Genomic DNA, 72,089 nt, shown 5'->3' on the forward strand with positions numbered 1-72,089 from the left:
GTAGTTACATAAACTTGTATGTTTCACAAGAGACATGTCCAAATGTTTTAGTGAAATACACTTAAACTCAACCATTTTAGAAGCTCAAACATAACTTATAACTCGACCACTAATCAATCAATCCAACACATGAATTAACTAAGTCATATAGCAAGATGCAGTAGCAATAATAAAAACAAAACTAATAATTTTCATAGCACAATTACTAATCAAATATTAATAATCGCATACTGATTTATTTTATTCTCAAGCAATTAATTTAACCAAAATCATATCGCATATTAGAAAATAGAATAACACAAACCGAATTACAATATTCTCTATGTTTGTGGAGTCTCGTTCAGTGAGATGAATCTACTATCTTTGAAATCAATACAACCAATGATCTTAATTCTAATATACCCCGATAAAGAATCTTCACTTTTGTACTTTAAATGCTTAACTTCTCACTATTAAATTCTTCCATGTGAGAACTAAGGTTGTAACCAATCACAAATATACTTTTATTGCCAAAATGCACCCTCATAAATAATGCTCCTTATTGAAAAATAGTACTCTTTTTTTTTTTTTTTTAAAGTTCATCAATCTATACAAGTATATCAAATATATAAAGATTTTCGAGACTTATTAACATGTTAAATATTAGTCACAATCCCTTCTCAATAGTGGTTAAAATAGTCAAATATAATATAATATTAACAATCAAAGTGAAATGTTGGTAAATAAGTGTAACATCCGCTTTATGCCTTGGAGCTGGTTACAACGTTATGTCAGGTTAAAAATATTAGAGAATTTTTAGAAATAAATAAAATAAGAAATTTCGAGTGTTAATATAGAACTTGTAACATCCCACAAATCGGATTAGTAGTCAAGTGTTTGAGTCGGATACCAAAATAAGAATCGTAGCTAATAATTAAATAAAATATTAAAATAATAATCAGAATTAAAAATTTAAGTGTGAAAATTGAAATTAGGACCTTGATAATTAATTAAATTAAAACAGATCTTAAAAATGAAACCGAATTTGAAAATAATTAAGAAAATAAACTCTAATTTAAAATAAAGACCTATTTGAAAAAAAAGAAAGGAACTAAAAGAAGCAAAAACAGCAATAACTGCCTATTTAAACACTCAACCGTCCCCTTCCCTCTCATTCGATTTTTCATTCAAAATTTTTCTACAAACCTCAAAACTAATACTTGTATCGTATTCATTTTTTTTTTTAAAATTTAATGGTAAAATTAATTTTAATATCAGCCAAATATAATTAATATATTTTAAAATTTAGAAACTAAGTCATGGTGTTTGGAGCTCATTATTTAAAAGAGAAAGCATAAAATCAAAAGAACACTTTATTTAGGGAAGTAGTCTTACAACGCAAACTATTAATGCAACACAAACAATTAGATAAATTTAGGTAAGGCTCTTCACTAACCAGTGTGGGATATTAAAAGAGCCCTAAACATTCTTGGAAAACCTAGCAAACACGTCGACTCTAGATTTGATAATCATATCATAATACCAAACAAACCTCCCCAACACCATCTTTTTTCCCTTTCTTTACTTCACTCAACACAGCAGCGATACAAGAAATACATCTCCATCGCACGACCACACTCAGCACATTGCACCCTCTCCGGAATTCTACCACCGTTACCCGGAAGGAGAAGGCGAGTGCAATGATGGTCCTCCATAATCCCTTCCAAATGCTTACGAAGTGCTGGGATAAAACCCATGTGCTTGGAAAGTTTTCCCCATTGATCAAAGCTCTTCATGCAGCTAAGCACTTTCTCTCCATTGGCGCTCACCATTTCACCCGATCCGGTGAAGAACACAGCCCATTCATTTTTACTATCGTCATATCCAAGCATAGTTGCCACTTCTTGCATTATACCATCGGTTGCATTGGTCTTTCTTTGGTGGACTTTTGAGTTCAACATGTTCTCTAATAGGTTCCAAAAGCACCACACATTGTCATAATGCCAAGCATGGCTAAGTTGCTTCTCTATGATTAAACCAGTAACCTTTTTCGCTCGTTCCCTTGCATTTTGCTTCCCAACATAAACCATTTCTAAGCCAATATCGAGAGCCTTTGCAACCCCTTTTGTTGCGGTAGTGAAACTTTCGATCCATTCCATTTTCACACCACCATAGAAACAAACCACTTTCTCTTGGCTCACCTGATTATAACAACACAAAACCAAAAATAAATTAAGCATATTAATTGATATACACGTACAAATTAAAGTTAAAAGGGGATGTTCATGTACCCAAGAAGATAAGTTCGGTTCAAGGCGACCAACGAGAAGCTCAAATGTCCAAGCTCTAGCTTGCCAAATACTTTCTTCTTTTTCGCTGCTAAATGGGAAAGCTGAATTTCCCCACATCCACATCATGTTGAGTGCATTTGGGCATAAAACCTTTCCTTGTGGATTCAATGTCACCGCAATTGGTTTCTTAACGAAACCCCATACTTCCCTTATGTATTTAATAACTGCTGGTTTAATGGAAAATTGGTGGCTGACAGTATACCATGACATAATTGATTGCAGGCTCGAAATTTTCTGACAACCATCATTCCAAGCTGTTTTGTCCACAATTGGGAGCCATATGATCTCATAATTACGCCCAGATGAAACCCTTTCTTTGTAAACAACTTCAAGAACCCGAATCTCCTCTTGGGAGATATCAAGATCCGAAATAAGCAATAAAACATGCTTTCTTCTCAAGACATTGATAGAAACCTGTTAAATTATACCAACAAAGTTAATATACAATCCAATGAATTTTAAAACATGGTTGAAACTTGGAACATGGAATTAAACAGACCTTGGTCTTGTCTGGATTAAAGAGGTTCTCTTCCTTGCCGAAGATGTTTTGGAGAATCTTCAAGTTGTCCACTTGAGGTGTTTCAATGGTGCGCTTGAAGTCTTCCAAAGCTTCCATTAGCATCTTCTCATCTGCATCTCATTACAATCATACTTAAATTTCTATAGAAATGTATATATATAGGGTTTATATTTCTAGAGTTTTCGTCAAGGATGGACTCACTCATATGCTCATTACAAAGACGTAATTGAAATTGAAGGTATTCATGTATGCTGCGAAATTTATGTGCCAAGCTTGATAGGTCCAATGCGTCCAAAGTCCGTGTAATGAACCTAAGATAATTCAAACAAAAGACTTAATTGTTGGTAAATTTAATGTCATCATATTGTCTAATTGAGCACATAGGAAATTCATGACTCACTCATGTCTAATCCCTACGAGTCCTGTAATCTGCCTAGCACAAGCGACAACACTCCAAATGATCCGGTAGGTAGCGAAGTAGATATGAGCCATGGTGGTCGACAATGGTGGCTCATCGATGGGAATATACTTAGAAGGTAGCTCAGTAAGCTCAACAATGCACTCGGTTACATCGATCATCGCATTGATGAGCTTGCTGAGTGCATCAAAGTAGGGTTTCAATGTTGGGGAGTTCTCTAAAATGTCGGGTCGCTTGAGGAGAGCCATTGATTTGGCCAATGAGTTGGAAGTGCAAAGCTGAGAGATCAGCCAAAACTCTCCGAATTTCACTGCAAAAGCTGCTAATGTTAGCACCACTTTTGCACCCCATGAATAGCTTGAAAGCATGTTGAAGATCGCCATTGTCGTTGCATGAGCATCCTCTCCTCCTGAACACCTGCTTGATAGCTACAAAACATCGACTTATGTTACTATCGTTATTTTTCGGTTTCGAAAACGATCGAGATTCCGAAAGCAAAATAAAACAGCCGAATAACCTCGCTGCAGATTTTGTTTACTGCATCATGCGCGCCATCAACGGCAGACAAGATGGTCTGATCGTCAAATGCATCGATGTGCCCCGATCCACCCTACAAGACAAAACAAACCCAAAGCATTGTCTTGAAAATCTTTCCATTTTCTGGAATATAAATATCATGAAATCTTAAGGTTATCAAAGTTTACATTCATGGTATGAAGCAAAACTTTGCCAGTGATTTGAAGAATTGGTTTAACATCAACAACATGACCATCGGAGACATGACTCGACCGAATTTGCTCAATCTTGTCATCGTCGAGCATCCAATGCTCATCCCTCATCGGTTGCTGGTATGTTTCTGATGAGGGTGAGACTGGGGTAGGGCGAGCCATTGTCGAATATATGAAAGTACTACTACTTTTTGATGTTTGATGTGTGATGTGTTTACTAAGGATTGTAGGGTTTATATAGTGATGAGAACATGCAATGGGGAGAGTGCTGTTTGTCATGTTTTGTTACCTGTCTTTGTCGTGTTTCGACTGATTGAGATAAAAAAAAGGAAAATGGGCTAATATAAACACCAAATATTCTTTAATTTAATTTAATTTAATTCTTGCATGAGTCAGTTCAAACATCTCGAAATTAAAGTTGTTCCCTTATTGTCGATTAAAGAAAATTTCATTGAATTTCAAAACACGCTAGGGACCCAAGGCCAAAATCAATTATACTTTGTACCCCTCTTCATTGTTTACCGGGGAAACACGTTGACAAGATTTGGGGGAAAAAAAGAAGGAACGTGATAAAACGTGGATTCCGCTGACATAGGTATCAAATATTTTAATATTATAAGTTTGTAGGATAGTAATTTTTCAACAATATGTTTTTAGGGATACTTTCGGTGTTGAGTTGGTATTAACCCCTTCAAGTTTTCAATGTGACCTTACAATTAGTATCTATATTATGATATAATTATTGAATCTATATTTATGGGTTTCGAGTTCATGGTGGATAATATGTAACCATGAACTTGACATTTTCTAGTGTCGGGTTGTGAATAATTTTTTTTTAAAAAGGGATAATGTAATTTTATTAAAATTTAACGAAAAGATCAATTGAAGTCGACACTAGTGAATGTTGAGTTTCACTTAAAATTCTTAACAGGACCTCGTAATTTTAAAATATGTAAACAAGCCCCAGTTGAGTTTTAGCTTGATTGGCATGGGCATTATTGCCAATGCAGGAGGACGTGGGTTCGAGTGCGTTGAAACGCATTAACCTCCTATTTATGGGTTGTGGAGGGGTTATGGGCAATTCTAAGCATTGTGTTAAATAAGGTAGATATGATTAGAATATATAATTAGATTGTTAAAAAAATGTAAACAGGCAATTAAACTAGTTAGTTTTTCACAAACACCAAAATAAATAGTCTTTTACATTCTATCCTAAGCCCCAAATAGCCAAGTATTTGGAAATGATACTAGTGAAGAAGGGTTTTGAGCTTCTCTTGGAGAAACCAATGCCTACTAATCAAATGTGTGCATATGGAAAAAAAAAGTTTGCCAACTTTAGTTCATACCATGTACCTCTTGTTGTTATAAAATTTCCAGACGGCTATTACATATGGTTGAGCTTTGCCATTTTGGCTTGCCTATACAAGGTATTGTGCACAAGGTGTAGAGTAGGGAATAAGGAAGTGAATGGTTGTCTTGTGATTTTACAGCTGTGAGGGTAGTATCGACTTTTGCTCATTGTGTCTATACCTTTTAAACCTCTTAGTTACCCTCTAGCTAGATGGTAAAAATAGAACCTAATTCTTAAAATCTATTACTTTCTAAATGTTTGATATTTGTAGAAGCATTTTGTAATTTAATTGGTGGTTTGAGCAATGTGACCATATGACATACTAGAAGGATAGTTAGGCATTGATATTAGAAACAATTGATAGGGAATCCAGTGTTTCGATTAATTGTGTTCTACTAGGCTAAGTTCAATTACATTAAGTAATATCATTGGATAATGGAATTTAAATTCAATATTTACTTTACAATTTTTTGTGGATGTCGTACCAAGCAAAAGAGCTTGCAACCATACTACTACTAGAGGCACATGTGCAGAGCTGTGTTTTTACCATTTGCACACCCATTACATGCAGTTCTTGCGTCGAGTGACATTAGTCAAATAAAATATTACAACAATTCAAGATGATCCTAACAAATCCAGAGAACATGGATGACTATGAACCCACTGATTTGTGTTTGGGGTGAGAACATAATTGAGTCATTAAATTTGTACAACACGTGACATATTGAAGAAATCGTCTCCAACATAGGCCACAGGTTGCATTGATCAAGGATGATAATTTTTGCATCTTTTTAAGACATACATAGAATGGTGTAGGGACAATGGTAAACCATACACGTCTTTTTCAAGAGAGACTCCATTTTCTTGGATTGATAATCTAGTTTTAAAATATTAGATGAGGAACATGGAAGTGTGGGACCAACCTATTATCAGAAGCCAAGTTCAAGGAGGGAGGAATCTATGAACGGATTATGAGATAGGATAACATGTCAAGGGAAACATTGGGACAGGGCCAAATGACTATAGTCGAGGTAGAAACCAAAGGAAAGGGCAAGGTAGAGCTGATCCTGTTAAAGATTCCTTGGCTATCATACCTGTTAATCCTAACAACGAGCTTGACTTTGCAGATGTAGTTTGTTGATCCTGGATTTGCCTAGATCATGGATGAAAAATCCAATGCACTAAGCAGACTAGGGATGGTAATTTATTTTTATTCTATTGTATTACTCTATTCCTGATAATGGTAGCAAAAGTTGACATAATATAATATGTCAACCAATGTAATTGTTTAATACAAATAAAATTATTCATTTAGGGTAATATATGTTATAAACCATTTCCCTAGCTTCCCCCCCCCAAAAAAAAAAATCCAATTTAAGTGACTAATATGACCATCCATGCATGGTTCATGCATCATCCATGCCACCATGGTTAAAAAAGATGTAGTGTAGGTGTGTGTTAACATTATCCTTTTTTTCCTAACCCCTAATATTTGATTGCTTAGTGACATTTTTTTGGACCCTACAGCCATATAGACCCACTAAATGCAATAAATTGAGATTGCATGTGTTAGAGTGATAAGTCAGGTGGTTAGTTTGTTAGGGTTTGTTAACGAGTTGTTAAGTAGGAGTTGGACCTTAATTTCTCCTATATATAGAGATGTGTATACTGTACTGAAGTAAGCTAAATTCTACAGATTGTTATCTCTATTATTCTTTCCATTTCTTCCTTAGGATCTCTTCATTCTTTTGATATTCTAGCATGGTATCAGAGCCTCGGTGATTCTCGAGCATGGCTGTCACGCATTCCGCTGACTCTGACTCTGTTAAGCATGGAAGCTCTGTTTTCACTGGTGACCGGGTTGTTGCTTCGTTTCCTAGACATGAGGTTGTTAAGCTGGATAAATGATCGTTTGTTCAGTGGCAACAGCAGGTTCGTTTTATCCTTACTGGTTACGATTTGCTTGGCTTTCTTGATGATTCTTTGACTGCGCCGACAAGGTTCGTTCAAGCTCCAGATGGATCTCTTATTTCAAATCCAGCTGCCTTGGTCTTCACTCAACAAGACAATCTTCTCACTTCATGGCTGCTTTCTACCATCCATCCTTCTTTTTTGTCCTCCTTCACGGACGTCCGGACTGCGAGTGATGTGTGGATCTTGGCTACTAGCTTGTTTGCGGTTAACATGAGCACAAAGCAGTCTCAGCTCCTGTATGAGCTTCATTCGCTCAAGAAAGGTAGCTTATCTGTTCGATCTTACGTTGACAAGATTAAAGGTTTGTGTGCTCTTCTTGCAGCATCTGGTTCTTCAATTTTGGAGGCTAAATATTCGGCGATTTTACTTGCAAATCTTTCTTCCGATTTTGAGGGAGTCTTATCGTTGGCCTCGCTTTCTTCGACTCTGTTACCATTTCAACGGCTTGTTGATGCCTTGCTTGAGTGTGAGACCCGGCAGAGTCAATCAGTTCAAGAGGTGGTGGCTGCTGCGCACTATGTTGAAGGATCATCGCCACTCGTGGAAGATGGCTCTTCTCGTGGTAGACGTTTGTCGATCCGTGGCCGTGGCCGTGGTTTTCGTCCTCGGCTTCAGTGCCAAATTTTTAGTCAGTATGGGCATCTTACTCAATATTGCTATTACCAGTATCATCGAGAGGAACAATCGCCGGTGGCGCAACAATGTGGGATGGTCTCTGGTATGTTTCATGGCTATGGTCAAAGTTATACTGTTGGTCAAAATTATAATGCTGGTCAAAATTGTAATGCTTGTCAAAATTGTTCTCTGCCTTTTTTTGATAAACCGACTTTGGGGATGGATACTATGGCTTCACGTGGGCCGCATGCTATTCATGTGCCATTTGGGCTGAATAATACTAGACCGAATGTTGGTATACCTTATGCATATGGTGGTGGCCAGTTTGGGTCTCCTTCTATGAGCCTCAATGTTGGTGATGGTGACAAGGGCATGAATGCTCATGTGCGTGGGCCAACTAGTGCAGCTCCTAATTTGGGCCAAATAGTTTTGCCAGGCCTCGTTTGGATGATGGCCATTACTCCTTCAGGCCCAATGTTAATTTTGTTCATCTTGATCCGTCTGTGTCACCCACCGCGCCTGAGGTTCCGTGGCAGAAAAAAATCACGTGCTCGTGTGTTCGATGTTGACTCGTCTCAGTACGATTCGTCTCAATTTGTTGGTATACCCCATCGAGTTTTTGGTTTACATACCTCTGACTATTCTGATGCTACTGTTTATGGTTCGAATTTTAATAACATTGACTCATATGTGCCATTACCGGTTAGGAGCACATTGTGGTGTCCAGATTTTGGAGCTACTCACCATGTACGTCAAAATGCCTCCAATCTTCATACCTCCAATTCGTATTCAGGTAATTCGTCTCTTCTAATGGATAATGGAGCTTCTACTAAGATTTCATTTATTGGGAATACTACTATACCTACACAAAAGAAAATGCTTTATTTGTCAAATGTTTTATGTGTCCCAAGCATCTGGAAAAATTTACTGTCTGTGTCTAAGTTGTGACTGAGAATAATGTTTTCTTTGAGTTTCATCCGTCTTATTGTGTGATTAAGGACATCCAGATACAGGAAATCTTGTTGTAGGGCCAAGTTCGTGATGGGCTCTATCATTTTTCCACAGAGTCGGTTGCTTTCCATCTGTCTGCTTACAACGCTGCAGTTCAGGATTGCTCCATGAGTGATGGTGTTTTTGATTTGTGGCATAAAAGACTTGGTCATCCTTCTTCTACTATTGTAAAGACTGTTCTTGATTAGTGTCAGATTTCTTTCAATAAAAAATGTCTTGATCGTGTCTGTGTAACATGTCAGAAAGGTAAATTTCATAAGTTGCCCTTTTCACAATCTCGTACTGAATATACTAAATTGTTTGAATTAGTTGTTTCTGATTTATGGGGACCCGCATCTATTTTGTGTGAAGGTAACTTGTACTATGTCTCGTTTATTGACATGAGTAGTAGATTTACCTGGGTTTATTTGTTAAAACACAAATCACAAGCAGTGGATTGTTTTCTACAGTTTCAGAAAATGATACTTACTCAGTTTGGGAAGTCTATAAAGAAATTTCAGAGTGATTGGGAGGAAGAGTTTCGTGCTTTTGCTTCCGTACTAGCAGATCATGGGATCATTCATCAAATTACCTGTCCTCACACTTCGGAACAAAATGGTGTTGCTGAGCGTAAACATCGACACATTGTGGAGACTGGTCTCACTCTTCTGGCTCAAGCTAATTTACCTATGGCTTATTGGGGGTATGCTTTCTGTAGTGAGGTCCATTTTATTAATTGTCTCCCTACTCCAGTTTTGAAGGGTAACTCCCCGTATCAAAATCTGTTTGGTCATGCCCCAACCTATGATTATCTTCGGGTATTTGGTTGTTGTTGTTTTTTGCATCTACGACCTTTTGTCAATCATAAGCTTGATTTTCGCTCACAGCCGTCTACTTTTTTTGGGTATAGTTCGCAATATAAGGGATATTTTTGTTTAACACCAGATGGTAAGGTCATTATCTCTAGACATGTTGTTTTTGATGAGTCCAGGTTTTTGTTTCCTGTCGCTCCGCCATCAGGTGATCTAACTTCTCCGTGTACTACTACCTATGTTCCTGTTGTGCGTTCTTTTTCTTCTCCTGAGCCTAGTAGAGTTCTTGACACTAGAGTGTCTTTAACCAGTCAGACTCATGTGGTGTCTCATTCTACTCCATGTGATACTCGATCAGCTTTTCCAGTCAGTCCAATGTCTGCAACGGGGTCTAGTGCATGACCCGATCTTTCCTCTCCTAGAGGTGTTTCGTCTTCTCCTGCACAAGTTTCTGTTCCTGCTATTTCAACTACTAATACCCATGCTATGGTTACTCGGTCTAAGGCTGGGGTGTTTAAACCTAAGGCGTTGGCTATGGACATTGTTGAGTCGGAGCCCGTTTCTGTTAAGAAGGCTCTTGCTCATCCAGATTGGTGTCTAACGGTGCAAGCTGAATACGATGCTTTAATTGCTAACTCTACATGGGAACTTAGTCCTCTTCCTCCTGGACGTAAAGCAATTGGGTGTAAATGGTTGTTTAAGGTGAAGACTAATCCTAATGGGACAGTTACTCGCCGAAAGGCCCGATTAGTGGCCAAAGGCTGTTCTTAGGTTCCTGGCTGTGACTTCACAGAAACGTTAAGTCCGATTGTGAAACCGGCCACGATTCGAACCATTCTGTCTATTGCTGTGTCTGAAGGATGGTCTCTATGACAAGTTGATGTAAATAATGCCTTCTTGAATGGAGATTTGACTGATGAAGTTTTCATGCAGCAACCCCCTGGGTTTGTTCAGTCTGGTTCAAATGGAGAAAGACTTGTGTGTCGCCTGACAAAAGCTTTGTATGGTCTACTGCAAGCTCCGTGTGCCTGGTTTAACAAGTTAAAATAGTTTTTTGTGTCTGCTGGGTTTGTTCTTTCTAAATCAGATGCTTCTTTGTTTGTTAGATCTTTCTCTGAGTTTATGCTGTATGTGGTTGTCTATGTCGATGACATTGTTGTCACTGGCAGTTCATCTGACGAAATTAATTGTTTTGTTCAGCAGTTACATAATGAGTTTACTTTAAAGGATATGGGTGAGCTCCATTATTTTTTGGGCATTGAAGTGAGTAGGTCTTCCTCTGGCAGTCTTCACTTGTCTCAGCGAATACATTCGAGAGCTTCTTGCTCGAAGTTTTATGTCTAATGCCAAAAGCGTTCATACGCCAATGGTAAGTTCTTCTATGTTGTCTAAAAATGAGGGTGAACCACTGGCTGATCCGACTGAATATCGCAGTCTTGCGGGGGCACTTCAGAATATTGTTCTAACTCAACCTGACATAGCATATGCTGTTAATCGGGTGTGTCAATTTATGCATGCACCTACTACTTCTCATATGGTGGCCTTAAAACGGATTTTGCGATATCTATGTGGTACTCTTTCTTATGGGCTGATTTTTTGCCGATCTGATCGTCTCTCTTTGGTCGGTTATGCTGATGCTAATTGGGGTCTTAATTTTGATGATCGGCGGTCTACTACGGGGTACTGTGTCTATTTTGGTCATACTCCTATTTCGTGGTGTTCTAAAAAGCAGTCGGTTGTTTCTCGCTCTACGACTGAAGCTGAATATTACAGTCTTGCGGTGGCCACTAGTGATATTACTTAGCTAGCCTCCTTATTAGCAGAACTGAATGTCAAGTCTGTTGATCTACCGACAATATGGTGTGATAATTCTAGTGCTGTGGCTGTTACAACTAATCCGGTTCTTCACTCTAAGTTCAAACATGTTGAACTTAACTTGTTTTTTGTTCGTGAGAAGGTGGCTAGTGGCGACTTGATTGTTGGTGAAGTTCCAGCCTGTGACCAAGTGGCGGATATACTTACTAAGCCGTTATCATTGTCTCTATTTAGTTGTTTTCGTAGTCTTCTTCGGGTGTTGCCACTTGAGGAAGCTGGGTGAATGTTAGAGTGATAAGTCAGGTGGTTAGTTTGTTAGGGTTTGTTAACGAGTTGTTAAGTAAGAGTTAGACCTTAATTTCTCCTATATATAGAGCTGCGTATACTGTACTGAAGTAAGCTAAATTCTACAAATTGTTATCTTTATTATTCTTTCCATTTCTTCCTTAGAATCTCTTCATCCTTTTGATATTCTAGTAGCATGGTGCCATTTGTTGGTAGCAGCAACCATATAGACCTACCAACAATTTTGACCTACGTCACTCTCTTCTCTCACATCCTATTTCTATCTTCAGGCTTTAAACCCTCCTATTTTCTTGTTCCTCGAGTGTTTTAAGATTTGAATGATAAGGTTTAGTGTAACAACTTATTTTCAATGGTATTAGGAATTAATTTTTGAGACCTCGACTCCGATTAGTATATTATTTTATTATTTAACTAGTATTTGGATGGTCATGGTAGTGTCGTATAAAAATTTGGTATGTTAATTTTATCGTTGATTATTTTAATTAAGTAAAAGCCTAAAACATAAAAGCTGCAAAAGTTTAATATTATTAGTTAATTGTATTAATTTTATAATTTTATATAAAATCTAGGATAATATACAATTTAAACTCTTTAACATTTTAACTTAATCATTTCAATTAAAATTTCATTAGTATAATTTAATTTATCACATGAATTAAACTTGGAATAATTTATGTTTTAATCCTTGAACTTAATTGTTTTTCTTAAATTGATACCTATCCTTAAATTTGGTCAACTATATTTTAGCCTTTGAAATTACTTTATATTATGATGCAATAATTAAGAGTGAAATGATGTCATTCACTTTGAGAATTCATGTGCCAAATTGTTTTTTTTTTTTTACTTTAATCCTAAATTTATTTTTAATTGAAGTCTAGAATTCATGTGCCAAATTGCGTTTAGTTACCTTTTGAGTGTGAAATGATCTCATTGACCCTTACTCAAATTTTTTTTTTTAATTGAAGTCAAGAATTCATGTGCCAAATTGCCAAAATATTACCTTTTTTTTTAGACCTTTCAAGTGTGAAATGATCTCATTCACCCTTACTTCAATTTTATTTTTATTTGAAGTCGAGAATTCATGTGCCAAATTGTGTTTTTTTACCTTTGCATTTACTTTAAAATATCATAAAATAATTTAGGTATGAGAATATTTTATTCACTTTAACTACAAAAAGACATTATTTTAATTGAACACAAGAATGGATGCACCACGTTGTTTTTTGTACATTCTTTTATGGATCTGTAAAAGGCCAAATAATGAGTATTGTCAATCCCGGGGAGACTTACTGTCCCAGGCATTTATTTTTTAGTCAAATTTGGAAATGTCAAACCATTTAAAGTAGCCAAATAACGAAGAATTAAATTTTATAACGTGCACACATTCTCTTTTATTGCTTAAATTTGAAATGGTAGTACAGTTTTAGATTTAGTTTGTATTTTTTTAATTTAATAATTTTGATTTTTTTATATTTTTGAAATTTTAGAATTTTAATATTGATGTAAATAATAATCTTTAATTTATCGTCTCTCCTCAGTCTATAAATAAGAGAACAATGCGTTTCAGCGCACTCGAAATCATATCCTCTTTTATTGACAATAATACTTATGTCGATCAAGTTAAGACTCAGTCAGCACATCTAAGATGTTTTATGCACAGTTAAATTAGAATTTAATATTTTATGTACATAAATTTAAATTTATATATTTATATATAGAAGGAGGGCCTTTGCGTTAATATATGTTGTACTATTTTGACATGATGAAGGGGTATTTTTATGAAAAATATCGACCTCAAACTTTTTTGGTCGATATGATTTATAATGTTATTAGTTAGTAACTAGTTAATATGTTATTGACTATTTTAATTGGATTTTTACATTGATTTTTTTTTAAATGACTACTCTAAAAAAAAAAAGATTTGGGCATGATGTGTTGGAATAATTTTTTTTTTATCCATATTAGTGCTTGAAATTATTAAGGGTGCTAACTATTTGGATCAATTAATGACATTGTAAGGATAAAATTACAGTTTTTATCCCTTTACTATGCTCATATTTTGGATTTAATCTTTATATTTTAATTCAACGTAATTTGGTTATCCACTTTTAAAATGGCAGTAGTTAGCCCAAATAACATCCATGACTATTTTGATTAAAATGATTAGGTGAATTTCTCTTAAGAATACCTTTCTAACACACGCACACAAAAAAAAATACGTATTTATGCATGAAGTTAGAATAGATATTTTTAAGAAAAAAATTGACTTCAATGTTTTGACCAGAATAATCAGGCGTATCAATTATTTTAACTGACTAATAATATTATGTAAAGTAGCTAAATTATATCAAATTGAAGTATAAATAATAAATCTGATGGCTGTCGATTCCACCAATATAAACCTACACCTAGTTTGCAAATTAAAGCAGTATAGGGAGTAGGGTCGATCCTACGAGACTGGAATTATCGAAAATTGTTTGTTTCTTGACAGATTAGTGTCAAGGCGGTTGTCGTGCCATGACGTTGGGGGATAAAATATGAAACCTGAAATAAACACAAGAAAACGTAAAAAGTAAAAAGTAAAAAGTAAAAGATGAAATAAAAATAAATAACAAAATAATTTAAAGGAAAATCAATAAAACTTAGCTTAGCCTTAAGCACGAGTTTTCCCGTCTTTGACCCGATCCTCGAAATTAGGTGAACTCCTCTTTTCTGATAAGCTAGTTATAGCTACCAAAGACGCCTCGGACACCAACTCTTCCTTGTGTAAATTAGTTATGGAACATCCTATAACTAACCCTTACCGATCGAACAACCTACGAAACATTCGTGATTTAGAACTCCGGCAGCTTTGCGTTCTAGAAGAGCCTAGATCGAACCAATGCCCTCAAATGTTGGGGCATTTAAATCCGGTTACTACTTCCCTTGACGGAAGCAAACAACAATCCCCACTTGGCATGCCAATGTGTTCACGGAAGACCAATTAGACAATCGATCCTTTCGGAATTCCAACTGTACGTCTAGCCACGCTAACTCAAACGACGTCTTTTTCGACTTAGTGTTGTCTTGACTTTGTGAGTTGACGAAGTCATACTCTTAATCCGGAGAAATAATAAATATCGAAAGTTGGGAGTTAAACAGCTCGGGTTCGTAACTCACGGGTTTTTGACGGGGTTAACACCGACTTAAAACTGAAAGGGGTTTAGTGTGGCATGAATTTAATCATGCTTGAAGGTTATGGAAATGATAGAAATTATATGAAAAAGGTAGTGGAAATGGATAGCAAAAATATTTGCAAAGAGAATTAGACAAATTTTGTAAAAAGAAGACAAAATAATCTAATGCTCAATTGAATTAAGAAAAAGAAAAACAAGGTGGATAATGGAATTCCAAAATGAAATAGGAATGTAAAGACAATTGATTAATGGATCATTTCCTAAGAACTAAAACCCCCTATTTATATAGATAGGGTTTACTAAAAATAGCTTAAGAAAATTAATATAAAATCTAAAATAATAATAATTAAAAATAAATAAAATTAAAATAAACTTAAAATAGAATTTCCTATTTTTGGCTTTTTACAAAGTCAAATTTATGACTAGTCCTTGGCTTGCTCCATCTTTTCGCTTTGGCCCATTCTAATAATTTTTTTCTAATTTGGCCCCTTTTCAGCTTGCTTTTGATCAATTGCATCCCTGACAAGAATTAAATCATAAAAACACTTAATTAGCAGGGTTCAGTTCATCAATAAACCAAATTAAGCACAAAAATATATGCAATTTGACATGTTTATCAAAATCCAATAGGGAAAAGAATCAAGGTTGATTTGAAAGACAATGTAAAGAGGGAAAGAAGTAATCACTTTCTATTTAATTCACGACTCTTTTCGAGATTTACGAGAGAGAAAATTAATTGGATTTTCCCATTAAAAAATTCACCTGTGGTATCAAAATAATATAAATAATGCCCTTCAATATTTTCTTAAAAACTTGGGAATAAGATCATCATAAAAACATCTGTTATAGTCGTGTGGATGCCTTTTTTAATTGATACATGTTCTTAAGCTCGTCAAATACATACACAACTTCTCAAACTCTCAAATCTATTTGCATCTAAGGCCTTTGTGAACAGATTAACTAACTGGTTTTGGGTGGATACATACTTTAATTCAATTGTCCCATTCTCCACCAATTCTCAAATAAAATTATGTCTAATGCCAATGGGTTTGGTTTTGGAATGTTGCACTGGATTCTTCGAAACATTGATGGCACTAGTATTGTTACAATAAGCTATAGTTACTAGTAGGACAATGCCAAAGTTTCTAACATTTGCCTCATCCATAAGAACTGAGCACAACAACTCCTTGTTGCAATGTATTCTGCTTCAGCAGTAGAAAGGGAGATGGAACTTTGTTTCTTATTACACCATGACATAAGATTACCTCCTACGTAAAAACATCCTCTTGGAGTGCTTTTCTGATCGTCCATATTCCCAACCCAATCAACATCATTGTATCCAACTAGGCACATCGAGTTATCTTTAGTAAACTAAATGTCAAGCTCTAGGGTTCCATAAACATACCTAGTGATTTTTTTAACACCTTTGACATGTGACTCTTTTGGATTGGCCTAGTATCGTGCACAAATACCCACACTAAAGCTCAAATCCAGTTGTGTTGCAATAAAATACAGTAGACTTCCAATTATGCTCTTGTAAATGGTCTGGGAAGTGGGCACTCCCTCAGTGTTAAAACACAGTTCATCATTATTAGATCATCGGTATGCCCCATGATGCAATGAAAATGATCCACAACCCCAGTCTTACTATCCAAATTGGGGTGAAGATTAGAACAAATATGAGGAGGACCCATCACTTGTTGCTCGTGTTAGTGCATTGGAGGATGGTATGTCTTTGTGCAAAATTTCCATGTCCTCTATGTCCAAACAGATGGAATAGTTATTGGAACTTGTCAAATGTTAATTTGAAGTGGACACTCCAAAAGAAGAGGTTAAGCATGATGTTCTCAACTCTAATGATGAAGGCTACTTTATTATTGTTAAGTATGAAAAGTTGAACATGGATGTTCAACAAGAGTTTGGAATTGGAGACCATAATGAAGACTTGAATGTGGAAGAAAGTGTCTCTAGTCCAATTGACATAGGATTAGGAGTAGGAGTTGATGTAGAATTAGATACTGAAGAGAAGCTTAAACCAAAACTGAGGTCACGACATGAGGATGTGAAGTCGCGACTACATGATATGATGTCACGATAAGAGAAACAAAGACAAAATCAAGGCATCCAAGTCAGTACGTCATGTTGTGAAGAGACAAGTTTGACGTTGCGACGAGCTACCTTGAAGTCGTGACAACACTAATTGAGGCTGCAATGAGCTCTGATGTACTAGCCTTGGTAATTAAAATCTAGATACAATGTCGCGATGAGTAGGATTTTAATGTCGTGACAGGGTGACAAATTTAAAACTCTATCATCCCGACGTTTGCATTTAAACAGTGTAAGGCCCAATTTTGGCCCGGGCCCTTGCAAACACAAAACAAACAAAAACCAAAGTGAAAAATACAGAAATAAAAACCCAATAAATATTATTAACAATCCATCAGTCCAAAATTACTACAATGGCCCATAGCCCATTTACAAATAAACCCAGACCCAAAGTTACAAGGCCCAAATGGCCCAAAAGACTTTAGAAACAGAAACCCTAGGGTTTCTCTCCCTTGCGCCGCAGCCTTCAGCTATCGTACAACCCAAATGCCGCTCGTGTCTCCACGTCAACAGGCCGTACGCCACCCTCACGCCTAGTGCCAGCGCCACGCTCCTGTACTTGCAAAAAAAAGACAAACAGAGCAGCAGCAAATGGGAAATAACGGAAGAATTGTATTTTTATTTTTTTGATTTTCTTTCTTTTCGGCTATAAAGCCAAGGTTTTTAATCTTTGTAACCGGTTACAAAAAACGCGATATACGCATACAAAAAAGGATACACAAAAAAGCAATCAAATAGCAGAGGTAATTTCTTTTTTCCTCCGAATCTCTTTAGCTTTCTATGCATTGTTTCGTTCTCTGTTTGGGTCATTCACCATTGTTATAAAAATATAGAAAGAACAGTGACAGAGGAGCCTTACCGTGCGAGCAGGCCATGGATTTCTCCTCCTTTCTTCGTCGAAATCGAAGTTGAGGAGGGATTTCGGGCTAAGATTCCTCCAGGCGCAAAGAACCCTACCTGGTGAAGATGAATCAGTATTGGAATGGGAGAGTTTAAGGCTGACGATTAGGGAGAGAGGCTAGGGTTCTTGATTCGGCTGAATATGGCCTGGATTGAGGCTTTTAAAGAATAAAAAACGGCGCCGTTTGGGCCCATTTCAATGGCTCCAAAACGGTTCTGTGTGATTGTGCCCGACCCGATCCGTCCCCTTTACCCCTGGGATCCACGTGTTTCTGCGGGGAGCGATAATTGCAACATAAGTCTTTCCTCTTTTGCGCTGTATTTCAATCAGCTATTTTGTATTTCTTTTGTTTTTTTTTAAATTCGCCCTGTAAATTTGCGCATGAGTGCAATTTAATCTGCGCCTAAACACTGCGTTTTGAGAGCTGGATTATTTCTAGTCTGAGTCCTTACGCATTTGTGCGCTTCGCACTTTGGTCCTCTTTTTGATTATTTTATTTATAAATTAGCCTATTCATTCTAATTGTATTTTAATTAGACCCCTTTGATTTGTATAATTCTTTTTTATTCCGCTTGATTTTTATCATGTTATTTTGAAATGTTTTTTGTATAATATATCCTTTAAATGTTCTTATATACTATTAAGTACATGTAGTTCATGATAAAGTTGGATTTTATTCTATATATCTTATTAATTCTATGTTACTTCACATATATTATTTCTTTTGAATCTATTTGCATATGTGTTAAAACCTTATGTATATAAAACTTATTTTATCATACTTTTTTTTGTTTTTTAAAAACCTTTCATATCTTTTTAATATTCTTTATTATATGTGTATGGTCTATTTTGATATTTCATTTAAAAAAACGTTTTGTACATTTTTTCTTTTTTTTCAATTATTATATCATATAATCATTTTGAAATTTTCTTCATGTAATTTTATGTTTAAAAGATTTATATAATATTTATTTTCATATATCAATATTTATATACACCTACACATGATTTATAGCGAATTACTTATTTAAATCCTCTTTTGAATATGTTCATATTTTTTAATTTTTACTTTTATATATTCTTTATTTCTTTTAAATCCAATCTTGATATTATATATTTTGTTTGTTTCAAATATTTTTCCTACATTATTATCCTTTTGTATATGCATTGTTTATATTAAGCTTTTTACTTCACGAATATTAATTATTGTGGATGAATAAATCTTGTTTCAAATTATTGTTGTACAATCACTAGTTTCATATTACATGGTTAGTAGTTCATATACATTCTTTTAAATATTTTTATATGGTTATACTCATATAATCTATTTATCTTAAAACTTTTTAACATGTACGTCATTGGTTTAAAATTTATATTGACATCCATTACCATATTTATGTATATTATATATAATCGATAAATTTTGGGTTTAAATCGTTTTGTATAGTTTTCTTTTCAAAATTCTTCTTATAATACTATTTTTGAAATTCATTTATATGTTAAAGTATATATATTATTTACTCTATATTTTTATTGTTTGATGTTCTAACTCAAATTTTTATGCGTATATACATATTCCTAGTTTCTATGAAATATTTCAATTCTAGCATATGTTAGCTTTTATGATCTATTTATTTTATATCATGCTATGTACATTATTGTGGCATATTATTGTGTGTATTATTTTGGTTATGTTGAATTGTTATATTATTATCTTCGCCATTGTATTATTATGTCAATTATTTCCCATGCATGATTGCAATCGGATTATATTTTTAGGTTAGTTATACTTAATTTTTAGTTCGTTAATTGATTGTATCTCATGTGCGTATTATCCCATATCATTGTTTTCACTTGGTTTATGAAATTCGGTTTTATAAGGTCCAAATCTTTAAGATTAATTTCGTTTTATTTCAAGTCGAATTAATGCGTTTTAAGCTAGTTTTATGATTATTACTTTAAAAATTCTTTAAAACGAAAGCGATGTCCGATATTTGGCAATCAACGAAATCATGCCTTAACGTCCTAGTTTGCAATTTCTCGTTTGCTCAAAATAATCGAATGTCCTTTAGAATTTCATTCATGTTTTCTAAAAACTCTTTAAAATGAAGAAAATGTTCGATGTTTGGCAATTCGGGGAATAGTGCCCTATCGTGCTGGGTTGCGATTTCTTATTTGTTCAAAATAATTGAATATTCTTTTAGAATTTCACTCATGTTCTCTAAATACTAAAATAAGGCAATGTCTAATGTCTAGATGTTGGAATTCCTAAGATTAAGGACAGAAAACTTACCTTATTACTAGGAGTTCCTTTGTAAATAGAAACTAATCTCAATCACTGATTCTTAGGAAGTTACTATTTTTTTGGGATTGTTTTCCTTGTTTGTGTGAATTCCTCTTTTTATAGGTGTAAACTAATTAGCAGAATTAATAATATTTTTTCCTAAGTTTCTTCATGGTATCAGAGCTTTAGGATCCATTCGATCCTGCTCATTCGTCTCTAATCTCCCTTCCTAAACATCCCTCCGGTTTAGTCCTCCTCCCATGGGTGACGTCAATGAAACTCTGTTTGAAACTTAGACTTCACAAATAACTCAGAATGTCAATCAGGGAATCACTCAAGGTGAACTTAATTCCTCCTTTATAATCACCAATAATCAGCTAGATGGGAAGAACTTCTTGCAATGGTCTCAATCGGTCCATAAGGTGATTCGTGGTCGTGGCAAATTAGGATACATCAATGGAGAAATTCCACGACCAACCACAGCTGACCCGACTTATGTCACTTGGGAACTCAACAATTCGATTGTAATGGCTTAGCTAATTAATTCGATGGAAGGCCATATAAGCCGCACCTATCTCTTTTTCAAAATTGCAAAAGACATGTGGGATGCAGTCAAAGAAAACTACTCGGATCTTGAAAACGCCTCCCAAGTATTTGAGATCAAGCTTAAGTTAAAGGATATCTGACAAGGGACACTCGAGGTAACTCACTACTACAACAATCTGAAAATTTTGTGGCAGGAACTAGATATGTACTATGAGGCAGATTGGGGTGAAGGCTTGGAACACACTAAGTTTATGACTCACCTCAACAAAGAACGTCTTTATGAGTTTCTAGCAGGACTTAACCGTGAGTTACATAAGGTCCGTGGCTGAATTCTGGGCAGATCACCTCTACCAACCATCGGTGAAGCATTTGTAGAAGTTAGAAGAAAAGAAAAGCACCGTCTTATCATGATGGGAGACTCAAAGGAACTTAAACATGTGACAACTCTTGGCAATCGGTCTACTGAGACCTCTGCCCTCATCTCCAGAGGTCCACAGCCACAAAAACCACATGCTGGAAATGATTCTGGATCAACTAGGCCATGGTGTAACCACTGCAACCGTGTTGGTCATACAAAGGAAAAGTGCTTCAAACTCCATGGCTATACTGAAAAAAAATAGAAGGATAATAAGACTGCCCTGTTATCCTCCACTGCTGCAGATGATGTTCTCGATGTTTGCCTAACCAAAACCCAACTTGAGACTCTCCATAAGATACTTGATACTTCCACTGCTCATGAATCTCTAGCCACCCAAGGTACTGCCCACAATATTGCCTTTGAATCAAATAATCAATCCTTTTGGATACTCGATTCGGGTGCCTCCGATCACATGACACGTAACTCCACTTTGTTTCACACCTACACCCCTTGTCATGATAAGTCTCGAATCCGCATAGCTGATGGTTCTTACTCACCTGTGGCTGGAGTAGGAGAAGTACAAATAACAGAGAATTTTTCCCTCGATAAAGTCCTACATGTCCCAAACTTGTCCTTCAATTTACTTTCAATCAGTAAACTTACTAAGGATGAAAACTTCTTGCTGAATTTTCTGCAATTGGTTGTGTGATATAGGAACAGAAATCGGGGAGGATGATTGGCACTACAAAAGTTGATGATGGACTATATGTTTGGAATAAAGACAGCACACAAGGAGGATTGGCTCTATCCACTTCAAAAGAGGACACGATTATGTTATGGCACCGTAGGTTAGGGCATCCAAACTTTTTGTATTTGAAGAAACATCTTCCGCTGTTATTTCGAAATAAAAGTATTAATTCCTTGAAGTGTGAAATTTTCCAATTATCCAAACATACCCGTGTGCCATACCCATTAAAACCATATATCCAGTCTCAACCATTTTCATTAATCCACAATGACCTATGGGGAGCCAGCCGAGTGAAAAATATTACAGGGGCTAAGTGGTTTATAACATTCATTGATGATCACACTAGGGTATGTTGGGTCTATCTCCTCAAAGAAAAATCTAAAACACCCAAAGTATTCCAAAATTTTCACTCAATGGTTCGAACCCAGTTCAACTCTACCATACATACTCTCCACACTGACAATGGAAGAGAATACTTTAACTCTGTCATAAGCCCATACCTTTCTGACCAAGGCATCATACACCAAAGCTTTTGTCCTGACACTCCTCAACAAAATGGGATCTCCGAGAGAAAAAATCGACATCTCCTTGCTGTAGCTTGAGCCATAATATTTACCGTGAATGTTCCAAAATACTTGTGGGGAGAGGCTGTCCTCACTGTCTACTATCTCATAAACTGAATGCCATCAAAGGTCCTTAATTTCCAAACACCTCTAAATACCCTTCTAAAGTCTTTTCCTCTATTTCGTGTTCCTAATCTTCCAGCCAAAATATTCGGTTGCAAAGTTTTTGTCCATAACCATCAACCAAATCAATCCAAACTTGATCCTCGAGCCCACACCTGCATCTTCATTGGATATTCCTCCACACAAAAAGGCTATAAGTGTTACTTACCAACCTTGCGCCGAATGTTTGTCTCTCGAGATGTTACTTTCTTTGAAAATGAACCATACTTTGCAGCATCTCATCTTCAGGGGGAGACTTTCAATGAAGATGAGACCCTTAATACTCTCCTCATTATACCTCATGACCCTACAACTACTATCACAAACAAACCTAACAACCAAGGTGCTATGGTAATCCCAGATTTAGAGACTGTTTCCCCTGTACAGCAAGAAATTAGCCCAATCCTTCCCAATAACAATACCACCACCGAAGTACAACAGCCCCCTGATCAAAGAAAACAGCAAAAATAGGTTCCCGAAATACAAGTTTACTCTTGACAGAATCGTTCTCCTGAAACTGATACAGCAGTGCCAATTGCATCATCAACAGAGGACTGTTCTGAAACAGAAGTCTCACCTCCGTCACCATCCATCTATCTTCCAATTGCAGTTCAAAAGGGCACAAGGAGCTGCACTCAACACCCTATTTCTCGGTTTGTATCCTATGAAAATTTATCTAAGTCTTACAAAGCTTTTGTGACTAATGTTGATTCTGTAAAAACTCCAAAAAAATAGAAGAGGCTCTTGAATCTGCTGAGTGGAGACAAGCTGTGATGGAAGAAATGAAGGCCCTCAAAAATAATGAAACATGGAAAGTTTCGGATCTACCTAAGGGAAAAAAATAGTAGGATGCAAATGGATCTTCACTACGAAATTTAAACCCGATGGCCGTATTGACCGATACAAGGCTCGACTTGTGGCTAAAGGCTTCACTCAAACTTATGGTCTTGACTACGACGAGATGTTTGCACCGATTGCCAAGCTAAACACCATTCGAGTCCTCCTATCTCTTGCTGCCAACCTTGATTGGCACTTGACTCAATTGGATGTAAAAAATACTTTCCTCAACGGAGAATTAAGTGAGGAAGTAAACATGGATTTCCTACCCGGGTTTGAAGAAAGCAAGGGCCAAGTGTGTAAGTTGAAGAAGTCTTTGTATGGGCTGAAACAATCTCCACGGGCGTGGTTCAGCCGATTTACAAAAGCTATGACCAGCAGAAATTACATTCAAGGGCAGGCAGACCACACCATGTTCTACAAGCACTCGGAAAAGGGAAAATGCTGCATCCTCATCGTTTATGTGGATGATATAATATTAACAGGAGATGACTCAAGCGAAATTGTGAGGTTGAAAGAATTCTTTGGTACAGAGTTCGAACTTAAAGACTTAGGGAATCTTAAATACTTTCTTAGTATGGAGGTAGCAAGGTCCCAAACAGGTATTTCCATCTCTCAAAGGAAATATGTTCTTGATCTACTGTCAGAAGTTGGTTTGATGGGCTGCAAACCAGCCGAAACTCCTATGGAATTTAACCTCAAATTGGGAACTAATGAGGATGGAGAAGAAATCGACAGGGGGAGATATCAACGACTAGTAGGAAGACTCATCTACCTATCTAACACCCGTCCAGACATAGCCTTCAGTGTAAGTGTTATCAGTCAGTACATGCATACCCCGAGGGAGAAACACGTGGAAGCTGCATATAGAATATTAAGGTATCTGAAAGGGACTCCTAGTAAAGGCCTGCATTTCAAGAAAACTGCCAACCAAAATGTGGAAGTCTACACTGATGCAGATCAAGGCGGGTTACATTAACGATAGACACTTTACAAGTGGCTATTGTAGTTATGTTTGGGGTAACCTCGTGACGTAGAGAAGCAAAAAATAGTCTGTTGTAGACCGTAGCAGTGCAGAGGCAGAGTATCGAGCACTATCTCATGGTATATGTGAAGGAGTTTGGACATAAAGGCTTATGGGGGAACTAAAAGTGCCTTACACCAGGCCTATGAAGATGTATTATGACAACCAGGCAACTGTGAGCATAGCACATAATCCTGTGCATCATGATCGCACCAAACATGTGGAAATAGATCGCCGCTTTATAAAAGAAAAAATACACTCAGGAGAAGTGTGCATCACCTACCTACCTACTAGACAACAAGTTTTAGACATATTAACTAAAAGTTTGAACAGAAACATGTTTGAAGAACTTATTGGCAAGCTAGGTTTGATAAACATCTACACTCCAGCTTGAGGGGGAGTGTTGGAATTCCTAAGATTAAGGACAGAAAACTTACTTTATTACTAGGAGTTCCCTTGTAAATAGAAACTAATCTCAGTCACTGATTCTTAGGAAGTTACTGTTTTTTTGGGATTGTTTTCCTTGTTTGTGTGAATTCCTCTCTTTATAGGTGTAAACTAATTAGCAGAATTAACAACAATTTTTTTCCTAAGTTTCTTCACTAGAAATTCGAGGAGTCGTGCCCTACTGTGCCGGGTTTTGTTTTTCTCGTTGGACTAAATAATTGGGCATCCTTTTGCGGTTTTCAACATATAAACTTAGACATTTCAAAAACATTTTTAAATCTTAGACATAAGGACAATATCTAATCGATTTGGTACCAATTTTGAGTGTAATGAAGGTGCTAATCCTTCCTCATACGTAACCGACTCCCGAACCCGTTTTCTCATATTTTCGTAAGAACAAAATTGTTGTTTTAGTAAAAAGAAATATTTTATTAAAATAACCAAATTTCTAGGTGATCCGATCACACCAAAACAAAAGATCGGTGGCGACTCCATGTTTTACTTTCAAAAAGTCGATTCCCTATTTTTTTCATTAAAATTAAAAAAATTAGAAAAATAGTTTCGACAAACAGTTTCTTAAGTATTATAAACTCTACTCCCACTATTTTTACTCTCCACATCATCAACATCTCTCCTTTTTCTATCTTTTTTATTTTTATTTTATTGTTTTATTTTTTACTTTTATATTATTTTTGTTTTATGCTATTTTCTGTAGTGTTTTATTTTGCTAGGGACTTTCCCGTTCATTTGGAGCACATGTTGACCTTGACGCCAGTGTGATACAAAGGTTTCGGCCTTTTTAGGGGAATTTTCTTGTTTCCACTTATGCTTCATTTATTTTACATTGAGGACAATGTATGCTTTAAGTGTATGTGTGGGGTACATAGATTTATAATTTTCTTGTTTTCTTTGTTTTGCTTGTTTATCTTTTGTTATATATATATATATATATATATATATATATATATATAAAATAATAATAATTTGTTTGTGTTTGAATTGTATGGTGCTTAGACTATGTTAATACTAAGATTATTGGTTGTGAATATTAAATTATGTATAGGTCTTTTTCAAGCATGTAAATTTTGTTTGATGTTAGGTAATTTGGTTCTTTTTAAGGCAGATTAGTTAGTTCACTTTATTAAATTGCATAATAGACTAGAGGTAATTACTTTTGTAAATATGTTTGATTTTGTGTCATATGATAGATAGGTTATATAGATGTTTGTAGATAGGCATTGCTTGAATTGATTATCATTCCTTTGTGTAATTATAAGTGTGAAAGAAATTGTGTTTTGCTGAATGCTTTGAGATGATCTAAGGCATTATTTGAATAGCTAGTGCTTAAATGGACCTACATTTATGCTATTCGTCCCTAGTTTTCCATGTTCAATCAATCCTCCACTAGCTCAACACAACCATATATAGATAGCATTTAGAAATGATACTGTGAATAAATGAAAATTATGAAAGAGAAATAAATTGCATGTATTACTATCCATAGTAAATACATTTTGTCAAATGGAACCATAGATGACTTATAAATTAATTTAATTTAATTTTTTGAATTATTATTGAATTTATTGTAATTAAATAATTGAATGAAAAGTGAAAACTAAATTAATTAGTCATCACAATTTTACCGAATGAAATGAATAAATTTATTCATATATTTTAAGTTTTGTTTAGTCTATTTTGAAAATGTTGAAATCTTAAAATAATAATCATAATAAAAATTCAAGCCATAAACTTGGGAAAAACTTTAGTTAGCAAAGTAGCCCTAAAATTAAAACACAAAATCACATAAAATTAGCTAACTAAAGCTCTTCAATAGCCGATGTGGGATAATAAAAGAGCCCTAAACATTATTAGAAATCTCACAAACATCACTCTATCGTAGACTCTAGATAAGACAATCATATATAACTCTAAACAAACATCAAACTATGATGATTGCTATTTTTATTTCTACTCTTTTATTTGATCCCTCAATAGCAATTTTTTGGCTTTGTTTAGATCACTCAACACAGCAGCGATACATGAAATACATCTCCATTGGACGTCCACACTCAGCACACTGCACCCTCTCCGGAATGCCGCCACTGTTTTCCGGTAGAATAAGGCGAGTGCAATGATGGTCATCGGTAATCCCTTCCAATTGTTTACGAAGTGCTGGGATAAACCCCATTTGCTTCGCAAGTTTTTCCCATTCATCAAAGCTCTCCATGCTGCTAATCACTTTATCTCCATTGGCTCTCACCATTTCATCTGAACCAGAGAAGAACACTGCCCATCCATTTTCACTACCGTCATATGCAAGCATCGTCATCACTTCTTGCTTTATAGCATCGTTTTCAACGGTCTTCCCATGTTGGGTTTTCGAGTACAACATGCTCTCTAATCGGTTCCAAAAGAACCACACATTGTCATCTTCCCAAGCGTGGCTAAGTTGCTTCTCTTTGATTAGACCAGTAATCTTTTTCACTCGTTCCTTTGCATTGTTTTTGCCAACATAAACCATTTCTAAGCCAATGTCGAGAGCCTTTGCAACCCCTTTTGTTGCGGTAGTGAAACTTTCGATCCATTCCATTTGCACACCACCATAAAAACATACCACTTTCTGTTGGCTCACCTGATTATATAAGAAACCATACAAAACCATGAATAAATAAAGCATATTAATTTATGTACATATGTATATTAAAGTTATGTGGAGATGTTCATGTACCCAAGTAGGTAAGTTTGGCTCAAGGCGATCAACGAGAAGCTCAAGGGTCCAAGCTTCAGCTTTCCAAAAACTTTCTTCTTTTTCACTGCTAAATGGAAAAGCTGAATTTCCCCATATCCACATCATGTTGAGTGCATTTGGGCATAAAACCTTTCCTTTTGGATCCAATGTCACCGCAATTGGTTTCTTAACGAAACCCCATACTTCCATTATGTATTTTATTACTGCCGGTTCAATGGCAAAAGGATGGTTCACTGTATACCATGGCATAATTGATTGTAAGCTCAAAAACTTTTGTTCATAACCATCATTCCAAGTTGATCTGTCCACAATTGGGAGCCATAGGATCTCATAGTTAAGCTCACATGATACCCTTTCACCTTTGTAAAGAGCCTCAAGAACTCGAATCTCCTCTTGGGAGATGTCAAGATCTGAAATGAGCAATAAAACATGCTTTCTTCTCAAGACATCATTAAGAACCTGCTAAATTTATAAGAAGTTAATATGCGGTCCAATCAATTTAAAAACATGGTTGAAACTTGGAACATGAAATTAAATCAACCTTGGTCTTGTCTGGATTCAAGAGATAATAAGTCTCTTCCTTGCGAAAGATTTTTAGGAGAATCTTCAAGTTGTCCATTTGAGGTGTTTCAATAGTACGCCTGAAGTCTTCAAAAGCTTCCATTAGCTTCTCCTCATCTGCATCTCATTATCATTATTAGTCATCTCTTTTTATGAATCTAAGGTAAAAGTATCATTAAGGTTCTTATAGTAAGAGTTAGATTGTATTTTATCCATTTTATTTATAAAATTAATAAATTAATTCTTATATGTTAAATTAAAGAGCAACATGATTCTTTCTGATAAAATTTTTATCATTTTTATTGTTAAAATTAGTATTGCCTTCATGTTGATATATAACAACCAATTTTAACAATAAAAATAAATGAAATTGGTAATATAATAACTAATTTACTCTTTGATGTAACCTATAAAAATTAATTTATTCACTTTTTTAATATTGGAGGAAAAATGCATTTAGACTCTCCCCGACACTTTTAGCATATATACATATGATTTATATTTCTGAGTTCTCTAGGATAGGCTCACCAATGCGCTGATAACAAAGATGTAATAGACCTTGAAGGTGTTCATGTATGCTACTAACTTTATGTGCTAAGCTTGATAGTTCCCATGCCTCAGAAGTCGATGTAATGAACCTGAACGAAACAAAAGATTTGATTATTGATAGATTTTGTCATCATATTGTGTCATTGAGAGCATGTAAGAAATTCATTACTTACTCGTGTCTCATCCCTACGAGACCCGTAATCTGTGCAGCACAAGCGACGACACTCCAAATGATCCAGTAGGTAGCAGTGGGGATATGAGCCATGGCGGTCGACAATGGTGGCACATCGATCGAAATAAACTCAGAAGGTAGCTCAGTGAACTCAACAATGCACTTGGTTACATCAATCATTGCATTGATGAGCTTGTTAAGTGCATCAAAGTGGCGTTTCAATGTTTGGGAATGCTCTAAAATGTCGGGTAACTGCTTGAGGAGAGCTACGGATTTTGCCAATGAGTTGGAAGTGCAAAGCTGAACGATCAGCCAAAATTCCCCAAAATTCACTGCGAAAGCAGCTAATGTTAGCACCACTTTTGCATCCCACGAATAGTTTGAAAGCATGTTGAGAATCCCCATTGTTGTTGCATGAGCATCCCCTCCTCCTGAACACTTGCATGATACCTACAAAACATCAAATGTTAGTATCGTCATTTTGCGGTCTCGGAAAAGATCGAGATTCCGAAAGAAAAAAGAAGAGCCGAATAACCTCGCAGCAGATTTTGTGTACGATATAAGCCAATGCATCAAGTGCACCATCAATGACATATGAGTTGGTCCGATCATCGAGAGCATCGATGTGTCCCGTTCCACCCTACAAGACAAAAAACAAATTACCATTGTCTTGAAATCTTTCTATTTTCATGAATATAAACATCATGAAATCATAAGGTTATCAAAATTTACATTCATAGCATGATCAATGTTGGGAATGATATGATGCAACACATTGTCAATGACTTGGAGAATTGTTTTAACATCAACAAAACGACCATCGGGGGCATGAGTCGACTGAATCAGCTTCGTCATCGCACCATCATCGGATGCGGCGAGCATCCGACGCTCATTCCTCACCAGTTGCTGGGATTTAGAAGACAGTGATGAGAGTGAGAGTGAGATAGGGGTAGCCATTGTTGAATATACAAAAGTATAACTATTTTTCGATGTTTGACGTGTGATGTGTTTGGTAAGCATTGTAGAGTTTAAATAATGATGGGAACATGCACCGGGGAAGGTGCTCTGTCTTGTTCTATTACCTGTCCTTGTCCTCTTTCCACATTGTAACTACTTTTAACTTTTATATATTACTAGAAATACTGCTTGTCTTTCTAATTATATATATTAATAATTACAATTTAAAAATATTTATAATTGCTTAAATACTTTATTATCGTACAATACATGAGTTTTAATTATTTAAAAATATTTTACAATTACTAAATTTCCCAATTTGAATATCTAAAATAAATAATAATTACAATTTATAGCAAATAGTACAAGAAAAGATGCTAAGTTTTTAACTTTTGCATTTACTTTAGATCATAGTAAATAATCAATAATTATTTTAATTGAACTCAAGGATTCATGTGTCACATTTAACCTTTGAATTTACTTTATTTAACTTTGCTTAGTAAAAGATAAATGATCTTAATTGAACTTAAGAATGGATGAAGGAGGTTGTTATTTTTATTTATTATTTTATGGATATATACAAGGCCAAATAATCGATATTGTCAATCTTTGGGAAACATAGGATCCCAAACAATGATCTTTTTTCTTTTTACCTCTTATTAAAAGTCAAGTTTTGAAATTGAAAACCATTTAAGGTAACCAAACAATCAACCACAACAATAATTGTGAGGGAAAAATTGCATAATATCAAATTTAATTTTTAATATTTATATTATTTTACCAATTTTACTTTTATTTTATTTTTAAGTTAATTTTGATATTTAATCTTTTAAAAATAATTAAATTGTTGTTATTTTTTAACGGAAATATTGACTAAAATGTTAAGGGTGCCTTTGGATTCACTGTGCTTGTACTACAGTGAAATCTTTTACATCATCGCTAAGTAATTAATCTCACCACTATTGTTGTTTTTAACCTAATCAGAGATAAATGAACCGCTCATAAAAACTAAGTCTAAATCTTTAAAACTGGTAGCCTCCATGGGAATTCAATGTAATTCATGCTATTTTTTTATTATTTTGTATGAACTCTTTATAATTTGTTCGTGTTTTTCAATTTTTATTTTAATATTTTCAAATTATTTGTTGACATAACATTTGAGACAGATAATGTCATGTCAAGATAAAATATATATAGACGACCAAGTGAGTTGTCACGTCAACATCATTAAAATTTTAATATTTTAATCAACATTTTCATTAAAAATAATTTAACTCATTTTAAAATATTAATAATTAAATTTAACTAAAAACCAAATTGATAAAAATTAAAAATATTAACACTTATAAGGTGCCCACTGCCCCATCACTAATATTTTCCTTTTAACAATTTGCACTAAAGAGTATTTAAAATTTTAATAGTCTTTTTATACAATACAAATGTGAATTCACTCGCCCACAAATGCATGGTGAAATTAGAGGGAGTAGGTAGAGGACTTCTACCTTTTAAATGAAAAATTATACTTTGATCTCTATTTAATCCTTTTAAAATTGATAATATCAAAAATTAATATAAAAAAATTATACTTTAACCTCATAAAAAATTATAATTCAATCTCAACCCATAAACTAATTTTCTAGATTTGTCCTTTCACACACACATACATTGCACACACATATTATCACACAAGTGAATCTATATATCGAATCCGTCTTGGGTATGGATGAACTTCGAGTTCACTTTACATAATTTTATATCCTGTTAAATTGGAATTTAATATTTTATACACATAAATTTAAATTTATATACATGGAAGCCTCTGCATTGACACATGTTCCTTATTCTTTATTCCTTCCACATTATAAGAAAATGGTAATATTTGAGTTTTGATCCTCTACTATATAAATGTGATGTTTCATCTTTATAATTTAATTTTAACATAATTTAATTTATATACTTTATTATTAGTTAGTCCAAATATTTAATATTGTTGACTACTTCAATTGAATTTTTTATGGATTTATTTTTAAAAATATTATTCTAATACAATATATATATATCTACATGAAGCTAGAATAGATGTTTTTAAGAAAAAACTCGACCTCAAGGTTTTAACTGAAATAATTAAAGGTATTAACTATTTTGATTAATTAATAAAATTATGTGAAAGAACTAAATTATATTAAAAGTATAGATACTAAATCTTAAATTTAAACATATTACGGGATCATAACCATAATTTGATGTAAAACAATTTATGCCTAACACAATATTTTTATTTAATTTAATAAAATTATTTTTAAAAAATATGATTTTCAATTTAATTTAATTTAATTGATATAATTGATTATATGTATACCCAAAGCAAAACAAGGATAGTAAAGGACACGTGGGTACACCCACCATGATGCTCTCCCTTTCTTTAACATTTAAAAAAAGTTAAATTTTAATTTTGCTCCCTCTATTATGTCTAAATTTGAGATATATTTTTATACTTAAATTTTTAACATAAATTGGTTATTATATTTTTACCGTTATTAATTAGTCCAAATACTTAATATGATAAACTTTTCTATTAAAATATTATGTGATTATATATAATTTGAATACTCTAATAATCTTAAAGACGGACACCTGGTTTCTCATTTTATATAGGGTTGCATTATTCTTTTGTCACATTATAATGTGATAGATAATTTCAATTTTGGCTCCTAAACTACTTGAAATTTAGTCTATATACTTTAATTTTTATATAATTGATCCTCTCGTTTATAATGGACATAATAAACTTATATTCTAATCTATGAAAAATTATAATTAAATTCCGGCCCTTGTTAAAAAGGTTTTCTAGATTCGCCCTTGATCTTGTTACACCATTAATGAAAATTAATGATTCAGTGATCAAAATGTAACAAATTGATAATGTTAATAACCATATTACAACTTTTTAAAATTTAGTAATCAACGATAATTTAAACTTTCTAAATTTATAGTTTACCTATTAATTATTTATAAATATCAACAAATTTTAAAATTCACACATAAACAGTACAGCTATCAATGCATTAAGTTGATGAAAGAAAAAAAAAAGTTAGAAGTCTATATTTGTACTTCTGTTTATTATGATCCTCCAAAAAGGTGCAGCAATAGAAGCTTTGTGCCAAATTATGCTTGGAAATTTTAGAAATAAATCCAACAGCACTGAAACCTGTATTTATTTTTTTTCACATGTAAATATGGTAAAGCATGGACTGTTTTTTTTCTTTTTCCTTGTAGGTACGTCTCAGTATCAAAATCATGAAAGGTCATCAATAAATAATATATCGACAAAACTCATTGTGTAACACGTTTCAATACCAACAATTAATGAGGATAAAATTTTGGAACTACCCATAAGTGGTTGAAAAAATTTGAAAGGAAATTTTTCTCGACTAAATTTGAATATTGGAGTCATTGTTGTTGGAAAAATTTTATTTGAATCCAGTCTCGATTCCTACAAAATTGATCTTAAACCGTAAAATGAATGAGGATATTTGATAACATCAAAAAAAAAAAATTAGGAGTTTTTGCCAATAATGTGGCACCTCGTATAAAATAATACATAAATTCACTTTAAAAAAAACATAAAATCATTTTTTTAAAAATATATATAAAGAGAATTATAAATAATAAAATATATACCTTATTCAAGAAATTTAAGTTTGAATATGATATTGTTGAAGAGATAATCATCCGTTAATTAGTTAGTTAGGAGTCGATAGTATATAAGTGCATATCAGTTGTAATTTTATATACTATTTTCATTAATAAAAAATTGATATCAAATTTCTTCCTTTTTCACCTTTTCACATCAATTATTCACTATTGTCGGAATCCTCTATTGATTGCGGTTCGTTTGTCACTGTTTTGTTTTTTGTTCGCGATTTGTTGCAATGGCTAATTCGTCTAATCTTTCAATTGATTTCAATTACCCCTTGTACTTGCGTCCATCTGATACTCAGGTGTGTTACTCGTTTTTCATCAACTTTTTGGGATTGAAAACTATAATATCTGAAGTCGATCTATGCGAATTGCATTATTGGGAAAAAAACAAGTTACGTTTTCTGGATGGGACTTGCTCTAAAGAATTAGTAATAGAGGATTTGCATTCTCAATGGGAACGTTATAATGTCATAGTTTTGTCATGAATCTTGAATACAGTTAGCAAAGAACTTTCAGCAAGGATAGTTTTTGCTTCCAGTGTAATAGTTGTTTGGAAAGATCTTAATGAGTGTTTTAATAAAGTTGATGGATCTCGAGTCTATTTTCTGCATCATGAGACCATTTCTCGCCTTCAAGGAGCCGCTTCAATGTTTGTGTAGTTCACTACATTACGCTTGCTTTGGGATGATTATGATGCTCTTGTGCCTTTCTCTTCTTAAGGTTGTGAACAATCAAAGCAAAATGTTGAACATGTCTGTCATAACGATCATGGCGCGTATAGGAACGCAGGCAATTGTGCTGATAAGGGATCCAACCAAGATTTGAACGCAAGAAGAATATATGAAAGCGTCTGGTGTATGGATATGCATAGAAGCAAGGGTATTTTCTTCAGAGTATTTGCGAATAAGTATTCGCTATTAAGAGTCCGCCAGATGTAATAAATAAGTCAACATTGGTTATGAGAAAGTGAGACGATTCTTGAGATTTTTAATTTTAAGTATTTATTGGAAAAAAGGTCGTCAAAAAATAGAAGTCCGCCGAGGACTATGTTAAGTGGAATGTACGCCAAGGACTATCTTAGGTGGAATGTCCACCAGGGATTAACAAAGGAATATGATATTTGTTGGGTGTATCTAGCGTTAAGAAGTCTGCTAAGGACTATCTTATATAAAATTGAGAAGTCTGCATTACATGATCTAGCGAAGAGATAGCCTGCAGGGATTATTGGTAGATAGCAAGTGCATTAGGACTACCTGATTAAGGAAATATCTATTCGGACTATCTTGAAGAGGAAAAGTCTAATGGGACTATCTTACAAGTACAATTCCTCAAAAAAAACCTTAATATCTGATTATCCGCCAAGTCTTATATTTGAAAGTCACATACGAGGATATAGGTAAACGGTCTTTCCTGAGGAAGAGTATATGCATAAGCTAAGTTATAAGAAGGTAAATGTCAAGATAATACAGTATGTAGGTATTGAGTTCAATATGGAATGAAGGGATCAAAGGAAGAATCCACCGTGGTTGCGAGAAATCTGTAAGTCCACTAAAGGTAATCAACAATCGGTATATTTGCTTGCGTGGTTATCTCTTGATAAGTCAATCCAGGAAGGTAAAATGAAAGTCTGAGATGAAGCTAGACAAAGTCAAGTCCTAAAAAGGGGTGTCAGGATTCTGGCCAAGGGATTTTGTTGGCTGTGTCAAAAAAACAACAACTTGTTGCCTATTGCAATTCGGATTGGGCCACATGCCCCATGTCTAGAAGGTCTATCACTGGTTTCTAAATCAAAATCGAAGATTCTCTCATCTCCTGGAAGTCAAAGAAGTAGAATATAGTCTCACGTTCATCAACTGAAGGTGAGTATAGAAGCATGGCATTGACAATTGTGGACATAGGATGGTTGGATGGCTTGTTAAAAGAAATATGTCTTGATAAACTTGATCCAACATTATTACTTTCTGACAGTCAAGCAACACTCTGGGTTGTAGCAAATCCTATATTCTATGAGTGGACCAAAAATATAGAAATTGACTATCACTTTGTAAGGGAAAAAATATGAGATGGATTGGTTTGAACGTAGTATGTGTGCACTAATGAACAACTTGCAGATGTGATGACTAAGGCGCTTAGAGTCCAGTAACATGTGTTAGAGTATTAGTTAAAGAAAGTCAGTTAGCTGGAGTTAGTTGCTAACAGTTAGTCTGTTACGAAAGTTACGGCTTATCTCTATAAATACATGTACTATCTCTTCAAGTCAGATATCGAAAAATACAGTTTCATATCTTGAGTATATTTCAACATGGTATCAGCAGACCTTTTCTTCCTGGGTTGACGTCTTGTGGTTTGTTTGCTTCATGGATCCCATTTTGAGTCCATCTGTCGAACATTCTGCTACCCCTAGAATGGCTTCTCATCTCAATGAAGGGGTCGTTGATGGTCGTTTTTTTGCCACCAAGAAACTCAATATTCTTCTTGATGACTCTAACTATCTTTTGTGGCGGCAACATGTCCTTTTGGCTGTTAAAACCTATAAGCTTCAACAGTTTCTTGATGATCGACCTACTCCACCTCCTCGGCTGATTACAGGCGCTGATGGTGTTCTTCAAGAAAACATTGATTTTACAAAGTATGAACAGTAAGATAGTGCTCTTGCCTCCTGGCTTCTATCTTCGGTAAGTCCGACTGTTCTCCCTCATCTTATTGGGCTTGATACATCAGCTCAAATCTGGAATGCTATAGTGTCATTATATGGCAGTAAATCTACTTCTCGTCTGATGTTTTATCGCCGGGCACTTCATTCACAACGCATGTAATACCCCGAAAATTTTTATAGTAAAATATTATCCGTGATATAGTAAAATAAGGAAATAAAGTGACAAAAAGGGAATTTTTGAGTGATGTTAATATTGAGAAGTATATTATGATATATTAATTCAAGAAAGGACTAAATTGAAAATATGAGAAAAGTCTTATTGCACAAGAGTAAATACTCAAAATTTAAGGAGTTGAAGTATAAATATAAAAAAGTTGAAGGACTAATGGTGCAAATATTTTAAGGGTGGAATGATCTAGAAACCAAGAAAAATTGATGAATTAGGACCAAATTGAATAGGTAAAAAAATTATGAGGGACTAAATCGCAATTTTACCAAATTAAGTGATGACTCAAGGATGGAATTCTAAAAGATCATGAAGGGCAAAATGGTCAATTAGTAAGAGAGAGAATTCTAGAATGTAATGATTATGTTGATGATATTTTAAATTAATTAATTAGATAAATATTATTTTATTAATATTTTATGAGATGTTTATTATTATTATATTATTATTTATTTAGTATAAAAGGAAGGAAAGATGAAGAATTATCAACACATTTCCTTTCCCATGCAAACTAACATAAGATAAGAAGAATAAAAGAAGTTTGCTTTCTTTACAATTTAGTCCTTCCACCAAAAATTTATTATTTTCACCTAAAAATTGAAAGAATTTCCATAGCCATCACGAGAGAAAGATAGCAAGGAGATGATGGGGAGCAAGAATATCAAGTTGGATTCAAGAAATCGAAGCTGGAGGAGAGAGAAAATCAAGTTAAAGATTGAAGTCAATAAGAAAAGGTAAGTACATCAAGATTTCAATATGTTTTAAGTTTGTTATTATTGATAAAGCATGGAAATAATGTTATAGTAGAGTTTTCTTACATAAGGTCCTATGTTCTTGATATGTTTGTGAAGAAAAATAAGAGAATGTGATGAGAAATGGTGTAGAAAAGAAAATAAGGATGTTATAACATGGTAATTAATATCTTGTACTAAAACAGTTTTGGACAGCAGCAGTAGTCTAACTTTGAAAAATCATAAAAAATTGTAGAAATCTAATTATAGGATGAATAAAATATGAAATTAAATATTCTTAAGTCTAGTTTCTTATAGAAGAAATTATGTAAGCAATGGAATTCTAAATCATGAGATATGATGAGTTTTGTGAGACAAGGTCAGAATGATTTCGGGTTCCCTTGTTCTGAATTTGTAAAATCATAAAAAAATTGGATAAAAATAATTAGGGGCTTAAATTTATATGTTTAGAATCCTGAATAAGTCTATTTTCAATAGAAACAAATATGAACATCATTTGAATTCTGTACAAGGAGATAATTAATTTTTAGTGAAGAAGGGTCACAACTGTCAGACAGCAGAAAATGGGTAACTTTAAAGAATAAACTGTACTTATTGACTAAACCAAAAATTCTGAAAATTTTATGTAAGAATATATATGAATCTAGTTTCAGGGAAAATTATCGGATCTTAATTTGGAGTCCTATAGCTCCAGATATAAATAATTTAGTGACTATGACACAGATGGACAGCTTGAATATTCATAAAAGTAAATAATAAAGATTATAGATAATGTTACTTACAAGTGTGCTACATACATCAAGGATGTGGAATGGAGAGGAGGAGGAGGAAAACATATATGAATATTCATTAAGCATGGCTAATTTGCATATTTTAGGCTTAGGGACTAAATTGAATAAAAGTAAAACTTTATGGGTAATTTTGTAAAAATGTCATAAATGACCAAATTGCATGAAATGGATTATTTTATTATTTAAATTACAAAATTGAATGAAATTATTAATTTAGTTCAAGATCGGGAAAACATGTTTTAGGGATTAAATTGAAAAGTGTTGAAATTATGAAAATTTCGATATTTTATAGAATTCATGGACTGTTATCAATATATATGAGAATAATAGCTGGAAATAAGGATTAAATTGCAAGAATTTTATTTTCCGACCTAAGGACGAAATCATCATTAATTAAAGTTGAGGGCAAAATGGTAATTTTGCCTAGAGCATTAATTAAATGCATTAGAAGATGAAATGAATGAAAATGATGATCAAATTTATTTATAAAGATCCGGACGACTCAAATATGAGACTTGATCGTGGAAAAGAAAATATATCGGATTAATGAAATTATAAACACAAACAAGCAATGAGGTAAGTTTGTGTAACTTGAATTGTATTTTAAATACTTGAAATATGTAGTTATGTGATGAAAATATGATTTGAATGTTCAATTCATGATATTTGATGAAATATTGATAATACTCGATATAAATTGAAAATAAATCCCAGTTGAATGAAAGGAAAATTCAATAGATCTCTGAAAAGGAATTGACGGTAAAAAGGATCTAGCCCAGACGGGTGATCCTATTCTGATATAGCCCTCCCGAAGAATACGTGTAAAATGGATTTAGCCCGGACGGGTAATCCAAATTAGGGTCTGAATTTAGCCTGGACTGGTAATTCAGATCCAAGCTCAATAAAGTAATTGTCGTTGCAGGGAATTTAGCCTGGACTAGTAATCCCGACAATACTCTATGAGTTTATATTACGAGGATTTAGTGCGGACCGGTAATCCCACTGTAAGGATGAGGTTCATGAGTGTGCTCTCTGATATGAAATGTGTAAGACCATGGTTGAAAGATACCATGGCAGCCTGATATGAAATGTGTAAGACCATAGTTGAAAAGATACCATGGCAACCTGATATGAAATGTGTAAGACCATGGTTGAAAGATACCATGGCAACATGATATGAAATGAACAAGACCATGGTTGAAAGATACCATGGCAACATGACAGAAAATGAGTAAGACCATAGTTGAAAGACACTATGGCATCATGTCAAAGATAAATAAGACCGTGGATGGGAGACGCCTAACATCTGTTGAACAATTGATATTCGGGTAATATGTATCGATGACGAATGGTTATATGAAATAATTATGAAGATAGATAAACGAAATAAGTATAAGTACATGGAATATAATTTATGTTAAGTTTGATATAAGCTATTATCGGAATAAATATACATAAAATATATGAAAATGATGGAGCATGAAATATTGATATAATGAAATGAATGATATATGCTTATGAAGAAACGGTAAGAGCATGATATGTTTCATGACATGTACATATATGATTATCTTTGATACGTTGATACAAGGAAATTATGTAAGTTGAGACTATTATTAAACTCAAGTGCGATATGTCGAGAAAATAGATATATCAATGTTGAATTTATATGAGATATGTGCAAGTATACTAACAATGTTGCTGTTTGATGCTTATACAAGTGTCAAACTGTTGATTGAATGGTAATATATTTATTTATATGATGCATTGAATCGGCAAGTATTTAAAAAATTTTTTAGTGATCTGTAAATGGTAGTAATGCTCTGAAACCCTGTTCTGGCAGCGGATACGGGTTAGGGGTGTTACAACGCAAGGGTGAACTTTCTATGCGAGATTTTTAGTTGAACGTTAAGTTCTATTGTGATAATCTTGCCAACTGTGGAGAGGTTATCAGTGAACATGAGCATGTCACTGCGATTCTCAATGGGTTACCACCTGAATATGAGTCTGTGATCTCCATTATTGTTACTAGTCAACTCCCTTACAATGTTCAGAGTGTAACAACTATGTTAGTTGATGCTGAAGCGCGTCAGCAGGTTATAATGGCAGATGTTCCTAGTTCTGTTAATTTGGTGACACAACAGTCAGCTGACATAGTTAACAGTAGTTCAGCACCAGCCTATCGTCCCTCCAATACTCGAGGTCGCGGGCGTGGTCGTTCTTCTGGGCGTATTCAGTGCCAGCTGTGTGGTAAAACAGGACACCTAGTCGATCGGTGCTATCACAGATTTGATACTTCATATAAAAGTACTAGCTACAGACTACCACCGCAAGCCAATATGTGCATGTATGGACCTGGTTTGCCCTATTGGTCATCACTACCCTCTATGATTCCTCCACCGTCCAACTGGTCCTCTCCATCAGTTTCTCCATACAATTGGTCAAATCTGTTTGTCAGCAACTCTGTACAACGTGCTAGTACTCATTCGCCTCCTGCTGCACAACCGAATGCTTTTTTGGCAACAGCTGAAACCGTGGCTGACAATGCTTGGTATCCTGACTCTGAAGCAACGCATCACCTTACGCACTCGGTTAGCTTCTTGGTGATAGCACCTCTCGCAATGGGCCAGGTACAGTATATGTGGGTAATGGTAATGCCCTCCCTATTCTTTGTTCTGGTCAATCCTCTTTACTTACTAGAATAAGACCACTGTACATGAAGTCTCTTTTATTTGCACCTGGTATTACCGAAAACTTACTCTCTGTATCTAAGTTTACAAGAGATAATCAAGTCATGTTTGAGTTTCTTCCTCACAGTGCAATGTACGGGATTTGAGAACTAAGGAAGTGCTTCTTCAAGGCTCAGTTCATCAAGGGTTTACAAACTGCATTTACAAGATGATGTTAAGGATAGTCAGGTTGTTGGTACAGCTTGCTGTTGTACAGCTAGTGCATCTATCCCTTTAAGTGTGTGGCACTCTAGATTAGGACATCCTTGTAAAAACACTTTGCTCAAAGCTTTGTCACATTGTAATGAGTCATTTGATACTAATAAAGAATCGTTTGCTTGTGTGGCATGTCATCTTGGAAAGGAGCACAAGCTGCCATTTTTCACTTCAGAAACTAAGTATACTGCACATTTGCAACTGGTGGTTGCTGATGTTTGGGGACCTACTCCGGTTACTTCCAATGGGTTTTGATTTTATGTAGCCTTCACTGATGCCTACACTCACTACACATGGGTGTACTTTTTACGGAAGAAATCAGAAGTTCTTACGGTGTTTCCAAATTTTCATCGCCAAGCTGAGCGATCACTTGGCCTCCAATTACGAGCTCTGCAAATAGATGGTGGGGGTGAGTTTTAAGTTCTCAGACAATATCTAACTCAATATGAAATCCAGCAGAGATTCACCTATCCTTATACATCTGCTCAGAATGGCTTGGTTGAACGCAATAATCGTCAAATTATTGAAACTGGGCTTTCCATGCTTGCTCATGCCTCCATGCCTGTGACTTTCTGGAATGATACCTTCAGCTGTGCTGTCTATCTCATTAATAGATTGCCTTCATCTCCTTTGGGTTTTGTCTCTCCTTATGAGAAGCTTTTCAACACTAAACCATCTTACTCCTTCCTTCGAACATTTGGTTGTCTTTGCTTCCCATACCTTCGACCGTACACCACAAATAAGCTTCTATTTTGATCTAGTCCATGCACCTTTCTAGGATACTCGCCTATTTACAAAGGGTATCGCTGTCTAGCTAGTAATGGTTGTATATACGCATCCCACCATGTTACCTTTCATGAAACCGAATTTCCTTTTAAGACTCTTAATGACAAGCCTGCATCACCTGCATCACAACCTCATACTAGTTCCAAATTAAATGTCTTGGTCTCTCCACAAAACCAATAGCGACCGTGCAGTATTTTTTTACCCATCAGGTCTTTGTCTGTTTCTCATCCTCTGCCTGACACAAGTTTTTCCACTTCATCTATTCCAGTCACTTCACCTGCTTCTTCTAACAGTCCAATGTCTCAGTCCTCTCCTACTACCTCTCTTGTTCCTCCTTCTTCCTCATTCCCTCTCCCACAAAACACACATGCGATGGTTACTCGAAGTAAGGCAGGTGTCTTTAAACCTAAAGTTTATCTAAGCACCACTTCTTGTTCACCACCTGACAACCCTACAGATATTCATGCTGCTATGGTTCATCAGTGCTGGAAAGATGTCGTTCAGGCTGAATTACAAGCTCTTGTGCGTAACAATACATGGACTCTTTGTCCCCTTCCTGACCATCATAGAACAGTTGGTTGTAAATGGCTATTTAAAGTAAAAAAGAAAGCTGATGGAACCATTGATCGTTACAAAGCTAGATTAGTTGCGAAGGGGTTCTCTTAACATGCAAGGACAGACTTTCGAGATACATTCAGTCCAGTGGTACGAGCAGTTACCATTCGAACCATACTTGCTGTTGCTGTATGAAGGGTTGGAGGCTGCGTCAAATCGATGTCAATAATGCCTTCTTGAATGGGGAGCTAACTGAGGATATTTTTATGGACCAGCCACCTGGGTTTGAGGTGCCAGGAGTTAATGGTCAGAAGCTGGTTTGCAAGCTAAACAAAGCCCTTTATGGTCTGCGGCAAGCTCCTCGTGCATGGTTCCATACACTCAAGCAATTTTTAATTGACAAGCTTGGGTTTATTGCATCCAAGATCGATCCATCGTTGTTTCTTCGAACCTCTTCCACTGGTCAAGTCTACCTTATGGCTTATGTGGATGATATCGTTCTCACTGGTAATTCAAATTTCAAAATAGATAGTGTAGTGCAGCAGCTTCACGATTGGTTTGCTCTTAAAGACATGGGTAGGCTCAACTTCTTCCTTGGTATTGAAGTCAAATATACACCCCAAGGGCTCCTTCTCAGTTAGTGCAAGTATATTCAGGAGTTGTTACATAAAACAGGCATGACTGATGCTGCTGCTACACCTACACCCATGGTAGGCAACCCTAAGTTGGCAGCCTCAAAAGATAGTCAACCTTTTGCAAATGGTCATTTGTATCGGAATACTGTAGGAATGCTTCAATACTTGTGTATTACCAGGCCTGATTTATCTTTCTGTGTTAACAAGCTCAGTCAATATATGAACTCCCCTAGTGATACTCATTGGAGAGGAGTCAAACGAGTCTTGCGTTACTTAAGTGGGACTATGGAGCATGGACTGTTTCTGTTAGACGGATCATTTCAGCTTGTGTGTTATTCTGATACATATTGGGCATCATCGGTGGAAGACAGACGTTCCACAACAGGCTATGTCATTTACTTAGGTGCAAATCCTATAGCTTGGTGCTCCAAGAAACAAGTTGTGGTAAGCAGGTCATCTTCAGAAGCGGAATATCGTAGTTTAGCAAATTGCATGTTAGAGTTGCTATGGGTAAAACAGTTGCTGGAAGAACTTGGCCTGGTCTTGTAACAAACGTCTATGATCTGGTGTGATAACACCTCCACTGTTTTAATGTCAGCCAATCCAACCCATCATGCACGTGTCAAACATGTTGAAATTGACCACCATTTTGTTCGTGAGAAAGTTCAGGATGGTACTCTCCAGCTTAACTTCGTTCCATCAGCTAATCAGATTGCAGACGTGCTTACAAAGCCTATCACTCCCAAGCTGTTTGCGGATTTTCGACGTGCACTTAAAGTTACAACTGAAAAAGATCAAGAGCTTACAAGACCAGGAGAATGTTAGAGTATTACTTAAAGAAAGTCAGTTAGCTGGAGTTAGTTGTTAACAGTTAGTCTGTTAAGAAAGTTACGGCTTATCTCTCTAAATACATGTACTATCTCTTCAAGTCAAATATCGAAAAATACAGTTTCATATCTTGAGTATATTTCAACAACATGAACATTTGATATCTAAGTTGGGGGAAGTGATAAAGAGATAATCATTAGTTAGTTGTTGAAGAGATAATCATCAATTAGTTAGTTAATTGGTTGGTTAGGAGCTGATAATTAGTATATCAATGCATATCAGTTGTAATTTTATATACAATTTCTATTAACAAAGAATTGATATAAAATTTCTTCTTCTTTCACCTTTTCACATCAATTCATCACTTACTGTTGAAATTCTCAATAAATATTTATATTAATATATCACATATATAAAATGTATGAAAATAAAAAAATACATAAAATGAATTATTAATGTATCACAATTTATATAACTTTTAACATAAAATAAAACAAAAGAAGATAGCAATTTTTCTCTAAATTAAATTATTATAAGAAATTATGCAAAATAGGTTGAAGAATAATATTACGATGTTGATGCAAAAATTAAATTGAATCATCTATAAGTTTCTAATTGGGTTGGTGTCACAAGTCAGCCGAACAAGTTATACTATTATGAAAGTGTTTTTATCTTTTTACATTTTTAAATAAATAAAATTTAAACATAATAAGGTTTGAACTCATTAAAGCAATTAACTTTAATAAATATATTTTTTCACACGTATTACATAATCTAGTAATAAACAAGAGATGAACACGCCATACATATATGACGGTGTCTACAAAATTATATACTCTTTAAACATGAATGATGAAAAGTAAAGACAACTAAATTACAAATAATTGATTTAACGTCAAACGTACGTTAATATCATAGAATTTGTTTTATAAGAAGGAAAAATATTGGCTTACACGTGTTAAGCCAAGAAAAATTATTAAAATGAATGAGATGAACATGACATACATATATGAAGGTATCTATAAAATATATATATACTCTTTAAACATAAATTATGAAAAGTATAGGAACACTAAATTCCAAATAATTGATTTAACGTCAAATATACACGTGCCAAGTTAAGAAAAATTATTAAAACGAATATATACTCTTCAAATATAAATTATAAAAATATAGAAAAATTAAATTCCAAATAATTGATTTAACATCAAAGATACGTTAATATCATAGAAGTTGTTTTATAAGAAAGGCAAAAGATATACACGTGTCAAGCCAAGGAAAATTATTAAAATGAATGAGAAATTTTTGTTTCCTTTTGTCATCAATAAAGGGACAACATTTAATAGCTAGTGTGAACGGATGTTATTCACTCTAACAAAAATGAAAGAAGTTATAAATTAATATATAATAAAATTGTATTTTGATTTTATAAAAATAAAATAATTTATATTTAATCTTTCTAAAAATTATGAAATAATAAATTTATATTTTGATTTATGAAAAATTATAATTAAATTTCAATCTCAATTTAAAAAATTAGATTCGCTCTGATCTTATTGTTATACCATTAAAGAAAATTAATGGCTTAATATTACAATTTTTAAAATTCAGTGATTAAAATATAATTTAAATCATATATAAATTATTAAATTATAATTTATCCATTAATTATTTATAAATATGAATAAACTTTAACCATATTTAAATTCCATATTGTATAGAGTTAAACAATTAATATTGTACTAGTACCATGCATTCATGAATCGAACTTGACACATAACCGCTTCTGCTATCAATGCATTAAGTTGGTGAAATTTTTTTTATAGAATTTATTTTTGTTCCCACGTAAATAATGTCATGCAAATGATATATTAATTAGTGAATATTTATTGCATTCTACCAACCTTCTGATCAACCCATCTGTGAAAAGTACCAAGGGAATGTGTGAAAAGTGCGAGGTAACTCTTGAAAATTGATAAATTAGTTTTTTTAATATTACATGAGCGTTGGGGACTTGCTTTGCAAATAAAAATTATGGTTAAAATAATGTTTGCAACTGTCATAATAATTTTAACCACGAAATCAGAAACGCGTACAAAAGTAAAAATGAGCACTAAATTTGTTTGTGCAGTTCAACCTTAGTCTATATCTGTAGGATCTTATCCAAAGCAATGACACCTATCTTTTTCAAAATACAACTAATGATTTAACATCAATTTAATTATTTTATCATTGTACAAAGGCTAGATCACTCTCTTACTAAATTTCCCCCTCGAAAACTTAGTTTTACAACTCAAGAGATTCTCTTGATTGCTTACAAAAATAATGTAGACATAAAACGTTCCTAACTTGAATAAATTTGTGCTCTTTCCATCTCTCAATATTTCTTGGTTCACTTAACCTAGACAAAACTTAAGTTTATATACCACTTAAGCTTTGCTTACATAAGAGTCATAGTTTAATCTCTTTTCTATAAAATAAAGCTACAAATCAACATAGGATAATAATTTCATAAGTATCTTGATGTAATCCAACATCTTAAAATATAGAAAGTGAGTTTACTTGATCCGCAAAAATCAATCTTCAAGTCTTCAATTTCAACTAAATTGTCCTTCATGTTTTCGGCTCTAACTTGTCAAATTATTTTCAAAACAGGTAGTTCAACTCCGTAAATAGACAAATAATTTAATGAAACAATGCCTCAAGTTGTGCCTACTGTTTCAACCACAAAAATTTTCCTTATCTTCAAATATGTCACCAATTTCATATAATTAACCCAAAGTAACATTAATCAAAATAATAAACATAATTAACATATACAAATTAACTCGATAATTCAAATACTATCATGCTAAAAAAATTCTAAACTTAATATAGAACAAATTTTTTATATATAATATATTAGATATATGAATTTAATGTTAATTTATTAAAAAATCTAGGCGAAAAGAACTCTTGAAGTATGACAAATAGATATTTAAATCATTCCAATAATCAAAGACAGAAATTCCATGGTTCACTAAAATTGTGAAAGATTATTTTCATTAAGAAGACGACTTTTTTTTTATGCAAAAATATAATTATAATATAGTAGTTAAAGAAATAGAAATAAATCTTATCTATTAAATAAAATTAATATATTTTTAACAAAAATAAGCAAAGTTAAATTAATTATAGATAAACTACATATTTAGTTGAAATATATGAATATATAATATTAAAATTATGATATACAAATAATCATATATTATCCATCATTGAAAACTCATCATGAGGGTCATATCAAACCACATGAAGATCATATCAGGGGTATCTATCCACTTCACTTTCAAATTCACAGCAACCACTAACTTTAAAATCAAAATCTGCAATTTCTTAATAAATAAAAAAACCAAATATTCATGGATATCCAAAGTGTCACCCCTTATGAAAATCAAATATTCATGGATATATATCGTAAACAAGTCCCAGTTTTGTTAAGATAAAAAAAGGGGAAGAAGAAACGAAGGAAAACAAAGAAAATAAAAGAGTAAGGAAAGTTCGAACAAGTACAGTGACTAATTATGCAATTTGACCTAAAAATTTCATCTAAAATGATTATACAACATACCATATCAACTTACTGTTACACCTTTAACGTCAATTACTGGCTTAGTGATAAAAATGTGACAAATTGATAATGTTACACCATATTGTAACTTTTAAAAGTTCAATAATATGGCGTCTCGTATAAAAATAATACATAAATATATTTGAATCCAATTTCGACCCCAACATAATTAATCTCAAACAATAAAGAAATAAAAACATATATGATTCATCCATAACGTGACACCTTGTATCAAAATAATACATAAATTCACTTTTAAAAAACACAAATCTAATCTCAAAAAATATATAAAGAGAATTATAAATACTATAATATATCTCTTATTGGAGAAATTAAATTTACGATTGAATATGATATTTATATTAATGTATCACATACTTCAATCCCGGCGGGTTTAGATTTACACCCCCTACGCTCAAGGTAGAGCATTAGTTTAGTTATCCAATAATTATCAAGTTAGTTTACGTATAGAAACATATTTTACACTTGGTATCTAACCAATGTGAGACTAAACTTTCTATTTTCCTCAACATAATTCACAAGTGGCTTACTTTAAGCATTAATTTCTCATTCATCACTCAACCATTTTAAGCATAAGATATATCGTTGTAAAGGTCTCATGGAGTAGAATATAAAACCATAATTTATGATTCAAATCTCCACCTTTACTCATCGATAATATACTTCAAAACTTTCAAAAAAAAATCTATTATATAAATTTATAATTTTATATGAATTTTAATAAAAATAGCACGAACACAAAACAAAATCTTTTATATGAATTTATAGTATTTCAAAAAATAAAATAAATCGATATGCCAAAATATAAATTTATTAATAATTTAATGATTTTAGGTATAAATTATCTAAAATTTTAACTATGATGAATTGAAAAAACACCAAGTGTGAACAGATGTCATTCACTCTAACAAAAAAGGTAAATTGTTTTGTTTGAACTCAAGATTTGATGTATTTTATATGGAAAAAACCAACCATTTAAAGTAACCAAACAACAACAATAATTACGAGAGAAGGCCAATTAAATAATACTGTCATTTTGAACTTTGGGGTCCCAAGCAATGGAAACAACCATTTTGGAGTTGGATAATCGAATGTAACGTTTTCTCCGTGATATTACATTTTATAATAAGATTACGGTGTTTAAAATTTAATGTTTCGGTCATTTCATAACCTCACGTTATATAATAATGTTAAGATTTTATAATATAAGATGTAATCTCATTATAATATATTCCTTAAATTATTTTAGATTATGGCGTAATCTTAAATTTTGAATCAATTTATCATTTGTTTTATTATTTTAGTCAATTTAAGCTTTTTTCTTAAATAAAATTTAAGACTAATTAAAAACAATATATATTTGTTCTTAATAGTGAATTAGTAGATATCATGCATTACAATTATTATATTTTACAAATTTATTTCAACATCGTATATTTATTTATGAATATATAATTATAATAAAAAGTAAGAATTATAATAAAAAAATATCATAATTTTATAGATAATGAGATTAAAAAGATCAAAAGAAACTAAAATTGTTAAAAGAACAAATTTCATAACAAAATTAATTGAGTAAAATTTATTTTAGGTAATTTTATAATCCGTCAACTAAACACTTGAATATTAAATTACAACCAAATGAACCAAACGAGATAATCTCATATTATATATATAATATCTAAAATTCGGAAAACCAAGCCAAGGTAACTAAACAACAAAGAAGGGATAACAACAATAGTTGTGAGAAAAAAAATCCCAAGGTTTCATTTGTTTGAGATACTTAAATTGAGACTTTTAATAACTGTAAAATATTTTTAAAATAGTATTAAATTTGCTCTTACTATTTTGAATATTAATCCATTTTAACTCTTAAGTATTAACTAATTAATTACATTTACTGATATTTTGGCACTTATATTTTAATTGTGAGAATTTCCTAATTTTTTTATTTTTATTCTCACAAGACTATTGAAAAGAAATTTACAATATTGATAAATTCTATACTTCAATATTTCATTACTTAATAAAATATAACAAATACTTTAAAAACAAGAACAAAAAAAATTAAATATGATTTTACATTTAATAAAAATAAAAAAGCCAATCTAAATTTCAAAATTATAAAAAGCAAAATTTGGTGTAATTAAAAGATTAAAATATTAAATAATAAAAATAATAAAATTTTATATATTAAAATTTTATTTTATAATTTTAATTATTAATAAATATGATTAAAAAGACAAACAATGCATGGCTGTATTCTTAGTTATATATAAAAGTTAAAAACATTTAATAACTTATAATTAAAACATTGTTGTTAGTACGGAATGTGAGTTTGATTGCGTTGAGTGTATTATTTTCTTATTTAAGGAGTTGGATAGGAGTTATAAGTAATTGTAGATATTATATATAAAAACATATATAATAACAAGATTAATATTAAAAAAATTACAAAAAATGATGAGGAGGACAGCTAATAAAACGATACAAAGAGCACCCTCCCCATTGCATATTCCCATCATTATATAAACCCTACAATGCTTACTAAACACATCACACATCAAACATCGGAAAATAGTAATACTTTCATATATTCAACAATGGCTGCCCCTATCTCATTCTCACTCTCATCACTGGCTTCTAAATCCCAGCAACTGGTGAGGAATGAGCGTCGGATGTTCGCCGCATCCGATGACGGTGCAATGATGAAGCAAATTCAGTCCACTCATGCTCCCGATGGTCGTGTTGTTGATGTTAAACCAATTCTCCAAGTCATTGAAAATGTGTTGCATCATATCATTCCCAACATTGATCATGCTATGAAAGTAAATTTTGATGGCCTTATGATTTCATGATGTTTATATTCATGAAAATAGAAAGATTTTCAAGACAATAGTAATTTGGCTTCTTCTTCTTTTTTTTTTTTTGTCCGGTAGGGTGGAACGGGACACATCGATGCTCTCGATGATCTTACCACCTCGTCTGCCGTTGATGGTGCACTTGATGCATTGGCTTATATCGTACACAAAATCTGCTGCGAGGTAATTCGGCTGTTCTCTTTTCTTTCGGAATCTCGATCTTTTTCGAAACCGAAAAATGACGATAGTAACATTTGATGTTTTGTAGGTATCATGCAAGTGTTCAGGCGGAGGGGATGCTCATGCAACAACAATGGGGATTCTCAACATGCTTTCAAGCTATTCATGGGATGCAAAAGTGGTGCTAACATTAGCTGCTTTCGCAGTGAATTTTGGTGAATTTTGGCTGATCGTTCAGCTTTGCACTTCCAACTCATTGGCCAAATCCGTGGCTCTCCTCAAGCAATTACCCGACCTTTTAGAGCATTCCCCAACATTGAAACCCCACTTTGATGCACTTAACAAGCTCATCAATGCAATGATTGATGTAACCAAGTGCATTGTTGAGTTCACTGAACTACCTTCTGAGTTTATTTCGATCGATGTGCCACCATTGTCGACCGCCATGGCTCATATCCCCACTGCTACCTACTGGATCATTTGGAGTGTCGTCGCTTGTGCTGCACAGATTACGGGTCTTGTAGGGATGAGACACGAGTGAGTAATGAATTTCTTATATGCTCTCAATGATACAATATGATGACAAAATCTATCAATAATCAAATCTTTTGTTCGTTCAGGTTCATTACATCGACTTCTGAGGCATGGGAACTATCAAGCTTAGCACATAAAGTTAGTAGCATACATGAACACCTTCAAAGTCTATTACATCTTTGTTATGAGCGCATTGGTGAGTCTATCCTAGAGAACTCAGAAATATAAATCATATATGTATATATACTAAAAGTTCCATGGATTACTTATACTACGATTACATCTTGCCTTATATAATAAAAAAGCAAGTAAATTAATCCATACACGTTAGAAATTAATGAAATTTAAAAAAAAAAATCATATTGCTCTTTGATCTAACATATAAAGGTTAATTTGTCAATTTTATAAATAAAGAAGACAAAATACAATTTAATTCTTAATATAAGAGCCTCAATAGTATTTTTACCTTATATTTATATAAAGATACTGACACATAATGATAATGAGATGCAGATGAGAAGAAGCTATTGAAAGCTTTTGAAGACTTCAAGCGTACTATTGAAACACCTCAAATGGACAACTTGAAGATTCTCCTAAAAATATTCCGCAAGGAAGAGACTTGTTATCTCTTGAATCCAGACAAGACCGAGGTTGATTTAATTCCATGTTCCAAGTTTCAACCGTGTTTTTAAATTGATTGGACCGTATATTAACTTCATATAAATTTAACAGGTTCTTATCGATGTCTTGAGAAGAAAGCATGTTTTATTGCTCATTTCAGATCTTGACATCTCCCATGAGGAGATTCGAGTTCTTGAGGCTCTTTACAAAGGTGAAAGGGTATCATCTGAGCTTAACTATGAGATCCTATGGCTCCCAATCGTGGACAGATCGACTTGGAATGATGGTTATGAACAAAAGTTTTTGAACTTGAAATCAATTATGTCATGGTATACAGTGAAACATCCTTTTGCCATTGAACCAGCAGTGATTAAATACATAATGGAAGTATGGGGTTTCGTTAAGAAACCAATTGCGGTGACATTGGATCCACAAGGAAAGGTTTTATGCCCAAATGCACTCAACATGATGTGGATATGGGGAAATTCAGCTTTCCCATTTAGCAGTGAAAAAGAAGAAAGTTTTTGGAAAGTTGAAGCTTGGACCCTTGAGCTTCTCGTTGATCGCCTTGAGCCAAACTTACCTACTTGGGTACAAGAACATCTCCACATAACTTTAATATACATATGTATATCAATTAATATGCTTACTTTATTCATGGTTTTGCATGGTTTCTTATATAATCAGGTGAGCCAACAGAAAGTGGTATGCTTTTATGGCGGTGTGCAAATGGAATGGATCGAAAGTTTCACTACCGCAACAAAAGGGGTTGCAAAGGCTCTCGACATTGGGTTAGAAATGGTTTATGTTGGAAAAAACAATGCAAAGGAACGAGTGAAAAAGATTACTGGTCTAATCAAAGAGAAGCAACTTAGCCACGCTTGGGAAGATGAAAATGTGTGGTTCTTTTGGAACCGATTAGAAAGCATGTTGTACTCGAAAACCCAACATGGGAAGACCATTGAAAACGACGTTATAAAACAAGAAGTGATGACGATGCTTGCATATGACGGTAGTGAAAATGGATGGGCAGTGTTCTTCACTGGTTCAGATGAAATGGTGAGAGCCAATGGAGAGAAAGTGCTTAGCAGCATGAAGAGCTTTGATGAATGGGAAAAACTTGCGAAGCAAATGGGGTTTATCCCAGCACTTCGTAAACATTTGGACGGGATTACCGATGACCATCACTGCACTCGCCTTATCCTACCGGGAAACGGTGGCGGGATTCCGGAGAGGGTGCAGTGTGCTGAGTGTGGACGTCCGATGGAGATGTATTTCATGTATCGCTGCTGTGTTGAGTGAGCTAAACAAAGCCACAAAAATTACTATTGGGGGGACCAAGTAAAATACAAGAAATAAAAATATAACAATCATCATAGTTGATGTTTGTTTAGAGTTATTAATGATGATCATATCTAGAGTCTACAATATAGTGATGTTTGTGAGATTTGTAATAATGTTTAGGGCTCTTTTATTATCCCGCATCGGCTATTGAAGAGCCCTAGTTAGCTAAATAATGTGTTTCCCAAGTTTGTCGCTTGGATTTATGCTTTCACTTCTAAATTAAGTTGTACCATCATCAATAATAGTGCCTTTCAAATACCTTAATATCCTCTTGACTGTGTCTCGGAATATGAATCAAACAGATTTCTCTTATACTAAATTTCACCCTTTAAAAGTTAAAATATAATTTTATTATTTATTAATTTAAGATTTGATTATTTCAAAAAATTTAAAAATTAAAAATATGAATAAATAAATTTAATCACTTTATTTGAGAAAACTCCAATGACTAAATAATTTAATTTCACTTCTTATTCAATTATGTAATTATAATCCATTAAATGATAATTAAAGAAATTAAATTAATTTCTAAATCATCTATATTTCTATTTAATAAAATTCATTTAGTGTACATAGTAATACGTATAATCTATTTCTCTTTTATCGTTTTCATTTATTCATTGTATCAGTTTTAAATGCTATTCATATAAGGTTGTGTTAAGCTAATGGAAGATTGATTGGACATATATAATTAAGACTTAAATAATTTGTAATTAAATTTTAATATTTTTATTTTCTTTTCTTATGAAATAAAATTTTATTAATCAAAGCTGTAAGGCACTTTAGATTCAATCAATGCGTATTGATTTAATATTTTATATACATAAATTTATATTTATATTTATTTAAATTTAGATTCAACCAGTTCGTATTGATTCCCGATCTAACAAATTCAAAACCATTCTCCACACCCATACTCCGATTGATCTCCAATCCAACTAATCCAATCTAATTCAAACATCCTAGTAAAAACGTAAGCCATATTCATTTGTGTTAGGAGTAACTATTTTACAGTTAGTTAGTTAGCATTGTGACAGTTTCAGTTGGTTTCAGTTAGAACTGTCAGCTGGTGTACTTGTATTAAATACAAGGTTATTGGTTGAAGGAATTAATGAAGTCAGAATATATTTCTTCTACTCTCTTCATTGTCAATCTTAGCATGGTATCAAGAGCCAGAATTTTCTTGGCATAATTTTTTTTCTTCTTTTTCTTCATTTCTTGTGTTTCATGGCCACAAAGGCAGTACCAGCGGTCGATACTCCACGTCATTCTTCGAATACTGGGGAAGCAGTCCATTTTCGTAGAGTCTTGGTCGTGGTGGTACACAACACGTTCATTATTTTGCTAAACATGATACGATCAAACTTGCTGCGCACAATTATCTACTGTGGAAGCATCAACTTTTGTTAATTCTAGAAGGGTATGGTCTCGAAGGTTTTGTCTTGGGCACGGTTGCAATTCCTCCACCCTTTATTGCTGGAAGTGAGGGTCAACTCGTGGATAATCCTGTATTTCTTGCTCATAAGAAGCAAGATAAATTTCTAGCTTCTTGGCTCATGTCGACTGTTACTGATGAAGTCTTAGTTCATCTCACAACTGCTAAGACAAGCTTTGATGTTTGGACTACCATTGAAAGAAGATTTGGTACCACGTCTATGCTCAAGATTTCGAGTATGCGTCACGCTTTGTACTCGATCAAGAAGTCCAATCTCACCATCACAGAATACTTATCCAAGGTAAAGACTCTTTGCGAAAACTTAACAGCAGTGGGTAATTTGGTCACTGAGACAGAACAAGTGAGTCTTATTTTGGTTGGCCTTTCGGTTGAATATGAGTCTATTCGTGTTTTTGCGTCTGCTTCTCCAATATATCTGGACCTGCTCACTGACATGCTTCTTGACTGTGAAGTAAGACAACTAGCCTTATTGACTGATGTTCTTATGCAAGCAAATTTGGCCACTCAATGTCCAGATAATGCCAATGGCTCAAAACTCCCTCATCCTCAGGAACCTAAGCACGGGCAAAGAGAGTCAGGCCGAGGCTGGTCTCGTGGAAGTGGTAAGAGTTGGTCTCGCTCTCGACCCCAATGTTAGTTGTGTGAGAAAATTGGTCATATTGTCCAAAATTGCTATCATAGGTTTGATGAGAGTTTTTCTGGAGTTAATCAAAATCCTTCAGTCAACTGGCATCAGGTTCACAATCATGAGCATTTCTCTTCTCCACCTACATGTTCATCTATTGCTCATTGTTGTGGCTTAGTTTCTTCAACACCTGCGGTTTCTCTTTCGATCCCTCCTAGAGCTCCTACTCCATTCACTTCAGATCAGCTTTGGTATCCTGACTCTAGTGCCACAAATCATATTACATCTGAAGCCTCCAATCTCACGACTGCTTCTCCCTACACAGGTACAAGCTATGTCACTATAGGAAATGGTGAGTCTATAGCTAATGTAGGTTCGTCTACCATTTTGGCTGGTTCCAGACTTCTGCGGCTTCAAAATGTTTTACATGTTCCTACTGTATGCAAGAATCTGATATTTGTGGATCAATTTGCTAAAGATAATGGTGTTTATTTTGAATTTCACCCCTTTCTATGTTTTGTGAAAGAGATTCAGACAGGGACGACTCTGTTAGAGGGCCACATGCATGAGGGTCTCTACAAGTTTCAGTTTTCAAAGACTGCTCCCACTACGGTCCCTACTGCTCAGAAGCTTTGCTCCCCGCTACTGAACATTACTCAAATTTCTTCCTCTTCTTTATGGCACAACAGACTTGGCCATCTTTGTAATAAAACACTTGCTCGTGTATTGAAGTCCTTTAATGTGTCTTTTAAACAAAATTCTTTGCCTCATATATGTACTGCTTGTCAGCTCGGAAAGGTTCACAAGCTACCGTTTGGTTCTTCTCATACAATATATTCTTTTCCCTTTGAGCTTGTGGTGACTGATGTCTGGGGACCTGCACATGTGTCTTCCAATGGCTTTCTTATTATGTTTTCTTTGTCGACATGTACAGTAGATATACTTGGGTTTATTTTCTCAAAAGCAAGTCTGAAGTGCTTCAGTGTTTTCTTAATTTTCATCAGTTGGTTCGAACACAATTTGGTCAATTTATTAAAATGCTTTAAACTGACTGGGGAGGGGAATATCGTGCTTTGTCAAAGGAACTTTCTTATCTCGGTATTCAACACAGGGTTACTTGTCCCTACACCTCAGAGCAAAATGGGGTCGCTGAAAGAAAACACAAGTAGATAGTTGACATGGACTTGTCTCTTTTAGCTCACTCTACTATACCCTTAAAGTTCTGGTATTATGCTTTTGTGCATGTAGTTTATTTAACCAACAAACTGCCTACTCCTGTCCTACATCAAGTTAGTCCGTATGATACACTCTACGACCTCCAACCTAACTATGGTTTGCTCCGAGTGTTTGGTTGTGCCTGTTTTCCATATCTGAGACCCTTTCAACAGTACAAGCTCCAGTTTCGATCCCAACGGTGTGTGTTTCTAGGTATTGCTCCTAATCGCAAGGGTTATAGGTGTCTTGCTCAGGATGGTCGAGTTTATATCTCTCGACATGTTAAATTTGATGAGGCTCACTTTTCTTTTCATGCTGCTGATTTTTGTTCCTTTTCCCCAATCGTTTCTACAAGGGTTTTTCATCAACGATCGGTTTTGCCTGTGGTTGTATCTGATGTCTCTTCTAGTCACACTACACCAAGGCCAGCTAGGGTCTCTCCTGAGATACCTTCCTCTGATCAGTCTCTCCATCATCATATTCGATCTCCTTCCAGTTCCTCTGCTGACCTCTCAGCTGTAACTCCTACTCCTACACCTTGTGATCAATCTGAGTGTCTCACCATAGCTCCTCTAGTTGTGAGTCTTTACCCTATGCAGACTCGCTCCAAAAGTGGTATTTTTAAGCCTAAGTTATTTTCTTCTATCCTAACTGATACTGAGCTAGTGTCTATCGTTGAAGCCTTTCAAAGTACTGCCTAGACTGCAACCGCCCAAGCTGAATATAGTGCTTTAATTGCTAATCACACTTGGGATCTTATGCCTTTACCCGAAAGTTATCGAGCTGTTGGGTTCAAGTGGATTTTTAAAATCAAAAGACATGCAGATGGCTCGATCGCATGTTACAAGGGGAAACTAGTGGTTAAGGGCTACCTTTAAGAAGCTGGCATCGACTTCTAAGAAACCTTCAGCCTTGTGGTAAACCAACTACGATTAGAGTGGTTCTTGCATTGGCTGTGTCTTTGAACTGGCCCTTTCGACAAGTTAACATAAATAATGCGTTCCTGAATAGCGACTTGAGTGAGGATATTTACATGGTGTAACCATCAGGGTTTGAGCAACAAGGGCCAAATGGGGAGCACCTAGTCTGCAAACTAAGGAAAGCTCTTTATCATCTTAAACAAGCACCAAGAGCTTGGTTTCACAAGTTGAAAGAGTTTTTGGTAGCCACAAAGTTCGAAGTGTCCAAAGCTGATAATTCTCTCTTCCTTCTTCGGTCAGGATCCCAGCTACTTTATGTTTTAGTCTACGTTGATAATATTATCATCATTGGGAATGATTCTAGAGCTATAGATCAGTTTGTTGCTTAACTCAATGATATGTTTTCACTAAAAGATCTAGGAAAGCTGAGTTACTTCCTTGGTATTGAAGTCAACTATGGTTCAAAAAGTGTATTCCTTACTCAGAAGAAATACATTCTAGATCTCCTCAAAAGAGCCTCTATGGACAGATTTAATGGCTTGCCAACACCAATGGTCACTGCATGTCAGCTATCCACTAGTGAAGGTAGTCCTGTTGAAGCTGAGCATCATTACAGAAGTATTGTTGGAGTATTGCAGTACGTGGTCATCACTAGACTAGACATTTCTTACTCAGTAAACAAGGTTTGCTAGTTCATGCATAAACCCTTGGATTTTTATTTCAAAGCTGTGAAACGGATATTAAGGTATTTGCAAGGGACACTGCACTATGGATTGAAATTCACTCGAACCTCGAAATTCTTACTTGAGAGCTACTCCGATGCCAGTTGGGGGTCAGATGTCGATGATCGTAGATCAACCTTAGGCTTTTGTGTGTTTCTTGGAGGGAACCCAATTTTCTAGAGCTTTAGAAATAGCAAGTTGTCTCCCATTCTACTGCAGAAGCAGAATACAGGAGTGTTGCTTATGTTACTGCTGAAATGGTGTGGATTCAGTCCTTACTGGCTGAGTTATGTGTTCCAGTTAAAACTAAAGCGTTAATATGGTATGATAGTTCGGCTGCAGTTGCAGTAGCGGAGAATCCTGTTTTACACTCCAAAGTCAAGCATGTAGAGTTAGACTTGTTCTTTGTCAGAGAAAAAGTTGCGAGTGGACAATTTCAAGTAAGACATGTCCCTGGTTTCGATCAACTTGCCGACATATTGACAAAGCCACTGTCAGTACCACTGTTCACAAAGTTTCGCGATCTGCTTCGGGTCGTTGATACTAATGAAAGTTCTGAAGGGGGTAAAAGTTGACAAAGTACGGGGCATGTGAGGAGTAACTATTTTACAGTTAGTTGGTTAGCATTGTGACGGTTTCAGTTGGTTTCAGTTAGAACTGTCAGCTGGTGTACTTGTATTAAATACAGGTTATTGGTTGAAGGAATTAATGAAGTCAGAATATATTTCTTCTACTCTCTTCGTTGTCAATCTCAACAATTTGTTTTGGTGGTCTTCATTAACTTAAAAAATTGAATAATCATATTATTAAAAAGTTGAATAATTATTTGTCCATTATCAATGGAATAAAAAAAAAATCATATAAGCGGATTTAAGATAATGCCAAATGTTTCTTTAATTATTTAATTATTGTCAAAAAAATTTTTTAAAAAGAAGGGGGATCGACTTTTTAAAACAAATCGTGGAGCCGCAACCAATCCTTTTTGTTTAGGTGTGATTGGATCACCTGATAAAGTATTTTATTTTATTTAAATCAATTTTGGCCTACGTAAATATGAGAAAACGGGTTCGGGAGTCGGTTACGTATGAGGAAGGATTAGCACCCTCACTACGCCCAAAATTGGTACCAAATCGATTAAATACTGTCCTTATGTCTAAGATTTAAAAACGTTTTTGAAATGTGGTTCCTTTTATAAACATTTGAATAGCCCAAGTTGGTCGTCAAAATTCTCTTATTTTAGAGGAATACAACATTACATCCAGCACGATAGGACACGGTCCTTTATACCCCCGAAAACACTATAAATTTTGAGTTCCTAAAGTTTATATGTTGAAAATTACAAAAGGATGCCCAATTATTTGTCCAACGAAAAAAAATCGAAACCCAGCACAGTAGGGCACGATTCCTCGAATTTCTAGACATTGAAAATTGCCTTGTTTTAGAATTTAGAAGACATGAGTGAAATTCTAAAGGAATATTCGATTGTTCTGAACAAACGTGAAATTGCAACCCAGCACGATAGGGCACGATTCCCCGAATTGCCAAACATTGAACATTGCCTTCGTTTTAAAGAATTTTTAAATGAATAATTATAAAACTAGCTTAAAACGCATTAATTTGACTTGAAATAGAATAGAATAATTAGTGTATTTCAAAGAAACATTTGTAAAAAAAATGAATAAACATGCGATAATATGCATACGTAAAGTACAATAAACCACAATTGATAAATCCAACGATTAAGTACAACTATTCTAAGAAAAACATGATCAAATTTTTAAGCATGGATGGAAAACAATTAATATAACGAATAAAATAATGAATAAATAATATACAACAACAATAAATATGGCACAATATAAATCAATCAACAAATCACATACAAAGCAAAATGGAATTTAGAAGTCAATGTGGTATAAGACAATTTCAAAATAGATGAATGAACACATAATATATATGATATATAAGTGGATGAATTGATAAATTTGAAATAATTTAGCTAAAAACTAAGGCTATATATAATCATTGAAATAAATATTACGAATAAATTATTTGAATCAAATAGTATGCGAAATATTTTCAACACTAATTCATTTTAAAAAATGACAATATACAATAACTTAAGAATATGAAAAAATGGTGGAATACATGATAAGATATACGTACCAAACATATATATATATATATATATATTTAGGAATAATTATTTGTAAAAAATAGCATGAAATGAATGATGCATATAAAATTAAGTTAGCTTATAAATTATATATGTACCATTATACTTAAAAACATTTAAAAGAGATACTAAATAAGATACTAAGATAATATAATATAGAGAAACATTTAAAATAATAATTTTATAAACATAAAAATGAAGTTCCCAAAATAGTGTCATATATACATAAAATGTTAAGTGAATCATGAATCAAGAAATATTTTAAATAGAAAACTCTATTAAAATAATTTATGTATCAATATATAAAAATATCTAAACAAAACTTTGTAATAAGGTATTAAAATAATTTAATGTAAAGAATCTTAAAACGATGATCTTGTCAAAAAATAAATAAGAATATTGTTAACTTCAAAATAATAGTTATTATAAATTAAAATTTTAATAAGAATGATGTATATGCAAAGATGTATAAAATATTTAAAGAAATAGGATGCACAATGTGAAAATAATAAGATAAAAAAGTCAAAATAATTGTACAAATATTAAAATGAATCAACAAATGTACAAACGTTAAATATATTGTAAAATAATAGGCTATACTAATAGAAGACTAAATTAAAATTGAATTAAAATAAGCGGGATAATTTGAAAATAGAAGAAATCCCAAAATAAGGACCAGCGCGCAACATGTGCTAATGCGCAAGGACCAAATCTGGAAATATTCCAGACCCCAAAACGCAGCATCGAAGCGCGAACCAGATCGAATTCATGCGCAAATTATAGGAAAAATTTAGAAATTAATGAGACACCGATATAAGCTGATTGAAATGCGGCGCGAAAGGGGAGGGACTTATATCAGAAATAACCCATTTGAATCACAAAGGCGCGAGTTTGGGTTCTGGAACGGGTCGACGCGCGGATCCCCTCCCCCCTAAACGACATCGTTTTCTTTTGTTATCAAAACTAAAAAAATGAATGGTAATCTGCTATTCTCTTCAGCAATTGAATCAAAACCCTAATCCCTCATGTTTTTCCTCGCTTGGCCGACAAAAGGACCAAAACCTTAGCCATTTTGATTCTCATCGGATCTAACCGAAAAACTCACACTCATCACCATGACACCACTGTATTTGATGATTGGCGATGAATATATGCCCCTCTTTTACACCGTTTGAAACCACAACTCGTGGATTACCGATTTTAACTTTGAAATCCCATATCAAGCTCCGATCGCGACGAAGGAGATAGGGACTCCGACGGTGTATTTACGATGGTAAACCCTTCCTCCTCTGTATTTTTATGCGAAAACAAAAATATACAGGACCAAAAAAAAAAGGCAAATCGCAAAAACTAAAGAAAAAAAATCACCTTCTAATTTTTTTGGATTGCTTTTCTTGTATTTCGTTTGCCTATTTTCAATATGTGTGTAAAAAATTTACAATGGCAGTATTCTTAGCTTTATAGCCGAAACAGAGTAAAAACCGAAAAAAGAAAATACAAATCGATTGGTTCTGCCTCTTTGCTGTGCTGTTGTTGTCTGTTTCTTCGCAGGTACGGAGCCCCATTGGAGCGGTGGTACGTGGCGCTTGACGTGGGATGTACGGGGGCTGTGTGCTGGAGGCTGTTGAAGCGTTGGAGGCTAAGGGCTGCGGCGCTAGGAAACCTTAGGTTTCCGTTTGGCTGAACCTATGTCTAGGTTTTGGGCCATTGGGCCTTTTAGGCATTGGGTTATTTGATTGGGCTAGGTTGTTTTGTAAATGGGCTTGTAACTGGGCTATTGGGTCTGATATGTAATGGACTGATAATTAGATTTTTTATTATTTGGTTTTTTATTTATATTTTGTATTTTGGTTCTTCTTTGGGCCTGGGCAAAATGGCCCATTACAATTATTATTTAATTGTATTCTAAAATAAATGACATCAATTTAAACTGAAAGAATTTCTTTTACTTCATTTATTATGTTGAAAATATAAATTCAATTTATTTGAAAAAGGAGATGTTTATAACTGTTTATATATTTTTAAATTTTTCATAAATTTATATTCGTAAGACTCTTTTATATTTTTACTTCGTTTATTATGAGATTTGAACTCAAAACACTATAATTTTTGTATTTTAGCTCAATCATTTCAATCAAATCTTCGAAAAAGAGGATCTTAGAATAAATTTGTGATAATTCACATTTTAACCTTTAAATTTGATTGTTTTTCCCTTTTCAGCATGTAACTTTTTTTTATCAATCTAGATTGTTATCTAAACTCTGTCAGTTATTTTTGAACCTTTGAAATTACTTTATACCAATATGGTTCTTAACCTACACTTTGCATTGGATTAATTATTCTTTTAGTTAAATTATAAAATTAAAATTTAAAGCTTGCAATATGCTTTAAATTTCTATACTCTCTGTATATTTGAATTGAGCCATCATACTTTTCAAATTTAAAAATTTAAATTTAGTTGTTAACATTATTAAAATTCTTCCATTAAATTTTCCGTTGTAACATTCTTTTGTTAAAGTATAAAGATAGAATCTCAAATTTAATTGTAATATAAGGACCGAAATTGAAATTTAACCATTTGTATAAAATCTAAAAGAACCCAATTGAAATATAATCATTGCATTAATAATGCAAAAAAAAAAAAAAGATTATAGACACTTGTCATAAGAGAAAGGAAATAGGGCCTTTTTCCGCATAAAATAACCTAATTGAAATTTAATGATTGCGCTTTTTGAAAAACACCGTTAAAAGTCTTGTTCTATAGTTCCGTTTTTCCACATAAACACGGTAAAATTTAGCGGCGTTATCTGTAGTGATATTTTTTTGTTGTGCTTGTAAAAACGCTACTATAGGCCCAAAAAAAAGTCGCTAAAAACTTGTTTTGCTGTAGTTTTTATGATAAATAATTACTGTGAAACAAGACTCTAACTAAATTTATTTTAATTGATTTCAAGAATTCATGTGCCGAACGCTTTTAATTTTACGCCAATATTATTAAAATTTTAATATTTTAATCAATATTTTCATTAAAAATAATTTGATTTATTTTAAAATATTAATAATTACATTTAATTAAAAATTTTAAATTGATAAAAAAATATAAATATTGGCCTTTATAATGTGATCGCTGCCCCATCACTAAAATTTTTCTTTCAACGATTTGCGTTAAAAGAATTTTTTTATACAATACAAATTCAAACTTACACACCCACAAACGGGATGAATTTAGAGGGAGTAGGTAGGATATTAACTCGCTCTCAAATAAAAAATTATGTTTTAATCTCTTAATAAATTATAGAAATAAAAGTTACAATGTAAAAAATACATTTTAACCCTCGAAATGAAAAGATTTCTATTTAGTCTTTTTAAAATATTTATATCATAAATTAATTTAAGATAAAATCACACTTTAATTTCATAAAAATTTATAATTTAATTTCGAGGCCCATAAAAAAATTTTAAAATTCACCCCGACACACACATGCATGCACACACTACACTACGAGGTTGGTGAATATATGGATCAAACCTGTCTTGGATATAGAGTAACTTACTTCAATCAATCATCTTACTGTTTAAGTTCAGTTTGCAGAATTTTATATACGTAAAATTATTGTTTACTTGGAAGGCCTCTGCGTTGACATGTATTCCATTATTCTTTACTTTTTTTCACCAAAATGGTAATATTTGAATTTTGATCCTTCTACTATATTTAAAATTAATATTTAATTTTATAATTTAATTTTAACATCTACTTCAACCAATTTTTTAAGTGCATTTATTTTTAAAATATTATTCTAACAAAAACATTATTTTGACATGATGAGTCGGAATAAGTATTATTTTTAAATTTATGTTAGTTACGAAATTTAATAAAGATACTAATTATTTGAACTAACATGACTTTTTGTTTATTTCTTTTCACCTCGTACTAAAGTCAAGTTTTGAAATTGAAAACCACTAAGGTAACATAACCAAATGCAGGACGAATTTAGAGGAAGCAGGTAGGGCCTTAATCCCTTCTCAAATAAAAAATTATGTTTTGGTCCCTCAATAAATGACAGAAATAAAAATTGCTATGTGAACAAAGTACATTTTAACCTCAGAATAAAAGATTTCTATTTTATCCTTTCAAAAGTGATGATAATATAAATTAATGTAAGATAATTTCTATTAAAGTCAAGTTTTGAAATTGAAAACCATTAAGGTAAAGTAACCAAACAATCAACCACAGCAATAATTGTGACAAAGAAGAAGCATAATATCAGATTTAATTTTTAATATTTATATTTTTTGAATTTAACTTTTATTCTATTTTTAAGTTAATTTTGATCTTCAATCTTTTAAAAAGAATCGAATTATTTTTTAACGGAATTATTGAATACAATGTTAAATCTTTAGAAATGGTAACCCGCATGGCAATTAACATGTACTTCATGCTATTTTTTTTTTATGAACTCTTTATAATTTTTTCTTTATTTTCTAATTTTTAATTTTTAAATTATTTATTGGCATAACACATAAAACAAATAATGTCATGTCAACATAAAATATACGTGGAATACCATGCGGGTTGTGGTTGTCATGCTAATATCGTTAAAAAATTAATGTTTTAGTTAACATTTTCATTAAAAATAATTTTTCTCATTTTAAAATATTAATAATTAAATTTAGCTAAAAGAGCCAAATTGATAAAAATATAAACATTGGCATTTATAAACTACTTACTATCCCATCATTAAAATTTTTCTTTCAACAAATTTTAACCAACACACGAGTAAATTTAGAGGGAGCAAGTAGGGACCTTGGACCTCTCTTAAATAAAAAATTATGTTGTGGCCCCTTAATAAATTATAAAAATAAGAAAAAAAAATGCATTTTAACCCAAATGAAAAAATTTCTATTCAATCCTTTCAAAAAGTGATAAAATCAAAAGTTAATGTAAGATAAAGTTAAACTTTAACTTCTTAAAAACATATAATTCAATTTTGGCCCCTCATAAAAATATTTAAGATTCGTTTCTACACACATGCTCACATTACACTACCACACAACTGAATATGTGAATAGAACCCATCTTGGGTATAAATTAACTTACTTCAATCAAAGAATATATTGCTTGATTTCACTTTGCGGAATTTTATATCCCATTAAATTGGGATTTAATATTTTATATAGAAGGCCTCTTTGTTGACATGTGTTACATTAATCTTTATTTTTCCATATTATAAGAAAATGGTAATATTTTAATTTTGATCCTTCTATTATGTCTAATAAAATTCATTTAGTGTAGATAGTAATACATACAATCTATTTTTCTTTTATTATTTTCATTTATTCATTGTATCAGTTTTAAATGCTATTCATATAAAGTTGTGTTAAGTTAATGAAGGATCGATTGAATATATATAATTAAGACTTAAATAATTTATAATTAAATTTTAATTCTTTTTATTTTCCTTTTCTCAGGAAATAAAATTTTATTAACAAAACTGCAACGCACTATATAGGAGAAGACTCAAAAAAAAATTATAAGCTTTGAAAACAAAAACGCTCACATCACCAGCTTGCCACCCAAAAATTCACGATTCGCACTTGCACACACATATGCATATATTATGTTATTATACAAATGAATCTATGGATCGAACTCGTCTTAAATATAGATGAAATTATTTCAGTCAATGGGTTTATAACTTCAGCTCACTTTGCAGAATTTTATATTGATTTAATATTTTATATACATAAATTTATATTTATAGTAATTTAACATTAGATTCAATTAGTTGGTATTGATTTCTAATTTAATAAATTCGAACCCGTACTCTGATTGATCTCTAATCCAACTAATCTAATCTAATTCAAACATCCTAATAAAAATGTAAGTCATATTCATTTGTTTTGGTGCTCTTCATTAATTTTAAAAATTGAATAATCGTATTATTAAAAAGTCGAATAATTATTTGTTCATTATCGATGGAATAAAAAACGATATAAACAATTTAAGATAATGTCAAATGTTTCTTTAATTATTTAATTATTATTTTATTATATTCTAAAATAAATTACATCTATTTAAATAAATCTTCGGCAAAGGGTTCTTAGAATAAAATTGAGATAATTCACATTTTAACCTCTGAATTTGGTTGGTTTTCTCTTTTCGGTATATTATACTTTTTTATCAATCTAGATTGTTATCTAAACTTACATTTCGTCAATTATTTTTGAACATTTGAAATTACTTTATACTAGTATGGTTCTTAACCTACACCTTGCATTGGGTTAATTATCTTTTGGTTAAATTATAGAGTTAAAATTTAAAGCTTACAATATGTTTTAAATTTCTATACTTTCTGTATATTTGAATTGAGCCATCATATTTTTCAAATTTAAAATTTAAGTTCAATTGTTAACATTATTAAAATTTTTATTACACTTTCCGCTGTGACATTCTTATGTTAAAACATAAAGATTAAATTTTAAATTTGATTGTAATATAAGGACCGAATTTGAAATTTAATCATTTGTATTAAATGTAAAAGGAAATAAAGGAACCCAATTGAAATATAATCATTGCATTAAAAATGTAAAAGAAAAAAAATTATGGACAGTTGTCATAAAAGAAAGCACATGAGGCCTTTATGATAAATAATTAATGTGAAAACGATTTAATTTACTCTAACTAAAGTTATTTTAATTGAATTCAAGAATTCATGTGCCGAACGATTCAATCTTACATCAATATTATTAAAAAATTGATGTTTTAATTAACATTTTATTAAAAATAATTTGATTTATTTTAAAACATTAATAATTAAAGTCAAATTGATAAAAGATACAAACATTAATATTTATATAATGGTCGCTAGTCGCTACCCCATCACTGAAATTTTTCTTTCAACAATTTGCATTTAAAAGGATCTTTCTTATACAATACAATACAAACTCAAATTTACACACCCACAAACGCAAGACGAATTTAGAGAGAGCAGGCAGGGCCTTTGCCCCTCTCAAAAAAATTGTTTTGGTCCTTAATAAATAATAGAAATAAAAATTACTATGTGAAAAAATACATTTTAACCCCTAAAATAAAATATTTTAAAAGTGATGATATTATAAATTAATATAAGATAAAATTATACTTCCAACCTTATAAAATTTTATAATTCAATTTCAACACCAGTAAGAAAATTTAAGATTCACGCCTGCACACACGTGGATGAAACCTGTCCTGGATATAGAAGAACTTTCTTCAATCAACTCACTGCTTGAATTCTATATACATAAATTTAAATTTATTTATCTGGAAGGCATACGCGTTGACATGTGTACCGTCATTCTTTACTTTTTCACATTATAAGGAAATGGTAATATTTTAATTTTGGTCCCTCTACTATATTTAAAATTAATATTTAATTTTTAATATAATTCGATCTATATACTTTATAATATTATTAATTAGTCTAAGTATTTAATATTGTTGATTATTTTAACTAATTTTTTATATGAATTTATTTTTAAAATATTATTCAAACAAAGAAAATTATTTTAATATGATGAGTCGAAATATTTTTTTTAAAATTTATATTAATTACCAAAATTTAATAAAGATATTAATTATTTGAACTAAAATTTACTTTTTTTGTTTCTTTTACCTCCTATTAAAGTCAAGTTTTGAAATTGAAAACCATTAAGGTAAAGTAACCAAACAATCAACCACAGCAATAATTGTGAGGAAGAAGATGCATAATATCATATTTAATTTTTAATATTTATATTTTTTGAATTTAAATTTTATTCTATTTTTAAGTTAATTTTGATCTTCAATATTTTAAAAGAATAGAATTTTTTTAACGGAAATATTGACTACAATATTAAATCTTTAGAAATGGTAGCCGCATGGCAATTAACATGTACTTCATGCTATTTTTTAATTTTTATGAACTCTTTATAATTATTTATTTATTTTTAATTTTAAATTTTTAAATTATATATTGGCATAACACATAAGACAAATAATGTCATGTTAGCATGAAATATCGTGGACTACCATGCAGTTGGGGTTGTCCTGCTAATACCGTTAAAAAATTAATGTTTTAATTAATATTTCCATTAAAAATAATTTTATTTATTTTAAAATATTGATAATTAAATTTAATTAAAAAGCCAAATTGATAAAAGATACAAACATTGACATATATAAAGTATTCAGTGTCCCATCATTAAAATTTTTCTTTCAACAAATTTAAACTCACACACCAGTAAATTTAGAGGGAGTAGATAGGTTGGCCCTCTCTTAAATAAAAAATTATGTTGTGGTCCCTTAATAAATTATAAAAATAAAAGTTATTGTGAATAAATAGATAGGTTGGCCCTCTCTTAAATAAAAAATTATGTTGTGGTCACTTAATAAATTATAAAAATAAAAGTTATTGTGAAAAAATAGATAGGTTGGCCCTCTCTTAAATAAAAATTATGTTGCGGTTCCTTAATAAATTATAAAAATAAAAGTTATTGTGAAAAAATAGATAGGTTGGCCCTCTCTTAAATAAAAAATTATGTTGTGGTCCTTAATAAATTATAAAAAATAAAAGTTATTGTGAAAAAAAATGCATTTTGACCCAAATGAAAGAATTTCTATTCAATCCTTTCAAAATTGATGAAATCAAAAGTTAGTATAAGATAAAGTTAAACTTTAACTTCTTAAAAACTTATAATTCAATTTTGGCCCCAAATAAAAATATTTAAGATTCGTTTCTACACACATGCTCACACTACGCTACCACACAAGTGAATATGTGAATAGAACCCATTTTGCATATAAATTAACTTACTTCAATCAATGAATATACTGCTTGAGTTCACTTTGCGAAATTTTATATCCCATTAAATTGGGATTTAATATTTTATATAGGAGGCCTCTTCGTTGACATGTGTTACATTAATTTTATTTTTCCACATTATAAGAAAATGGTAATATTTCAATTTTGATCCTCTATTATGTCTAAAATTAATATTTAATTTTAATTTAATTTTTAACATAATTTAGTTTATATACTTTATAATATTATAAGTTAATCTAAATATTTAATATTATTGACTACTTCAACTATTTTTTCACGTGGATTTATTTTTTAAAATATTATTTTAACAAAAATTTATTTTGACATGATGAATTGGAATAAGTACTTTTTTTTAAATTCACGTCAACTATCGAAATTAATAAGGGTGTTACGTAGTTGGGCTAACAATGAGATGACTATTTTTCTTTTCTTTTTTACTTTTTGTAGTAATTATAAGGTAATGGTAAAATTGTAGTTTCAAATTCTCTATTATGCTTACATTTGAGATTTGATCTTTATATTTTAATTGACGTAATTTGGTCATTTACTTTTAAAATGACATTAGTGAATCTAAATAATTAACATCCTTAACTATTTCTATAAAAATGATGACACAAATTTCTCTTAAAATATTTTTCTAATACAAAATATATATTTCTTTATGTAGCTAGAACAGGTGTTTTTAAGAAAAATCCGACCTCAACATTTTAACTAGATTAAATAAGAGTATCAATTATTTCGCTAATTAATGATATTATGTGAAAGAACCAAATTATATCAAAAGTATAGATATTGAATTCTAAATTTAAAAATAGTAGAAGACTCTAACTATAATTTGATGTAAAACAATTTATGGCTAACACAATCATCTTTCATTTAATTTAATAAAAATTGATTTAAAAAATTATTTTCAATTTAATCCAATGAGTAAAAATGATTTTCAAATTAATATTTCGTATAAAGTTAAACAGTTAATATTGTACTAATACTTCACACATGAACACTTCTGCTATCAATGCATTAAGTTGATAAAAGAAAACTAGTTGAAAGTCTATATTTGCACTGCAATCTGTAATTTTTTTTTTCACATGTAAAAAAGGTCAAGCATGGACTTTTTCTTTTTTCCTTTTTGGGACATCTCAGTACCATATTCATGAAAGGTCATCAGTAAATAATATATGGACAAAACTCATTGTGTGACACCGACAATTCATGAGGATAAAATTCCGGGAACTAAGATTGAAAAAAGAGAAAGTAAATTTAGATTTGAAATTATTATCATGAAAATTTAATCTACTTTTAACCTAAACAGAATTGATTTTAAACTGTAAAACGGATTACAATAACATAAAATTTAGGAGTTTTAGTAATAACATGGCACTTCGTATAAAATAATACATAAAATGAATAATATTATAATGAGAATGCAAAAAAAAATTGAATTATTATTTATAAATTTTTATTTAATTTAGTGTCACAAGTCAATCGAGTAGAACCTACGTAAAAATCATACTTATTATTTTATAAAAGGGAAAAAATATTAACTTACACGTGTCGAAGTCAAAGAAAATTATTAAAGTGGATGAGATTTTCTTTTTTTCTTTTTGTTGTAAATAAGGGGACAACATTTAATAGCTAGTATGAACGGGTGTTATTCACTCTAACAAATATGGTAAATTATTTCATTTGAACTCAAGGATTAATGTATCAAAATTTACCCATTTTTCTTCACTGTTCTTTTATGATTTATGGGGTTGCATTGAGAATGGCTAAACAGGAGCTTTGGGTATAGTGCTGTTCTTATCTCTCTCACACACACAAAAAGAAAAAGGAAGTGTTTGTTTGGGAGATATAGACACGTGGATGTTCTTTTGGTCACAATTCTCAAATTTCACTTCTTTAATTGTTGGAAGTGGCAATATTTTTGTTAATGGAGACTTACCTCAGTATTTAAGCCAATAAAAGTGCCAGTCACCATCTCAAAAGAGCTTTTAAAGTAAAGGTTAAGTTTTAGTTTTGGTTTTGATTTTGATTTTTTTAAATTTGTCAGATGTTATACAAATTACCTTAAAATATTGTCAGTGTTGGCTTTTTTATGAAGGAATGGAAATAGTTAATGTATGACTAACATGTGGTAGATGACATGAATGATTACATTTATTTGAAGTTTCCTTTGTTTCGCTAAATAATATGTTTAAATTTTAGTTTTCGTTGGGACTAAGATTATGTTAACGGTTACTAGTACTACAGGAAAATAGGGTTTTAACAGCATTTTTAGCAAAAATTATAAAACACAAGGCCATAGCGGCGTTTTGACAAAAACGCCGCTAAAAACTGAGCAATAGTGGCGCTTTTGGTAAAATGCTGCTAAAGACCAGAGCATTAGCGGCGCTTTTGGTGAAACGCCGCTAAAAGTCATGTAACACCTAAAATCCTAAACCCCCAAAAAAACATAAAACACTAATCTATAACCCCTAAAATAGTAAACCCCTAAACCCTAACAAGCCCTAAACACTAAATTATAACCCCTAAAACCCTAAACGCCGCAATAGGTGCATTTTTAGTGGCGCTAGGTTATAAACGCTGCTGATGTTAAATTATTTTGTTCAAAACTTCGTCGTTTAGCTGTCTTATTTTTTACCCACACCTGATACACTTAACATTTTCCCCGTTTTTCCCCAGTTTTATTTCCCCCTTCTTCATCATCCTAAATCCCTAAAGTATTATCACCCATTCCCAAATTCGACATCCTAAATCCCTAACGAATTTAATAATAATAAAAAGTAATTTTAACAATTGAACTTAAATTCAGAAATTTGAAACATAGAGGAATTAAATTCTTAAGAATAGAAATATAATGACCAAATTTTAATTTTACTGAAAAGTACAAATACTTATCTCATATTTTAACTTTTACTGATTAAGTGGTTTAGTATTCAATTTGTTAAAGTATGTTAAGAGAATTACTTTTTCTTTTTAAGATTTAACACTCCTATGCGAAAAGATATTATTTAACTCATATATTTATTAAAAGTTTATATAAAAATTAATTTAAAAGTTTATATAAAAATTAATTGTTATTTTGG

General features: G+C 32.7%; 3 protein-coding genes and 1 long non-coding RNA gene across 4 annotated transcripts; 2 read left to right on the forward strand and 2 right to left on the reverse strand.

Annotated features, from left to right (window-relative positions):
* Positions 1-1,245: 1,245 nt before the first annotated feature.
* On the reverse strand, positions 1,246-4,200 carry LOC108481500 (protein SIEVE ELEMENT OCCLUSION B-like). The gene is made up of 7 exons (XM_017784626.2): positions 3,973-4,200; positions 3,786-3,878; positions 3,251-3,696; positions 3,052-3,161; positions 2,830-2,960; positions 2,271-2,744; positions 1,246-2,180 (listed from the first exon to the last, which is right to left on the reverse strand). The coding sequence occupies exons 1-7, from the start codon at positions 4,156-4,158 to the stop codon at positions 1,566-1,568; spliced, it is 2,055 nt and encodes a 684-aa protein (XP_017640115.1). The 5' UTR covers positions 4,159-4,200; the 3' UTR covers positions 1,246-1,565.
* Positions 4,201-26,761: 22,561 nt separating this feature from the next.
* LOC108481499 (protein SIEVE ELEMENT OCCLUSION B-like) lies at positions 26,762-30,042 on the reverse strand. The gene is made up of 7 exons (XM_017784625.2): positions 29,775-30,042; positions 29,578-29,682; positions 29,044-29,492; positions 28,850-28,959; positions 28,302-28,438; positions 27,740-28,219; positions 26,762-27,643 (listed from the first exon to the last, which is right to left on the reverse strand). Exons 1-7 carry the CDS (start codon positions 29,997-29,999, stop codon positions 27,029-27,031), a joined length of 2,121 nt encoding a protein of 706 aa, XP_017640114.1. The 5' UTR covers positions 30,000-30,042; the 3' UTR covers positions 26,762-27,028.
* A 19,993-nt stretch (positions 30,043-50,035) lies between these two features.
* Positions 50,036-53,304, forward strand: LOC108482845 (protein SIEVE ELEMENT OCCLUSION B-like). The gene is made up of 7 exons (XM_017785929.2): positions 50,036-50,334; positions 50,446-50,550; positions 50,636-51,084; positions 51,168-51,277; positions 51,595-51,731; positions 51,814-52,293; positions 52,390-53,304. The coding sequence occupies exons 1-7, from the start codon at positions 50,047-50,049 to the stop codon at positions 53,002-53,004; spliced, it is 2,184 nt and encodes a 727-aa protein (XP_017641418.2). The 5' UTR covers positions 50,036-50,046; the 3' UTR covers positions 53,005-53,304.
* A 7,635-nt stretch (positions 53,305-60,939) lies between these two features.
* Positions 60,940-62,099, forward strand: LOC128290384 (uncharacterized). Its single transcript, XR_008280193.1, has 2 exons — positions 60,940-61,433; positions 61,712-62,099. It is a non-coding gene; the product is annotated as an uncharacterized LOC128290384 (long non-coding RNA).
* The last annotated feature ends 9,990 nt before the right edge of the window (positions 62,100-72,089 follow it).

The sequence above is a fragment of the Gossypium arboreum genome, chromosome 1 (genome assembly GCF_025698485.1).
Source record: "Gossypium arboreum isolate Shixiya-1 chromosome 1, ASM2569848v2, whole genome shotgun sequence".
Taxonomy (NCBI): domain Eukaryota; kingdom Viridiplantae; phylum Streptophyta; class Magnoliopsida; order Malvales; family Malvaceae; genus Gossypium; species Gossypium arboreum.

Bases quoted from the DNA above. Each gene is read 5' to 3' on its own strand.
- LOC108482845 (XM_017785929.2), top strand. From the start codon at position 50,047: ATGCTTACTAAACACATCACACATCAAACATCGGAAAATAGTAATACT. The intron at 50,551-50,635 runs GTAATTCGGCTG...GATGTTTTGTAG, and splicing joins TACACAAAATCTGCTGCGAG to GTATCATGCAAGTGTTCAGG. The intron at 52,294-52,389 runs GTACAAGAACAT...TTATATAATCAG, and splicing joins AGCCAAACTTACCTACTTGG to GTGAGCCAACAGAAAGTGGT.
- LOC108481499 (XM_017784625.2), bottom strand. From the start codon at position 29,999: ATGGCTACCCCTATCTCACTCTCACTCTCATCACTGTCTTCTAAATCC. The intron at 28,960-29,043 runs GTAAGTAATGAA...TGTTTCGTTCAG, and splicing joins CTCGTAGGGATGAGACACGA to GTTCATTACATCGACTTCTG. The intron at 28,220-28,301 runs GTTGATTTAATT...TAAATTTAGCAG, and splicing joins TGAATCCAGACAAGACCAAG to GTTCTTAATGATGTCTTGAG.
- LOC108481500 (XM_017784626.2), bottom strand. From the start codon at position 4,158: ATGGCTCGCCCTACCCCAGTCTCACCCTCATCAGAAACATACCAGCAA. The intron at 3,697-3,785 runs GTTATTCGGCTG...GATGTTTTGTAG, and splicing joins TAAACAAAATCTGCAGCGAG to CTATCAAGCAGGTGTTCAGG. The intron at 2,181-2,270 runs GTACATGAACAT...TGTTATAATCAG, and splicing joins AACCGAACTTATCTTCTTGG to GTGAGCCAAGAGAAAGTGGT.